Genomic DNA, 60,948 nt, shown 5'->3' on the forward strand with positions numbered 1-60,948 from the left:
ACGACTATCATCGAAAATAAAGGTGTACAATCACTGCATTCTACCCGTGCTTATATATAGTGCAGAAACTCGGAGGTTGACGAAGAAGTTCGAGGACAAGTTAAGGACACCGCAAAGAGCGATGGAAATAAAAATGTTAGGCGTAACGTTCAGAGACAGTAATACAGAGTTGTGGATCGGAGAGGAAACGGGGATAGCCGATATTCTAATTGATAAATGGAGCTGAGCAAGCCATGTAATGCGTATGATGGATATTCCGTGAGCCATTAGAGTTATAGAACGGGAGCCAAGTGAAGGACGGCAGAAAACTAGGAGGGATGGTGAACTTCGAAATTTGCAGACGCAAGTAGCAATCAGTTGTAGCAGGACAGGGGTAATTGGAGAGCGCAGGGAGAGGCCTTCGTTCTGCAACGGACCTAAAAATAGGCTGATGATGACCAGTCAAGGTGTAACTTCTTGTACGCTGAAGTTTAATTTGTCATTTCCAATAGCGTCATTTAAAAGGCAGATACAGTGCACCATACACTTGACTGTCCCCTTTTGGTACCGAGACAGGGTTGCCTATGCTCTTTTCAATGCCAGCGGTCCGTGAGTTCCGCGGCGCGGGTTTTGCGCCGCCTCTTTCGAGAGCTGGCGCCACGCTGCGTGACCAAACCGGTAGCACACGGCGCGCCGCAGATGGTTGAGTAATCGTCGTAATTACTCCAACCAACCTGCTTTTTCGGTAGCCATTTTCTACTTACATCTATTCTAGATTACGCGAGAGCCAGCATTCGTTTGGAGTTCGTTTATATGGACCCCTTCCACTGACTTCAGTGGGTAACTGCTATAGATTGTAACCGGCGGCAATTATTTGGCACGCCCCATTGAGACTCACATGCTCACGTTTCCATCATTAGCACCCGAGTTAGACATCGCTGCACTCTTAATCTTACTCCACTTGTGTTTCAGCTATCAGAGGAAATTTTTTACAATATATTCCACTTACTTAAATGAAACTGTGTTCCACGTAAAGTAAAAATAACATATAAAGAACAGTGTTCCACAGATGACAACTTTTTTTACATTTAGAGAGAGAGAGAGAAAGCAAGGAGAGGAAAGGCAGCGGGGTCAACCAGACGAGCGTTCGGTTTGCTACGCTAAACTGGAGGTAAGGGAAAGGGGAATGGAGAGAGAAAACGCGGGAGATACTGAGAGAATGAACACTGTGTACACGCTGTAGGACGCGCAGCTGGACTGTAATCGGTCATTGAGCCCGGTGTTTCTCAAAGACTGCAGTAGCGCAAGAACAGCTTTCTGCGACGTCGACGGGTGTGGCCAGAGTCCAAGGATTTTCGTTTCAGAAAATGTCCTGTTAGAGTCCAGCCCGTTTAGTGCGTTCTGTACAGAAATGCGTTGGACGTCGTACTGAGGGCAAGTGTATTACAGGTGCTCGATAGTCCCTTCAGGCCCACAGGTGTCGCACATGGTGTGTCCGCCATTCCAAGAAGGAGAGAACAGGCCTTCGTAGATGTCACACCAAGTCGTAGACTGTAAATTCACATAACAAATTTGTAAATGTATGTTTCAGTAAAATTGGCTCTTTTATCCGAAAGTGTTCCACATAACAATACCTCTAATGTGAAAGACTTTTTCACGTACCTGTTAGCAGAACCATCTTAAAGCATATGCAACATCGTCCCACATCACCAAACAAACTACAGGAGCTGCATACTTTTACAGTTATAGCTGTAACGTAAGTGGGATTAGATTAACAGTGTACTCGTCGAAGTCGGCACATCGTCAGAAGACCGCTTTCGCACAACGCGACGTACGATCCGCTACACTGAGATCCTCGTCGGCGAGGTGCTATATACTCTCGCACGCGCTGCCTCGAAGCCGCGGCTCGCTGTAAATAATCAACCACATGACATGCGTTTGCGACTCGTGTTGCCTGCGCGATGCCGCCGCGTTTATCCCCGCAACATGCATAGCGGCTTAAGTGTGCCATGCTTAGTTTACGCTTCAAGACATAATCACACTGAATGTCATTCAGCCTGTTACGGGCAGGTACCAGTTGTTACGCGGACGGGGTTTCGGCGATCTTCAACAGCGCCTGCTTGGAGCTCGAACCAGGTTGACCAACGGAGACGGTTCGGCAGGGAAGACGAGGTGATGTAACAACAGTAACAGACGTTTAATACATAATTACGGGTGACCAGTGCGCTCCAAGACAAAAAACATACAGAAACTTTCGGCGTGCGTGCTCCTACACGAAAGGGTAGAGAAGTTTCTTGGCGTCTCGCTGGCCTTCTTATACAATACACCATCCGGGCAACCCCATTATCTCTTGCTCCCTGGTAGAGGACTCTGTAAGCGCACTGGTCAACCCCCCCCCCCCCCCAACCAGAGGAATACGGAGACAAAGCACTCCCTGACGTAGAGGTGGTCAGCGTAGGTCACGCCGAGTGAGCTCACACAGAGGAATTCGGAAAGAAACCACTCCGTGACGTAAGGTGGTGAACGGAGGACAGGCGGATTTGCAAGCAGGATGTGCATTGTCCCATCGCGCACACCCGAAGGTCAAATATTTTCATGTTGACGAACGTGACGATTAGGCACGTCGCATCTCAGGCGTTTGGCATCCATTCCATTCATGGCCGCACCAAGTGAACCTTAACAAGCCCTATCACAGCATGGGAAGCGCCGAGCAAAACAAAAGCAGCGGCTTCTCTCTGCAAGTACGTGTGGGAATAGCGTTGCATGTTGTTTCCATTTAATGAATCACACCTCACGCTATACCACAGTTTTCTATATAAACGAGAAGAGGTGAACCGAGGGGCCCGATTTTTATTAGTCATATCGTAAGAAGCGAAGAGACACTGACACCAAGGACAACATAGGGGAAATTACTTGTGCTTAGCAAATGAAATAAAGAAACGATTAATTAATGGAAATGAAATTGGATGAAAAAAACAACTTGCCGCAGATAGGGACCGAACCCGCAACCTTCACATTTCGCGTGCGATGCTCTACCAATTGAGCTACCGCGGCGCCGTTTCCCCATCCACTTTCTTGGGCATTTATGCTTCTGAGTGAGTTAGCCAGCGCCCCCACTCGCAGACCTTGGCGGCGGATGATGGAACATTCTTTCTGCCGCAGGCGTGACGAGAACATGATCTTTTGGGTGAAGGCAACCGATGAATAAACCCACACATTATAGAGGCTAGAAGGTCATCCTTTCTAGCCTCTATACACACATGCTACCTGAAGGCATCAATGTTGCGGGACTCGAGACCCTCGTTATGTAATAAACGAGAAGAAAAGGGGTTAACCAAGAGGCCCGATTTTTACGAGTCATATCATAAGAAGCCAACAAACACTGACACCAAGGAGAACATAGAGGAAATTACTTGTGCTTAATAAATGAAATAAAGAAACGATTAATTAATGGAAATGTAATTGGAAGAACAAACAACTTGCCGCAGGTGGGAACCGAACCCAATAAAGTCAATAAAGGAAGCAATGCACGCGTTTGAACTTCGCTTCACAATAAACCGACAGCATGCAACATGTGCATTTTACCAGAATTAAGGGGCCAAATGCAATGCGCGTAGCTCGTATTCTGTTTGAAGCTGCGAATAAATCCCGTCAGTTACGCGATTTTCTTTCGGAACGTCTCAAATTGAAGAATGGGCGCTTACCGCATGCGCTTGTAAAATCAGGCCACATTCTCCTTGATGCATTTTTACAAGTTAAGCATTTGTAGACACACACACAAAATATTACTTTTGCTTATGACAAACCAGTTCTAATATCGGCTGTACAAGATCACGAAACATGGTTTTCATCATAGTGAGATTCATGCCTTGCACCGTTAAAAAAATGCCTGTATGAAAAAAATTATTTGCCACACAGACACACGTAAACATACAAAGAACAAAAAAGTATCATGTTTCCATGGCATTTCAAGTGCTATACACAAAAGTTATGAAGGAAGACGAGGCCCATAACTATTTAGGCGAACGCCGAGTCACAGGCACAACATTGTAAGATATATACGTCTTAAAAGTAATGCGAACGCCAAAAAAAGGAAATGCTGTACCACGATGAGAACAGTTAGGAAAGAAAAGTTAGCGACATGTTTTTACACGCTCTAAACGTGCAGTGCACTGCAGCACGGTGATGAATTCAACAAAAACTCTGGTTTGCAACAAATTATAGAACTCTGTGCAACTTCGCCTACAAGTATTTAAACAAGTACAGCACTTGCTTCGCAAAGAACAGCGTGTTTCGAAGGTGCGAAGACTTTTCTTCCGATTTTGCTGCACGACGTCCCGTTTTCCTCCGGGGATTGCAAACAACGCTAGTCATTTTTCCTGCCTGCTGCTGTATCGTAAAGCGCAGCAGGCAGGCACGTTTCCGGCAAGCGAAGCTCATCCGAGTTAAGGCTAAACCGCATGAGCGCGATTTTGTGCGCGACAGCGACGAGCGACGGCTTCGAGCTACGGATCGGGCCGTCGCTTGAACAGATCGCTCGGTCTTGTCGCGCGATCGCTCTGTTCTGCAAATCTAGAATTTGTCGCTCGTCGCCCGGAAGTGCTATGAGCGACTAGCCAATAGCGCGAAGCCGGAACTGGATGTACATAACTCGAGTACTTCCGATTGTCGCACGGAACGAGCAAACGATTGAATTTTTATACGTGCAAGGACAAGAACCTACTGCAAGACTTTCAGACGTATATTATGCTGCTTTTTACAGTAAAACATATCAACTTAAGTTAATAAAGCACGCGTCACGCTAGTTTCGGCGCCTATATTGCTGCCCTCATACCGGCAACACTGGGGAGACGTCGCTCGCATGGGGTACGACTTGTAGGCGACGAGCGAACGCGACAGTCATCTCCATCGTGTCGCTTGTCGCTGTCGCATGCAAGCTTGCTTGCATGGGGTTTATACTTTAAAACGCACGTGCCCCGTCGCAGCGCGATCCCCATGTGGCCGGCGAATGGCGGCACGAACGGTAAAAAAATTTAAAGATAGCTAAAACATGTTTCCCGGTGTCTCCATGACGTGAGGGTTAGCTGATATAGGCGATTTCGCGCTCCGCAGCCAATCAGCGCGCACATGGCGGCAGCGGAGAGGAAAGAGAGGAAGACAGTGGCGTGGTTGAGGGTGCTGCGGCAAAGATATGAGTGTCGCTACTTTACCGAATAAAGAGGTTTTGTGTTCGCACGCACCTGCACGCCATGCATCTCGAAGGCCACGCGCAGGTTCCGCGGCGGCGCCGCCAGATGGCGCCGTGTTCCTAGGGAATAGAAAAATCGGCAATTATGATCTCTATAAGAAAGAGACCAGTAATGACGCGATATCAATTCAACAGCAAGTCATACTCATAGTCAAGCAGTATAAATACATCGGCATATGCATAACCGTAGGAAAAACTTACTCATGCACCCACCAAGATAACCTGAAACAAAGGGAAGCGGAATGCAGCGATAATTAAACATAGAGCACTTTGGGGGGCTACAATATATATGAGGTGGTGCATAGAATCTGGAAAGGAGTAATGGTGCCTGCACAACCTTCACAAATGCCATTCTGCGCTTAAAATGTGATATCTTGTCGGAGTTGGAAGTTAACCAAATACGGTAGGCCGGTTGGCTTTGGGAGCCCACGGTAAAACCACAAATGAGGCAGTGCACGGTGACATATATGGATTAGGCCTCTTTTGAAGTCAGAGAAGCGCGGAGCAAAATTAGTTTTGAAGAAAGACTCGGGAACATGGATTCAAATTAATTAGCGCCTAAGTGCACAAGTATATGTACCTGAAAAGCGTGGACACAGAATGGAGGAAGAGGTCAAGAAAGTTGGCAAACAAGTACAGGGTAAATAAAAGTGTAAATAAAAGTGTAAATAGACAACCAGGAGTCATCAGGAAGAAAGTGAGAGGAACAGAGACAGCGAATTGGATGCAAAGAATGGAAACAAAAATGACCATGGAAATTTACAAGAATGGGAAGAAACTAGAAGCGAAAATCTGTACGATAACACAACAGGCAGTGCCTTGCTATTAAGGCTCGAGCAGGTTGCCTAAGGATAAAACCATACCGGATCAAATATTCGCAATAAGATGAGGCATGTATTTTCTGCAGCAAAAAAGTCGGACGACAATCGGCACATCCTAATGGAACGCGAAGGTATTCCCCTATAGCGAGACCCGTAAGAACGTACACCTCCCAGAAGCGCTTGGATTTAAAGTGGACGGATGCATCAACAGGTCAGCAGTCAACATAAGCAAGGCTCGTTTAAAGTATTGGTCGAAAAAAGAAAGCAGGGAAGAGATTGATGCGACTGGACCCGTTACAGGTATACATAGCGGTACAAAGTAGGTAGCGATGTCTTGAAGAAAAGAAAAAAGATTAAGGAGATACATACAAAATTGCTACAATGAAAAGCATGTATAGCCTACATGAGTAGCTCAAGCAGGCTAGCTGACTATTTATCACTGCCCCGTTTCAAAGGTTTTGCCAATAAATCATCACCATGAGCAGCAGCGCGAAAGAGGAGCCCCGTTAGTACACGACTCATACGCACATAACTAGTTTCAACGGTGACAAGAAGTTAGATTATGGGGTTTTACGTGCCAAAACCACTTTCTGATTATGAGGCACGCCGTAGTGGGGTCTCCAGAAATTTCGACTACCTGGAGTTCTTTAACGTGCACCTAAATCCTAGTACGCAGGTATTTCCCATCGAAGTTGACAAGAAGTTTTGTCGCTACATTGATTAAATGCTAAACGCAATACCGTCATCGTGAGATGGGTTGTGCCGACTTTTTTTATTTGGCAGGCTTATTTTATATACTAGAAGAGTTGACTGTTGGGCTAGTTGGTCGTCCATATTTGAAGTATATAGTAACTTAGGTCGAATAAAACCACGGAAACAAGAAAGACCGACAAGGACATGCGCTTGTCCTTGTCCGTCTTGTTTCCGTGGTTTTATTCGCGCTAAGTTACTACTTCAAATATTTTATATACCACAGGAGAGACTACGAAAAAGATTGTGCGCCGCAAACAATGGAAATCGATGTTTTCGAAGATGAATTTATAAATAGATTGTATATAAAGAAGAAAAAGGTTTTCGTCCCGATTCAGCGAACATGGTTCAGTTCCGGTTCAACGCCAAACCAACAAATATTGAACCAGTTTATGCTTGCTTACATAACCTAGGAATAATTACAGAGAAGCAGCACAAAATTATTTTGTACAGAAACTCGACGGTGCGCTTGAGCTGCGCGGAAAGAATGCAAAAATATACGCCTGATGTTTGTTCAGGCTACAAGTATATATTTAAAAAGAAAATCACATCATAGAAGCACTCCTCGGAATCAATACGTCAGAAGCAAAACGTCAGTTCCTATCACACCTACTGTACAATTTGCATGCAAGTGCGATCAAAATCGACCATGCAAATAGGAAGCGCTTCTTCAATTCAGCGATTTTACTATATACAGTATACCGTATGTCTTCCCCCACCGCAGAACTATTCGACGGTCACCAATTTCAAAAGTTCGCGAGTGTTTAATATAGTTACCGCCGGGCGCGCCACGTTGAAACCGCAATAATGGTCCAGTCACTTCTAAAATGACGCCAAGCTCGCATGAAGGAGGCGTAAGAAAGAAAGAAAATTAACTTAGAGGTCAACAAAACCTGCGCCCGGTTTCTACACTATAAAAACTGCCCCTGCTTTCTTTCTTCTTCTTTTTTTTTTTTTGACGCATCATCTTGTAATGATTGCGGCACAATGGCTACGACCAGATTGAGAGAAAACGGAGGGTTGCAGTTTTTCGAGTCGCACGCATGCGCATTACCCAAGATGGAAAAAGACGAAATAAGCGGGTGGGACTGCAATCTGCGCAGAAAAAAATCACGGACCATTAGGGCACACCCTAATGCGAATTGCGAGCGCAGCTGTTTAAGTTTTTTGAATTCACAATACATTGTGGCAAAGAACTTGATGCTGAACGACAGGGTCCTCTTGGCTACGGCGTGGAGCCTCTACTGGACAGCTCGTTTAGCAGCAGCGGCCGACGAAGCATTTCCACCGGTTGCGTCGCTCATTGTTAAAGAAAGCGTGAACACGAGAACGCGTGGCGCTAGTGTGCCTGAATGGTCTCAGCCACGGAGTAAGACATTTAGGAGGTGAAACTCCCGTCAGCGCGAGCGAGCGCGGGCGACCAGATAAGGTCACAATTGTTGTATGCGCCGACGGGGCCGTATACAGTGGCGGCGCCATGCGGCGCGTCGTAGAAGCCGCAGCGAAAAAAAAAATGCAGCGCCTGGGCTGGCGGCATAGCTCCGGCGCGCTCTCAACGGCGGTAATTTCTTTCCAGGCCGCCAGGCGCCGCCAGCCCGATAACGGCTCCGCGGGCTTGTGACCTTTTCTGGTCACCGCAAACAGCGGAGTTTCCACTCCTAAATGTTTCTTGCTCCGTGGTCTCAGCAAGGGAGATACCATTCAAGTACCATTCAGGAGCTCTACACGGCGCGCGCGGAGCGCATTCTCTGGCAGCGGCGGCGCAGGTCAAGCAGCGCATGCGCAGTGTGCCCAAAGCCCACGCCAGCACCAAGGAGGTCAGCGCTCGCCACCGTAGCCAGCGCTCGCCGCCATAGAGTTTCTCACTATTAGCCCCGAGAACGACCTAGAGGGGCGCTGCGAGCGCCGCTTGTTTACATATTTTACGGCGTCTTCGTTCGCGAAAATGTAATCAACTAGCTTATTTCCCAGGCAATATATGCCTCAAAGGCAACACTATAGTGTCACCCGAGGGAGCTCAGACCAGCCCTTTACGGTTTCTTCATGCGTGGATCTACACTTTGCAGCGGTAGCTCACGTGAATAATAAAAGCATAGACGCAAAAGCACAGCACATACGAATCCAATTCGGATTCCATAACCACCATGGTGCAACTGTCACAATTAAACGCTGGCTAACGCTTCAACTTCTACAACACTTATCTTGATTTTAACCAGCTAAAACATTTTTGCTCACGACGAGTAGTTCACGATTTAATATCAATTTTTTTTATTAATTCTTCACAGAAGCACTCGACAGTGCAGTTTAGATTCTGCCAGCACCACTTGAGTTTTTATCTCCTTCTCAAAATTAGGCCGTTTTTCACCGGTTAAATTTAAGTGGCGGTAATTTGAAGTAAAGCTGATTGAGGCTTACAGCTGTTTGCAGCACACGGAAAGGAATGTACCAATATTTATTCCGTGCTACATGTTCGACTCACTTGAGCAATATACTGGTGATTCTTGCTTGGGAAACAGACATGATGAATCTGTTAGGAGAACTGACACAGGCTGCTCGAACCAAATACGTGAGTGAAATATGCTCTTTGGAGTCATCAATTCGAAGCCTCATTCATTGGTAGTGTGGCACATATTGAAGATATTGTTCCCCAGTGGAGGTAAAAAGTCAAGTGGATTCGTGTGAGGCTTATGGTGTCTTCTTTTTGAGGCGGGTATGCGAGGTTCTCTTTTATGAACTGACGAAGCGAACAGTTTTCAATTTGTACAATCAAACAACGCAGGATCGATACATGGTGAGGCAGAATGCGTTCGAATTTTCTATTTCAAGGCAGCCTAAGCTGCGCTGTCGTGCCTCGATTATGCTATGGGCATTGTAATTGGTGCTGTAAAGAGCTGCTTCATTGCTTCAATTCGAAGTTGTAGTGAACTGTTGGGTTTCGCGAACAATGTGTGCTTCGCCATAACGACAGTCGGTTGCTTCCGTTGCGGGAGGGGTGTGCCATATCGTCGATAAAAGCTAGTGAGGGCCATTATGACACATTTCATAGCTTGCAGTTAATTTCATGGTTCTCGATCGTGTGATTTATTTCGTGTGATTGCTGTTACAGTATTCGAGAAGTATAAATGCATATATACTATATACTATACATGATGCGCCGTCGTATTAACAGCCAATGCATTTCTGGGTGCCTGTTTCAGAGAACGGTGAAAGAAAATATATGGTACCAAACCTTTTCACGCAAAATGCGCACCCGACTCTTCCTTGTAGGCCTTAATATAGGTGCCACATTTGACTACAACTCACCAGAGTAATAAGAATCATGATGAAAACTTCCCTGGGCAGCCCTTCTAACACGGATTTATAATGTTGACACCAAATGTCAAGGTTTTTCTTCCATGTAAAATGCGATGTCTCTCATGGCTAAGCACTAAGAGAATGTTAAGTGTTTAGAGGAGCATCATACTAATCGCGTGTTGAACTTGCATTCTTTTTAAGCGACATTTATGGACAGACACGGCGCATATATGCATTGAACGACCAGTAGACCCCTTCAGCGCTACATAGCTTGCGATATCCAAGTCGCAAATTTTCATGACTCACGCAGTTTTGAAGAAGAAACTGCGGTTCAGGCATTGCAGCAGAAATAATCCGAAATATTCTTCTGTAAGTACGGCTCGAGACCTCAGTACCCCAAGCATCCACGTAGGGAACGAGCGCGCGCGGCAGCCAAGCAAGCCAGAGCGAGCGGCGTCCTGCCCGTGACATCACTCGCGAGAGGGCGCCACTTCAAGTTCTCGCCGCTAATAACTCTATGCTCGCCACATTCCTGGTTGCCGCCGTTGAGCAGGTCTCGTTAAAGTCCCTTGATAATTATCAAGGGGCTAAAAATTATCAAGGGGCTTTAGGTCTCGTGTGGCACTCTCTTTCTTTCTCCTCCTTTCGCCATACTCTCCTCCTCCGCTTTCCTCCTGGCCCCGTCCTCGCTCTCGCCGTCTTTCATCTCCCGCGGCGCTTGCGTTGGCTCTTTCATCCTTCGCTGCACTCGTTCGCTCGGTTACGAGGTACGCCGACGCTCAACGAAGGAAGGGGCACCTAAGAGCTGCGCTCTAAAAAATCCTCGTGGCTAGCACGATGTGCAGTCTCTCAGTCGCTTGCAAAAAAAAAAAGGAAGCCTAGGCCATCTGTGAAAAGCATTGTCTGTCAGTCCCGTCGTGGGATTAGCCGGGTGCGCGTTTTATCGCGCTTTGCTGGACCAAATAAAAGTTTATTCACTCACTCACTCACTATAGGCCATCTGTGCCATAGGTGCTGCGGAAGCGAGATGCACTCTCGTCTCTAAATTTCCTCTTGGTCGAGAAAGTGCGTGATCAAGCACCCGAGCGGTCGCGTAAAAAACTTCCATTCTTACGGCTACTTGGCCTAGCAGTGTACCATGCATACGTCAGCCGAGCAACTACTGGAGGGTGGATATACAGTTTGAGTTTGATATTGTTTCGGAAGTTGTGTTTGCTGCAGAAGCATTGTCCCTAGAGAACTTAAAGGGACACTAAAGGCAAATACTAAGTCAAGCTAAAGCGATAGATCAGTGCTCTAGAATCTCTAAGGCGTCAATATTATCGCGAACAGAGCCTTAATAGTCGGGATTGAGGTAAATGCAAGACATGATTAGAGACTTCCCCAGGACATTCATGCACTTGCCTGATGACGAAAGCACTCCTCAGTTAAATTGTCCCTAGTACTCAACTACTCGTTGCAAAAAAAAAAAAAAATCCTTGTATTGTATTATAAGATGAAATAAAATTATACTTGTCCAGTTCTATTTCATTTCTAGGAAAAAGAACTCAGTGAAATTACCGTTCACAACGACGCAAGCGGCCGAAATGTTTCGTTTTCGCTCGACTGTGCGCCGCCCACGCTTTCCCGTTTCAGTACTTTCCTGATCGCGTAGTGCCGCGCTGGTTTTGCTGGCTCTAAAAACTCGCAAAACCTGAAAGTAGCAGAGAATTCAACTCGCATGTAATCTCGCGGGATACCCGAACGGTCTACGCCAGTTGACCAAAAAGCAGCTGCAGCGGCGAATCCACCGCTCTGTCTTGACTCGGTACCGCCGTCTGTCGAGCGCCGTTTTACTAGAGTACGCGCTAGTTTTACTCACCGACGGCAGCAGAGGGTGGTAATGGCGTATTCAACGTCATTCATCACTCCCCAGGTTTTGCGGCGAAAGATTTCAATTTCGAAAAAGGTATTCGGACCCTTCATATGTAATTTTCTCGTAATCTGTCTTTTCTTGGCACAAAACAAGCATTGTGAGGTTTCTGGAATGGTATTTAGACAGTCAACGTCGACTTGGTATTTGCCTTTAGTGTCCCTTTAAAGGGCCCCTCACCAGGCCCCATAGCAAATTTTAGTTATACGCTAGAAGTTACGTGTCCTCTAGGGAGCGCTCTGCCGTAAAAAATTTTCAAATCGGCTCATTAATAGCCAGAAATATTTCAGTGCCCCGAACCCATGTTTTCAGCAGGCAGGCTCCACTGCAAAGCAAGACTCCATCTCCACTCGCCCCGCCTAGCCCTCGCAAGCGAACTTTTTTCCCTGCGTTCTCCCATGCCGGACCTCGAGGATCGCGCAGATCGCGTGTCACATACGTCACGGGCCCCGCCTTCACTTTCTTTTTCTCCTGGCTTTCCTTTTTTTTTTTTTCAACGATGCGCACTTCCGCTGGTTTAACCGCTGGCGGCGTTGCGCGCGAGCTGTTATCGTTTCACACAGCGCACGATTTTGCGTGCTGTGCACAAGGACACATGAGTAGCGGTATAATTCAGTGCTACACGAATACTGAGGCAGAACAAGCGGATCGCAGAGCATGATCACGCGCTGGAACACGGTAAAAAATGGCATCTAAGGTTCGATACCTGCGCACGTGACAGTACGACCGTGGGAACGAGCAGACGAAACGGAAGTACATCGCTCTTGCTTCGGTGCGAAGTAAAACAAAAAAACATGCAGACATTCCATTTGTGTGTTTTATTATTTCTCTAAACCTCAATTCGTCAATTCAAGCAACAGATCACACAAATAACAGATGTTGCCTTGAATAATTCTCGAAGTCACGTGTCACCACGAGCTACGTCACACTGCGGACACGATTACGTAGGCGCAGGAGCCCGACTACGTCACCGTCTCTCTCCGGGCGGATTCGCCGTGAGTGAAGAGGGAAACGGCGTTCGGATTGAAATTTCAGGCCTTTCCGCGGCGCGTAGCGATGTAATTCTTTGCAAACACGATCGTTTGCGCGCATTGTATGCTCTGCGCTTGTCAGCTCAAAATGGCCAGACCTGGTGAGGGGCCCTTTAAGAGAAAAAGCAAGACTGCATCTATGATGGTCTACATATGCTTGTCGTATGGTGCGATGGTGTCGTGTGCCTCGAGGATGTTGTTGGCAATGACGGACATATTCTGAGTTTATTGTCATGCACTTCTCACGTAGAGCAGCGCCAGTGAGTGTGTTTGGAGGGCAGCGGAGGATAAAAGACAGGGACAGCGAAGAGAGCGCGAGAACGAAAGCCGAGGAGGAGGGTACAACAGAAGCGTGAGGAAGAAAACGCAGGAGAGTATGGCGAAAGGGTGAGGGAAAAGGCGGAGTGCCACGTGAGCAGTACTCCATGGCGGCGACCCGCTACGGGATGACACCATATAGCAGCACACACCGTCACCCAGTCACCGATGATGTCATTACTAAATCATGCGGCAAGCGCGTCCACCAGTACCACATATGGAAACAAAGCGCTGGCATGGGTTTCGGACCCAGTGTGCATGCGCTGCTTCGCCTGCGCTGCCGCCGCCGCTACAGAATGCGCTCCGTGCAAGCCACTCGTTCTCATGTGGCGTTCTCGTGTAATCATCAGAGAGTTTTTTTCAGTCGTGTTCACCTCCGAGTCTTTCAAGCTGGTGCTCAACAAAACACTAATCCGAGCTAAACTTCAATACGCTAACTGAGTTTGGGTCCTTAATCAGGATATTTTTAATTTATTCAATAGAAATCGTGCAAAACAATCGCACATGATTTACGTTCTCGAACTGTAACATGACCGCCAGCATCACCACAATGAAGTCCAACCTACAGTTACAATACTTCGCGTACCACCATGCATCTCTCTCTCTCACAAGATATATCATCATATTGAATTAGCTTCTTTCATAACCCCACTGCATATAACCTCAGCTTGATCATCAACATAAAGTTGGGACTTGGTACGTCATGCCGAACTGTCACCTTCTTGCATTCATTTATTCCTCAAACATCCAAAGAGCGCAATCATCTGCTCTGTACTGTTATTGCTTCCATAAGTGAAACAACCATTACAAAAAAATAAAACCCAAAAAATACACGATGTCTTACTTTGAGTGCTTTAATGTGTTTCTCATGTGTTCATTATCGAGCATTGTTTCATTTCTTTGTCTATTAGTAGAACTACAAATTATGTTGATTATTTATGTACCTCGATTTATTTACCTTGTGTAACTTGAGTTAATTGATGCTGCACTGGACTTCTCTTTCAAAAGTTCCCGTGGAAAGACTACAAACCCCTTTTTTGTCTGCAGGAATGATATCTAGGCTATTACCCCAAAGAAAAAGAAAATTGCACATGCGTTAGGGGCATTTTCAACTTGGGAAACCTAACTCATGATATCGCATCAACGCCTACTGAAATTATCGTAATCTCAAGAGTTGAACAGCTCAACGAAAAGGGCAACCCAAGCATCTCATAATCTTGTAGGTATTACTCTGCTTCTTGCACTGATCATCATTGTGACGTCAAAATGTTACAAATGGAGTTGCGCAGGCTGTTACTAAAATGCCATATATACGAGTGTGACATGTCTCAAAATAAATCTGTTGGTAGTTAGCACCTGTCTTCATCAGTTTTCACTCTGTCCTTGTCCTGTGTTGTGCACTAGATGCAGTAATGGAACACCAACATGGCCAAACTTACATCATTTCAAAAAGACACTCCTTTGCCAGAACAGGAAGTAATCTATATCATGTAGTGTTTTACCACAACCTCCCTCATGATTCTTGCAATTAACCATTCAGCCCCAGCAGCTATGGTGCACCTGACCAAGGAGGTGGACAGGCATGCAACGTAGCAAAAGGCACTAAGAATCTCTGAATCCAGATAGGCTGCTACTGGAAATTGATCCTGGCAATGCTCAACATGTGAACTATCTCGAATGAAGATAACTGAGCTTGGACATTGCCTGGGATATCATTTGGCTTAATGAGATTAGGAGAACTGGTGAGGCATATACAGTGCTAATAATTCCATATTCTGCGACATTGGTGTTCCATATAAGAGAATATGGGTAGGATTTGCAATTCATAAATGTATAGCAGATCACTTGCTACATATGCAAAAAAAATTTATGTGAACAAGTACTCTCCCCAGATCATGCCAAACCAAGCAATACCTTGTTTGAAGACTCACATATTGAATAATGCTATTTATAATTCAACATCTTGTTTTGCAGTAGTCCTCATCCAGCGACTTCCAGTTAGGACCAATTAGCATTTAGTTCCCATACAATCTCCAACAAAAACGTGCATGAACTCATTAGCCTGCTGCTAGGACTTACAAGGTCAAAAAAATTTATCTGTAATAGTTGTAATACATTGACGATAGACCAATTAAATATTCTTATCAGTATAGCTATCAGCAAGCACTATAAGACTAGGTAAGTACTAATACTTGAAATTACTGCACATTTGATCTGCTTTTGACAGAATTCAGAGCAAATGGTCAGTTAACTCCAAACTGATTCTCACAACTTTGAAACTGGTGAGCAGATACTGTGAATTAACTGTAAACTAACACATACCCTTCTTTTCTTTATTGCACACACATACATTATAAAATTGAGATACGCACAATCTGTATGGTTCCATAGCCAATGGCTAGTACGGGGCCCATATCAATATATACATACGAGAAACTGTTACAAAATAATGCTAGTAATGAGTTTCAAATTGATTAACAAAGAATACAAAATACAACACTTTGCAATAAATACAGGAATAACTGAGTAATAGCAGTACATAGTTTTGCAAATGAAAACCTATTGTATAGGTATTATTATTAGTCTTTTCGAAAAGTTAGCAAAGAGAATCCTATTAGACTGAGAAGAAACTAAGAAAAAAATTGCACCAGATGAATATAAGCTCTTATTCGTGCGATAAATCTAATTGGACTAAAACACATATTGGCATTTTCACTAACAACCCTATCCTTCCCTTAATCCAAGTAATGCCTCTGGCATTTCTGCAAAGCCAAGGTACTATAAATAGAATGCATTCTGTACAGGAATGCCAAAGAGGTATTACTATAATACAGTCTCTACCCTGTTGCTGTCACTGATGGTTACATACAGTTTTTTGCCCCAAGTTTTAATATTTATGTAAAGGGACCATGAAAACAATGTTCTCATTGTACTCATGATAGTGCAGTACACGTGACTGCTTGTTTCACCATAGTCAACAGGATGTGGCCAAGAGAGATGGGCTGCCTATGTGCGTCAGAAAGAGTTTTGCTTGGTTCAGTAACAGGCCATCTTTCCAAAGGTGTCACTGAATTGGCTGCAGGAGACAAGAGCGCTGCATGGCTTGTCACAGTAATTGTGGCTAGTTGTGTCCCTGCAGTCGGTAGGATCAAATCAGTAGCAGTGGTCTGTCTTAATGCATCTGACTGGGTTTGCCGAGCTTCAACAATAGGACTACTTTGGAAAAGCGTACACGACGTTGCAGTGGTCCAGGACATTGAGCGACCTGTAACAGAGCTTGTAGCAACTTCTGTGAGGACAGTTGACTACATTGTATCCATGTCGTGAACCATATAGTTTTCATATTGCGATTATTGGAGTGACACATTTATGCCTCATTTTATATACTGCTCTTACCTTGTTTGCCTAAGTAGGTATTAGTCTCTCTCAACAACTATTTCGTTATATGTCTCTTGAATTTCTATACTTGTATTCTTCATAGTTAATTTTACTTGCTCATTTTCAACTACAAAGACTTATTATGCATTTAAAATACGTATATTAAAATGGTCAATGTATTTGTACTATGTTAACATTTGATGTGCTTTATATTGTAAAGCTGTTATCTTCATAAGTACCGACATCCATTGTATTGCAACATGTTTGCTTCATTTTCCGCATTTTTAAAATTGCAGAAGGAACTTTGCATGCTGCCAATGTAACATTCTTCAGGGACCCAGTCAAGCTGCCTAGAGCGGCTTTTAGCCTTGAAGATGATCCAGATGTTCTGAATAAAGATTGATTGATTGATTGATTGATTGCAGGTGCAGAGGGTGCTTTAGTGCATGGCACAATGCATGTAGATGCAAGCATCGCTCCAGTTAAAGGGATGAGAAAAGGAACAGGCTGTGTAAATGGGTTAAAGAGGACTTGCCCTGATTCATTACTAGGCTGCATTTTGCATGCTGTCATTGACTTTGTTGCAGCACTGGAGCATGTTGAGTGGATTGCTGCAGTGTATGTCACTATTTGTGTTACAGCAGTCAGCGGGACAATGTAACAAGGAATGTGCTCCCTGAGTGAGTTAAACTGAGGCTGCTCTGCTTTCAAGGAATGCCTTTTTAAAGGTGCATTTGACTGGTTTGCTGCAGCTGAGGTTGTTGCAGGGCTTTGAGTCGTGCTCATAGCTTCTTTTGATACTGGACTTATTGAAAAAGAAACAGCAATGCACTGATGAACGGGATAAATCTGTAGCAAGCTTGGCTTTATCATAATGTTTGCTAATGAAGATGTAGTTCAGTTACACAAAGCTGATGACTGTGCCACAGTGTTCGCTGCCCCACTTATCAGTGCCAGTGTCTTGGGCAGAGGGATAACACCTAGAGCAAGGCGTGGCTGCAACGTCACAAAACCTGGCTGGTCTTGCGCATCAAGAGTTTGACATTTTCATGGGGCAGTTGTCTTTGTTAGGATGGTGGTGGTTGCAGTTGGTGCCAAATTCATGGCTACTTCAACTAAACCAGGTGGGAAGTGCCCAGAACAAGGGGCCTGCTTTGAAATATCAACATGTGGCTGTTTCTGCTTGACAGAACCCAGAGTCTCAGCAAGGCTCCTTGACTTTGTAGCAGTAATCAATGGTGCTGTGGGGCCCACAGCCTCTGGCTACATGTGTGACTGTAGACAGCACAAACAGAGGGAAGGCGGGAGATGGAAATTCAAGGCAATAAGCAAAATGAGAACAAGGTGAAAGCAGGAGCCAACGTTTCAACGTTTCTCCGCCTTGAAGAAGAAAAGTCCACTTGTCAAAACATTGGTTCCTGCTTTCACCTTGTTCTCATTTTGCTCATTGTCTTGTAGGCAGCACAATAATGGCTGGAGAAATCGGTTACCCAAATGGGCCCTTAAGGGACTATCCTGAGTCCCTAAGAGGCCAATTTTCAAGATATAGGTTAGGATTCAATCCAGCATTTGACAGTGTAGCATGGCATGGGCTGTGGTTGTGGCTACTTGTTTCACTGTAGTAAGACGCATGAGGTCAGGAAGAAGGGCCGCCTGAATGAGTCAAACTTAGGCTGCTGCACTGGTTCGAACAAAGAAGTTGGTCCCAAATGCGTGGCAAGTTTAGGTGCAATAATCAAGGTTGTTGTGAGGCACAGTGCTATGTTAGTTTGTACTTGTGCTAATCCGGGCAAGGAAATGTGATCAGCAAGAAGGTGTCTCAACCTTGGCTGGCCTGGTTTAATCAAAGGCTTCTCAGATATAGTAATAGAAAATTGGGCTGCTGTACTGAATAGGTGCTCTGTTCTGCTGCTCATCATATTAGTAGTTGTGCACAGCGGAATCAAAGTCCTGAGAAATGGGCTGTCGGAATACAAAAAGCTTTGGATAGCCTCGTTTTATTAAAGGCTATCCTCTGTAGAGATAAGAAAAAGGTCAAGTGTTCCCAGTCAGGAAAGCCAGAACGAGCCTCCCAAGAAGTGTAGAAAGGGCACCTTTCCAATTTATGATTCTCAGGAGCCTACGTCAGCAGAAGAGCCACCACGTGGAAATGAAGGCAGTCCAGCTCTTGAGGTTGAACGAGAATGAGCATTGTAGAGAAGTCACCCTCCACAAAAGGAATTATTTCGTCACCATGCAATAGTTGCAGACCAGGATACACAAGTTGATGTAGCTCGTGTTAGCTTCCTTACAACAGAGAGGGCAAAATAACGACAAAAACACAGGGACCTGAGGAAGTGAACAGGACTCCATAAGACAGTAGACTCCTATAGTTATGCAAGGTTGCAATTTTAGTGACATCACCTATGTCAGAGAGCAAGCAAAACAAAAATATCTCGCGTATGTCTTCCTACGAGACCAAATTAAACTTTCAGCGCAAGAATCCAACATGGACAGAAGATGTGAGACACGGCATAGTGCGTCGACATCTGTCAAGCAAATCTTACGAGCATGCTAGACAAGAAAATCTACTTAAATTGGAGAAGTTGTGGAAAAGCCAGCTTCAATGACTTGATAAAAGCATGGTTGAAGGCAGAGAGTGATGAGCTTGAAGCACCACAGTCCAGGGTTTGCTCTCTTATAGTTGAAGAGATGAGGATTAAGCTAAAGCTACAGTATAAGCTTGCGAGACAGCTTTCTTGGCCAAGTAGACATGAAGTAGACTGAAGTCCAAGTGAGCCTGTACTAGCAAATTCCTTGCTTTGTTTTTTGATCAATGGACCTTCTACAGCATACAGAATACCAGTTTCTTACTTCTTTTACCAAGAGTCAAATGGCCTCCAGCTGTCAGAACTGGTTTCCTAAGTTATGAAGGAGGTTAAAGACACCCGTTTCAAAGTTGTTTATTTGTTAACCGACAACCACAAGTTTAATGTGAGTGCAAAGAGTCTTGTGTAGTGGTTTTTTAAGGTACCGCATTGAACATCCAAATGACAGTGACACGCTTCTGTTTTTAAGCTTTGATTATTAATGATGAAATTTCATCATTTTATTTAAAGAAGCTCTACAAGATGCAGAAGGCGTGGATAGTAAAGCCTGTGAGAAAATTGAGCAGGAAAAATGTGTTTCCAAGCAATATAAAATAAATGAATGTGAAGTGAGCTGTTGAAGTGCTGGCTCCAGATCTGACATCAGCTCTTGATTTCCTGTAGGAGCAAGCAGGTCACGGCTGCCACCCTTACTTCGCTGCTGCAGGGCCATCAATTTTGTTCATGAAGAACATTTACCAACATCAGTACACTCACCACAACTGCCCCGATGTTAGGCACTACGATGATGCTGATAACAGTCCTCTCGAATGGTTGGAGGTAACTTTGCCATTGTACATCGAGGAGCTCAAGAAAAATTCTACTTCACCCTGTCAGTTCCTAAAAAATTAAATTTGCGAAGCATTGTTGCTCACCACATATTACACCGTAGCGTGCATACACTACTTCCTTGGCTCAGAGGATTTCTGCTTTGTGCTAACACAAAAGTTCAGCAGTGACCCTATTCAGCGATTGTGACATTGAGAAGGTTACTTGGTTGCAATGACCAGTTGGATGGGCGTTCAGCCATTTCAGAGCTGAAAAAGCTCCACAAGACTGGAATTGCGACTCCTTCGGAGAACGGCAATGATTTGCACAAGCAGGACCTTGGTCATGTCGATGCACTGCCAGCTCCAATAGCCTCACTACCCATGCAGTCTTTGGAGTGAACAGAGATTGCTGTAAAAGAGCCATACCACATAAAGCAAAACGCAGTGCCCATATATCAAAGCCTACAGGTTTCAGCAACTGTGTACGTTGGCGGGACAGCCTGTGTGGTCGGAGAACAAGTGGAGTTAAAGGACTGTTGCTCCCTGATGATAAAGCCTGTCAATTATCCTCTAGAGTTAGTACAGTAGCTCTGTGGGGCCCCTAATCCAGGGCTCCACTTGCGTGAGCGGCTCGCTAGACTTGGTCTAGAAGAGCCAGTTGGCTATCCTGATCCTTGTCCGTAAGCCACGCCACCCACTGCCTGTTAAAATCTTGTGTTTTCACTAGTGCGGAATTTATATGTGTAGCTCTGTTTGGGCACATCAAGGTGATGTGCATTAAATATCGGCTGTCACCGCACCATCGGCATTCATCAGTGTATCGTGTGTGGTGAATACACCTAAGTGTATGTAGGTTTGGGTACGTGTGTGTTTGAAGTCTGCGCCAACTCCTCGCCTGTTGACTGCTTAAATTTGGGTGCGGGTGATCATATTGCCTCCGGTCCTCTCTCTGGCGTTCGAGGATGTGGCACGGTGTAAAGGGGGGCTCTTCACTCGGGACGTGGAGATCTCAGAAGTAGCAACCAAACGAAGACGTTGCTGAGGTTGATCGCACAAGCGCTGATATTCGCCTGCTTCCAACTTCAAATAAGACTGTAGCTGCTTTGGCCCTTTTATGTCGCTACTGCGGCATAATAGAAGGCACCGGCCTATTGCTTATGGATCGTACAGACTACGTTGAGGATGCCATTATTAAGCATGTGGCTACCAATAAGAAACAGGCTGCAGTGCTGCAGTACTTCAGCCAAAGAAACAAATACTTCGTGTCAAGTTTCAAGCGAGTATTACTGTGCCACGATTACTTCATTGATTGATTTGTGCAAGTTCCTTATGCGTTTTTACATGATTTTATAAATATAATTCGGGCTACGTACAAACTATTTCGCAGTCACTGTGTTGTTCGATATATCAACGTTAGGCTGTAGTCGATGTTGACAATGTCCCCCTTGTGGAGAACTTGGTTGAGTTTGCTCACGGCCGTCCTGCCGTCCCTGTAGAAGCAGTCCACAACGACCGTCACCTCCCAGATAGTCTGCCCCTCTCTGGCTTCCACCATGGCGGAAGAGTCAAAGACTTGCACCAGTGTGTCCTTTCTGCCCGAGAAGACATAGACTAGGCTCCAGGGGGGGCCCAGCTGCAGTGGATTTCCTGTTTGTGGTAGCCTGCAAAACATGTGTTTGCATTTTGGCATACTGTGAAACAATATTAGTCATAAAGAGAAACAATCAGTTTAAAATGACAGCTTTCTTTGCTTGCTTCTTCTACACTGCAGGTGCTTTCTCACCAAGTAGACAACTTGGGTCACAGGATATGTGCCATGTGGTATGTTGCCCATTCTTCGCCAATCCCCCAGAATGGACATGTGCCACTGTGACGCAAGGGGCGCAGAAGCCTTAAATGTATTTACATGCATATCTGTCATATTCCTCCGTGCACACAACCCTTATCAACACATGCTTTGACACAAAAAGCTAACAGCTCGTAACAGTAATCGTATTCACGATTGCGCCGGTGTCAAAAATTTTCACCAGCAGCAAAGCCGAACATAGTAAGTTACTGCAATTTTAGCTCTATGTTTGTCTCGTTAAGCTCTATGCCACCAGGTGGCTGCACCGCTCAGGGCCCTCAAGCTTATGCCCTCGTCTATCGGCAATCCACCCAAACCACCCCCGGAATAGTGGACACGCTAAATGTCTCTATATATATTGAGGCTGTATGTGTGTCATTCACCGCCGCTGCTACTTCTCCAACTCAAACAAGGTTTGCAACACTTAGGTTCAAACACTGGATTGGATCTGCAAATTTCCTTTGAAGCCAGATGTGTATGTTTGCCTTTTGTCTGTAACGCCCCTTTTCGTGGTCCCACCAGTCCACCTCACCTCTGCTATGCTGGCATGCTGTGCTACTGAGGTTCACTGTTCTGCCAAACTACTGGCATAGCAGGATGTGACATTTGTAACTACGTACCACGGTTTTGCAACTACAGTTTTGTGATGCTTTAAGAACCCTTCCTCTCCTCCCAAAAACAGTCATAGTACCATCCACATATGGCTGTCACTGTTACAACAGTGACAACCAATATCATAGGACATGCAACATTGCTCTTATCAATATTGCTCATGTCAATATTGTCTCATCAGTTAGAGTCTATTACACCATAGCAAAGTACGAGCACAGTGGCAAGTAGTCATACATGGCTCTCAGCCTCTGCTTACGGGAAGCAGATGAAAAAAGCAACATGTGTCTTCCATGCGTGGCCTAGACCATAGCTTCCTAACACAACTTGAGCATGCAAATCTTGCTGTGTGGTTGCAGTAACCGAACATAAGACTTGGCAAGAACGAGATTCGATAAAAATAGGAGCAATATTTTTCAACAAGGTTCAAAAGAGTCTATTAGTAACAATGACTTTTCTTGTGTTCCAACGTGCACATACATGCTTACAAATCGGCTACAGCTCTGAGCAGTGATGTATACCATGCATTGTGATCAGGGTGTTCCCATTTCCACTTCACTTTGTGCTGATAGCAAGAAAATGAAATTCTACTTTCGTTTTCATTAATAATAACCAATTGTGAAAGACCTAACAGCGCCATCATAAAAGCCTTACAGTAAAATCAATCGGTAATAATCACTCTTAACCATTAGATTCTTTTTAGTGCCAAAACAAACATTTTTAAACATACATTACTGCCTCATACCATGTTAACTTTCAGCGATACTTGAAACTAGGCTAGTAGGTGAAGTTTCATGACTCTTACGCCAACGTAAGAACAGCAACACAAACACGAAGAAACAAGACTGAACACTTATTCTTGTTCCTCCTTATTTTAAATAATTTTTTTTCTCATTTCTTATGCAAGCATAAGAACAGCAACACAAACACGAACAAAGAAAACTGAACACTTATTTTTGTTCCTCATTATTCTAAATTTTTTTTTTTTGCATGAGTATGCACTACGACAAAGTAAATTCATGTTTTTTCTTGTCCATGTCCTTGTTCGCACATGCTAGTGCAGGAGCTTTCCACGCTAGTTTTCAAATTTCTCATCCATATTTTGCACGCTGTAAATGCGTCTTTCTAGCATCTCATTCTTTAACATATCAAAATTCCAGTGTATGCTGTTATTCCATTTTGGTGTTCTGACTGCCTCGTCCCCTGTCTGTTTTACAAACCATCTGTATGTTGTAAAATAAAATATTGTGCCCAGAGGTCAAAAGTCACTTGTCCTACCACTTACATTGCCAGTGGCAGGACCCGAGGGTAGTGATGGGCCGCTTACTGAAACACAACATTAAAAAATATTAGCGAATGCATGAGGACAGGCGAGGAGGTACTTTCCTTTGCCGTGGACACCATATCCTCCTTAGACTAAAAGACAAGTGAGCTGTTTAATTGCTTCACAAGTTCGGTTCTTACTGACTGCTGTGTTAGCAACGTGAAAAACCCATTTTTTAGTTTAATTACCACAGTTAGATGCTGATCGCAGCATCTCCACGCACACGGAGAAAGTAACTCTTGTTACAAGGCTCGAGAGATGGTGCCACCATCCTGCAAGTGCAGTGTTGCACACTGGCCACGCGCCCCTTCTGTAACCTCCGCTCCCATTGTCACGGCAGCCCTCCTCCTGCATGAACTCTGAGCAGACGACATATTAAGTTGCGTCTGGCACTCCCGCTCCTCTCCTGCTGGTTGGCGGCCCCGTCTCAAAACACTCTCTCTGTACCTCCATGTAACTACATCAATTCCTGTACACTACATGCTTAATAAACCCAGTTAACCTCCGTTAACAAAGTCCACTGTTATATCGTCCACTATACAAGACATAACGAAATGACTGTCAATTCATGTTCTTGTCGTAAAAGCTGCTTTTCTCTGCTTAAACAAAGATGAACATTCAACACCATGGCTTCCCTCGTCAACTCGCGGTATTTGAAACATTCTTCATGGGTGCTTTTTGTCATTTCTGCCTACGCAATGGTATAGATCAAGCTAGTGCCAATTTTTAGGAAAGCTGATGGCACAAATGAGCTCGAACCACTTTCACACAGTTGCGCAAGCGCCAGACTTTATATCCTGGACGAATATGCCACATCTCTTCCGAGCTAACTTTGAGAAGTATTACAGGCAATGTGCATTACAAACAACAAGAGGTCTCATGAGGTTCGCATTATTCATAATCAATCCTACACTGTCTGTATGTTACTACCTATACTATAACCTTGAAATTTTACAACGAATTTAAAGATTCTGATTCTGAAAAAAATGTGGAACAGTGACTGCACTCTAAAAGTCAGCACTCTTTGGGGCTTATCTTGTCCCAAACCAATAAATGCCGTCTACCTTGCTTGGCTTTTTTTAATGTTGTGTGCCCTTTACTTTCAGGTCAGGAACGTCAAGTGCCTATGGTAGCATTGTTGAAAGGATAATGAGCAGTGTTAAAAGAGAGGAAATGCATGCAAGATGGATGAGGATTATTGCTTGGGGACAAGATAAGTGCCACAGAATAGTGAATGGAATAATAGGTATTGATTCATAGTTTTAAAGCGCAAAATACGAAGATGAAGGGGAGACACGGAGCTACAGCACTGTGCACTGAGTATCAACTGACGTTTCTTTATTGGAACAAGCATTTTATATTGATGCAGATAAAGTAAAACCTTGTTAACCTGTACCCGCTTAAACAGCAGTATCGTTTTAAATGTAGTAAAGTCAAGTCCGAAACTCAGTGGTTATTGAAGATGATGCGTTTTGTATTTGCATAAACCGTACCAGCTTATTGCATATGTATCGGTTAACACGTAGTATTTGCACTTGTAGCACAATCACGGCAGTAGGTCAGCCAAGCAGAACAAGCCTCAGAGATCAGAACGGCCTCCAAGCACAAACGCAGAAGGCGCCTGGGAGGGTGAAGCCACCGTAACAACAACATCATTTCGGTGCCGAGCCAGAGAGCGTTGCGGATGGCTAGTGGTGGCCTGTGTTGTGGTGTCGTGCAAGCTACAACTCACGTCCTGCCGGAGCTCACGGAGCTCAGACACACCCCGGGCACTCAGCATAAAAGAAAAATTATAAATCGTTTGCGTGGCACAATATCGGTGCTGGCACGCACGAGGAATCTGCTCTTGACAACGGTGTGTGGCATTTCGAATGCAAAGAAGAAGATGCTTGGCAGTGCTGCTGGAACTGCGAAAAGATGTCGGCTACGAGGTTCAACTTTTCGAGGATAATCTTTTCGCTATTGTTGCCTCTGTTATTGCCAGAGTGTCGCCTAATGACAGTGATGAGCACGACACAGAAAGCGACAGCACGGGCGATTCAGGCCCGACAGTGCCAGAAGCTGCACATTATACGTCAGCCTCATGCGAGTGTTAGCTGAGCTTAAGGCAGTTTGTCGTCGTTGCTAGGCTGCTGCGGCATCAAACGAAAATAACAGACTTTTGTCACGCGAAATGAATAAATACTGCACGTTTTTTGCCCTTTTATCGCACTCCCTCTGAGTTTCGTTTCTCGCAGGTAACAGGGCGATCTCAGGCTATTTCGGTTACGCAGTACTACCGTTTAATGCATACTTTTTCCAAGCTCCGGCCAATTACGGTTTAACGAGGTTTCACTGTATGTTTGTTAGATATATAGTGGTGTGATAGCGTGTCATTATGGTGAGCATGTGTGAGAAGGTGCTTGGCATCTTTATAAAATGCTTCTTTCAATAAAGCATCAGTCAATAGCCAGTGCATAGTCCTCTCAGTTCATTTCTTGCCTTCATCTTCATATTTTGCACTGAAATAATTATGACGCCCCAGAGAGCATGCATTTTTTTCATGTACCCCTACAGTATGTCACCAATCAAAACACACGCCAAGCTCATCATCTTCCTTGTCAACCAATCTCTCTCCAAGCGAATCTGCCGACGGCCATTTGGAGCAACTGAGTCCTGGAGGCAGACTGCTAGCTTTCGATTTCTGGATGTCAGCAAGGTTGCAGCTTGGAATACTGCCTAACCCTCCTTGTCCATAGCCGTGAGACAGTGGTTCACCGTATACAGCCATGCCCCAAATAAAGAAATATGCATTGCAGCTAGCTGCTTTTGGTTGTGTGTAGTCAGCTATATGTAAAGATGCAACTTTATTCATTCCGTTTACGTAATTCTATACCTGTGGGCCTGCTGTGCTGATCGATTGCACATTTTAATAAAAAGAGGGAAAGGGGGGTATGCAAAAAGGTAACACAACACAAGCAAAGCCTCTATCCATGTTTCAAAAATCAGAGTTACGATATCTCGAGGCCGATTTGGCTTCTGAGAAAGAAGCTGAATTGCCATCGCAACAGGACTCTGATTTTAGAAATTGGATGGAGATATTTCTCCATTATTGTCTCACTCAAATAGGTTCTGTCGCTCAGATTCACAGCTCACCTTCAGATTCAACACACACCGAACATATTCACAGACAGACTCAGATTTCACAGACAGATTTCAGTCAAAGATGTTTAGATATATCAGAAAAGACAACAAAATGTTAGGCCTGTATTACAGCACCCACACCAGAGAACCTGCCTCACAGGCCACATAAAACACAGCTAAAGCTCTCCGATGACTGCAGTTCATCCAGCCATGTACTGCGTATGCATGGGGTGAAGGACAAAGGTATAGCCTGTGCAGACAATTCGAGGCATTTTCATGTCAGATGCTAACGGCAGAAATGAAACGTTAAATGTTCGGTATGCTACGTTCACACCTAGCAGGCAACGCTGCGGTGCTAAAGAGGTTCCGATCTACGATGCTACCCACGTCACATAGTAGCATCATATTTATCAATTATTTCGTGTGTGATGCACTATTTTTTGGTCACGAATAGAGCAGTGAGACAAGTTGCTCTAGCCTTCATAGCGTTCGCCTGCTATGTGTGAAATGTGCTCTGCTGTGCTTAGCATTCGGTCGTGGTTTGTGCAAGTAGACTAGGTTCACATAACTTAAAATGGCGACAGAAATGCAGTTTGAACCACACATTCAACCTTTCCACAACTTACGGCAGTGCGCTGAGCTTGCCAGGTGCTACAGGGATGACTTGCTGCACCACCCTGGCCTTCAGCAGCGGGCCAGACTCTGAGGGACTCGTTTGATGCACGTTTGAAGGCCTTTCGCCCTGCAACACAAAGCGGCAGCACACCTCTACCTTCCCGCCAACCGTACCGACCATGTCAATTCGAATGATGTCGTTTTCTCGGAGGATATTCTTGAAATTACCTAGGAGGGGCACGTGCACGTTCCTGTAGAATGTGAAGAACTCCACATTCCTGCATCCCTCCGGCTCCTGCACCTCGCACATTGCGCTGTTGTCGTTCACAGCTTTGAGGTTGCTGTGCGGGTAAACCCCGATCGAATGGGCAATGTTGGGAGCGGAGCAGAACTTGGGAGGTGTGTTGAAGATGCCGAGATCTCCCGCTTCCAGGTCATCAGTGCCTGTGGGCATTTCGCTCATGGCAAGAGCGAGGCCGTTGTGAAACGCGCTTTCGCTCTGCTCGACAGGGAAGTGCTCGGGCCGTTCACCAGTCCACGTGAACATAGCTACCCACATGTCGCATTCTACTGCGATGGCGTCTACAAAGGCATCTACATCTTCTAGGACAGCACTCTCCTTGAACAGCTCACTCAATGACCTTATCTTCCTTCCGTTGGAGTATGCTGCTGTGTTTGGCATTAGCACCATGACGTTGGGTTCAACAGCAGACACCAGACCCGTAATCTTGGAGTTCGGGAAGAATGCGCCTTTGATGCCAAACAGCTTCCTCCGCGCAAAGAACTCCTTTGGGTCAAGCAGAAGCTCGGCGATATCGTTGTTGGATAGAAAAGCCTCGTTTCTGCTGTCGCTGACCTGGACAAGTTCGGCACATTGCACTTTGTTGACATTGGTGGCCCACCACTTGGTGTAGCTGGTCGGCTTTGGATTTGGCTGGGCATCAAAGTGAACCTTGTCCCCGACACTAAACAGGTCATTCAGGCTCTTTTCTGGCTGAAGCAGGGACATGTCAACGTTATCAATAAAAAAGTAGGCATGCTCTTCATTGCCTTCACCGAATAATATATATGCATGGCTTAGATTGATGGCTTGGATTGTACCACGAAGTCCATTTCCTATGCCGTCACTACCTGGTCGGTACACTGCCTCCTTTGGCGTGGGATCGCTCGTATTTGCCATTTCTCTTAGTAGTTCTATACAAGTGGCCTGATACTTGGCTCTGTGGCCTGGCGGACTTTTGACCAACCGTATGGTTTCAGTTGTTGCACCTAACCGGCCCCGGACTGATGGTGGAAGTTGGGAAAGAATGCCTTGGATCCTGGTGAGAGGTGTGCCTTTGTCGGCTCTCGTGGCGTCGTTGAGGTGCTCACACATAGTGCCCAACACAGTGTCATCATCCTGTGTGGACATGGCAGCTGGCAGGAGGTTTCAGGTGAACACTGCAGCAGGAAGAATTTTTTACAATCATGCAACCAATGCCAACAATAAAAAATATGCATCCAGATGATCCACTAGGTAGTATATTCTTTAAAAGTTTCATTATCTTCAGCTGTAGTTATCAAAGTCAGAAGAATTTATTGAGTGGTCACTGAGCCTTACAGTGGAACTGCAACAACTTGTCTTGCACTTCTTTTTATTTATTTATTTATTTATTCTTTGCTTTATTAGTAGTTAGTGTCCACAATCATAGTATATCAGGCATAAATTTCCCGGATTCAGAAGAAATCATAAGTTACAAAAACTTTTAATGCAAATAAATTAAAGCGCAAGCTAAATGGAACATTGCTTCTCGGCGTAGAGTGTGTTTACAAGGGTTCCGTCCCATACGAAAATGAGGGGGTGTGGAGATCAAAGCAGCAATTTGATCATCTCACCAAAAGCTTTACATGATAATAGAGGAGTTAATAGAGGAGAGAAGGTCGCGGTATGTTCCGAGACAAGCAACAGCAGAGGACCGGACCAAGCTCCCAGTGTCAAATGTGGAGAAGCGCAGAGTAAAACCAGAAAGAACGACAGGTGCGCTGCTCATCCAGCTTTCGGTGAGACGGTCACTGCGTGACTCGCAACAATTGTATACCAGGCTGACCGGCAAATGTGAAAGCCGTTTGTGACGCCCTTCCTCTCCTTACTTTCGTGACCATGTAAAGGAACCCTCGTAACCACTCCCTACGCCAAGAAGCCAAGCTCCATTTGGTGACAGCTAGGATGGATAGTTAGATAGGAATGATGACAATCTTGTGTGGAATAAACTTGGTTGACTGGACTGATTGATTGTTCTTCTTCGTGTCTCATCGTTCCTATGGTCTTGTTTTTTTCCTCTTGCATTTGGCACGTTTTGAACTGTTTGCATCAAAAAAGTTCATAATAACCAAAGATTTGTCGCATGTTGAAGGAAATCCAGCACCATAATGTTGCGACGTGACCAGCAATTATCGAATAACACAATAAAATAGTAGTGCTATAAAGTTTAAAAAGGCTACTTATATATAGTGCGTCAAACAGCTTTTCCATTCATTTCTTCTTGCCATTACAAGTTTGAAAACAACTGAAAGTAAAAGGCAGAGCATAGTAGTCACAATTTATTGTATAAATAAAGGAGGACCAAAGGGGGAATGAAAATGCCGCATACATAGCAACTTCCTCGCTTTCCTGGGAGCACCTCAAATGTCTAATAACTGTGAAAAAAGTGCAGCGCAATGAAATAGAGAGAAAGGAAAGATATAGCAATATTGTAAAAAAAAAAGGAAGTAACTACTGAGACAGAACAAAAACTAATAAAGTAATATGCAATAAAGATGTCAGATAGTACTTTTCGCAATGGGTAAGTATACAGGATGCCATTTTTTTTAAATTATACAGAATTTTTTAGAAAACATCTGTGGCAACAGAATAATTCTAGTCATTGAGCTGGGTTACTTGAGGTGAACACTGCTTGCACGAAACATTGAGATGTATAACTGACCAATTAAAAACCATCTCTAATTTAAGTTTTGAACTAATTACATTATGGCGCATTGCAATTTACGAATTGTAGCGAGTTTGCAAGGCATATCCGCTAGGAAATAATTCTGAGGATGGCATTGGTTTAGATACACATACCATCAAACTTGCAGTAAAAATGCACTGTTGTCCCACTTTTTAAGGAACATGCCATTTATGCACTGAAGCACAAAAATAAATGGAACACTCATGTTTTTTTTTGTACATTTTTGGGAATTAATATCTCAAAACTGGTGTCATCCCGAAAATTCGTTCCAAGTGGATACACTTTGCAAACTCACTGGCTACAATTTGCAAACTGAAATACGTGTATTGAAGTAATTAGATAAAAACCTAATTAGTTCAATTTTCTTAACCGATTATAGATTTTGATTTCTTGTGCAAGTAATTTCTTTGAGTAGTTACGCTCAAGGACTAGAATTGTGTTATCTGCCACAGTTGATTAGTAAAAATTCTTTATAGCATAAAAAAAACATGCACCCTGTAGCCTGTACCAGGAAGTCAATGTACAGCATAAAAATTTGACAAGCATTCGATCTGCACAAACTACCCTTTTTACACCATTCTAAAGCACACTTTTTTCAGAAAAATTAGCTAACATTATGTGCACATTGAAATCTAGCATGAACAAAAACTGAAACGTGTGGTGGATCCAAATCTCAAATCGCACCTCGAACAGCGTTAACCCCACCTCAGCGTTGACGAAAGGTGCCTGTGGCAAAAATGAAATAAAATTATTTTGAGTGCCAACAAATCACTATTTCTCTCTTACCATGAAAATATATTGCGGGAGAACAATTTAAGGGTACTACAGTTGGTACTTTTTTCTTTGTACTATTATACGAAAACCTGCGTGCACATTACAATCAAGAGCACATTAAATATTCAATTTCAGTCTGAAAACTTAACGTGCACATTATAATCGAAGGCTCGTTATAATCGAGTAAATATGGTAATTTTTCTCTCAATTCTAGGTACTTGGTGCACTTCAATGATCAAATCAAATTCAAAATGAATACATCCATTTAACACACAACCATATTACACATATACGGGAGCCACTGAGAGAGGAAATACGAAATTATCGTGCAGGAAGGGCCTGATGGCGAATTAGACGAGATGGCACTCATAACTTTCTGCTACAAATTGGGGTACATCTAAAGAAAGAGCACGAAAGGCCCGCTGCAGGGAGTTGAAAACTTTCACGCGGGGAAGCTATATCTCCATAACTTCACAAACAAATACATATGAACCAGGCACTTGCCATGATTCTAAACGAATCCAATGGGGGGGGGGGGGGGGGATTAGGTAAGATAATTTCATAGAGGCCATTCAAGTTCCAATTAAAGTTGGCCTACTAAATAATGCATGTGTACATGCATTTTTTTTCTCTTTTATTCGAAAGCATCAAATGACCCTTTGAGCGAAAAAGCCGGCGTCTGCTGTCTGGACAAGCGAAAAAATTTGGAGGGCGCTAAAAGGGACCCTGAAACGATTTTGACAATATTGTACAAATGTACGAAGTTGTTAGAGTAGGTCCTTCTGATCATTAATTGATGCATCTAAGTGCTCCGCAAAAAGCATGTAATTTATTATAAGATTTTAAAAATGTACATCGCTGCCGATCGCAGCACATCACTCTGCTGAATTTTAAGCCACCCCTACCCATTTGATGTCCTTTTCCCTAATGACATTAGTAGGGCGAGATATCCGACTGGTTTCCCAGGGCGCTTATGGTGAACAAATGATGTTTGTAATAGTTTGAACGTTAGTTAATGTTTCTATAAAAGGAAAATAACAAAGAGAATGCACAAGAACAATTTCTCACTACACTTAAGCGCTTCCGGCACACAGCAAGCATCGTCTGCTTGTGTTACAACGTGCTCCATTTTGAAGAGAGCTCCGCGACCAGAGTCGGTCTCAGTCTTTTCGCGAGCACCATGATTCGACTTTGTTGCGTTGTGGGCTGCAAACGTAGCAACTGGCAATATGTCAAGCTGCGACATCGTGTCTCTCTACAAGGCAGCAGACGAGCGCAGTGGCTGCAGCGCATCGTACTGTCGCTACCTGATCGGTGCCAGGATTTGCGCGTTTGCGGCCGTCAATTTACACCGGAAGATTACTACCACAACAGCGTTTCGCGAGTCCGGTATTCGGGTAAACGCAACAGCAAGGGGACAGGGCCTGGCCATTTGACCGTGCTGTTTCACGAGATGAGTAGAAGCGCAAACATGAATGGTCTGCATGGTGCAGCCACCTGGTGGCACAGAGCTCTACCAAACACTGTAGTAGTAACGAAGCGCATTCTTCATTGCTGCTGGTGTAAATTTTTTGCAGGAGCGTAATCATTAACACATTGTTTTTGTAAATGTTTAAAATGTTTTACACTTGGTTAGAGCAATATAAACGCTTTGTTCAATTGGCTGGTTCAGCTCTGCGCCAATGGGTGGCTAGACCGTGGAGACCGATCAGGCAGCTCACGTACGTCTACGCTAAAGTTCCTTCACCAGCTTGAGTTTATACCTCCACTGTTCCATCGAAACGCCCAGCTCGCCTGTGGTTACCGGAATACCAGACACGTTCGGCACTTCAACAGAATCCTCGTAATGCACGCTGCTTTGATAGCTGTCGTTTGGGGTCAACTGTCAAGCAACTGGTGGAGAGGTTGGAGAGGCTTGACGCACTCACTCCGAGAGAACAGGAAGTAGACGACACGACGTGCCATCACGATGCAAAGCCAGTGAAGGCAGAGCTTAGTCCCGGTCGCTAGGCGAACGAGTTGAGTACAAAATGCATGGCTATGGTGGAGGGTAACTTGTAATCGTCCGTAGCTCTCTTAATATGAGACTCTTCACACGAATTGTGGTGCAAATAATTAACTTTAGCTGTATCCTACGCATCTACAAAATTTTTCCGAACCGTTTCCAGGGCCCTTTAAGCTTCGCCTTTAAGAGTGGTATGCGATAGCACTCAAAGATCCCTGACAGCTTGTCACACTTCCCAGCAACCACAAATTTCTTGCGGATGCGTGGAGGTGAGTGACATCTGGATGGTGTTGTTGCAAGGAACCAAGCGGGCCGCACTGCTCTATGAATGGTAGAAATGCTGGAAAAGGGGTTTGTGTTTGAGTTTCCTCGTAACATAGTTATGTTTTCTGGTATATTCAAATTACAATCTGACGCTATCATGTCTGTAGGTTGTGTTTAGGTTGCACTTTTTGATTTTTCTGACTCTTTACTTTGAGGCATTCAATTAGTACAGTAACGCCTCCGAGCCATGCAGAGGGCCTACATCGTTGTGGTTCGGAATGATTTTTCGCAAAACACTGTCTGACGCAGACACCGGATTTCTTGCGACAAGGGGCTCTTAATGCGATGTGTTAAAACGGCACCTAAATTCTCACTGGCTATGATGCCTCATCACGAGCGCACCTCGGCGGATCAGAGCGGGCATGGGAACACCTGCTTCTACATTAATGCGCCAGGTGTTGCGCGAGGGAAGAGGGCATCGTCGCGACGCCCCATCACCCTTGCTCTTGGACGCCTGTGTTATCCGCGTGTTCCTTCTCCACGCTGGCTATCGCTTGCGTTCTAACTGTGCCTCGGCATGGCCTCAGTTTATAAGGCCAAATCATAACGTGCCAACCCAAGATTCCCATTAGATTCTATGGCAGTTGGGCAAGGTTGCATATTATGTCACAGTTCGAAGCACACCAGCCTTTTGCCAAGCTAGGAGCCATTGGCCAAGTGCCTCAATGTCTTCACTTGCCCACGAGGAGTTCATAACTCAAAGGACCACTCAGCGGCATTTAACTGGACATGAATGCCTTCACATTCACATTTCTGTCATAAGTGCATGCTTAGGTGCCCTCGGTTTTTTTTTTCCCAGAAGATACGCATCTAAATGTTGATTATGTTAATGATAAGTCGCCAGAAGAAGACAACGATGAGGTGCGCACTTCCTTTTGATGCTGTAAGGCGAGCTAACGGAATAAAAGAAGAAAAAAAGTAAAGAAAGAAAGTGCGCGCGCGAAGGCACTGGCGCTTTTGGCACGAACTCGCCTCACGGATCGAACGCCTCCGCCAGCGCTCGCCCCGACGCCTGAACGCCTGTCTGTTAATATGTTCCTTGTTCCTTGAGTCTATTAAATCGTCGGCAGCCAACCACGGCATCTAGAGACGCAACAGATATATACATTCGATAAGTGTTGCGTCTGTGCAAATTACACACCAGTGATATAAGAGGCACTTTCGATCGAGCGCGTTCGAATTCCTGGATAGCAATGGCTCGAGCTTGCGCAAAGGACCCAATCGAGACCGAGATAGGGAACACCGATCGTGCTCGATCGCGCACAATCAAGCATCAAGAAGGAAAATACACCGAGGCTCCATATTTTTCTCTCGCATATGCGCACAAAGGTCGGGCAAATACGAGAAAGAAGCTTTTGAGATCGTGCTCAAAAGAGCGTACGCCATCTTTAGGAACGCGTTCCAGTGCCAATCTGCCCAAGTAATATATAGGGATATTTTTTGCCCAACGCGGTGACGATTTAGCGCCAGCTAGGCGGATTGGAATGTCTACTAAAACCCTTCCGAGAACTGAAGCGACTAAAACGTTTCGCAGACAGTTTACGCCTTAACAAAGTGCGCGTGCGTGGACAGCACACGCACACTAAGACCGCGGCGTCAGAGACACCACGAAACTACACATTCGCCAGGAGATTACATTCATGTGCGATCGCGAAAAATTACACTCACTGAATGACACCATCTAGATATGTAAATTTAAGGCAAAGGCGATACCCTGGATCATACTTCAGCATGGCACCGGCGATCGATCACGGAAGGAACAAAGAATCAAAACTGTCACTGCTTCCATAAATTCAAGTTTCGCGGTAATAGCAGAACTTCCTAGATTAACTTCATGGAGGGGGGGAGAGCTGCAGCACTCTAAGTGCAAGAGGCGCGTGAAATAAAAGATTAGCTTACCAATATATGAATGCCCCTCGGCGATGCACACAGCTCTGAAACAGCGTCCGAACAGCAGGGCACGGAAGACGGAATGCGTGGACCCAGGCCCAGGCCCGCTTGAAGCGCGTGCGTCCGCGCGCGTGCACAACGACGATGCTGATAGGTTATTTGCGACGAGTACTGGTTTCGGTTTCAAAACCTAACCCACCTAAGCCTTTTCGCTTTAACAAGAGGCTTCGGTTTTCCAAGGGGAGACGATGTCGTCAGGCGGAGACTACAAAGAAATACGCAGACAACTACACGTGCCTACACTCTTAAAAAAGTTTGCACCCTTTGGGGGCTGATCTTGGACTCCCACAACGATAATCGTCATCTGTCTTGCCCGCGTTTGATTTCTCGAAAACACTGCACTCGTAACCTTCCTGTCGAGAATGCTATGTCACGATGATAACGACGCGCTAAACGTCAACAAACACGAAGTACAAATTGCAAAGGCACTGCAGACTGCCATCCGGCTTCTCAAGGAAGTCAAGGTTAACGCGCTGCCGGAAAGCATCAAAGCGGAGCTGGCCTGGTTTCACCAAAGCTTTTTTGAAGGCTTGGTAGACTCTGCTGCTGAATGCAAATATGCAGCTGGACTTGTATACATGCTTCCCACCAATCTATTTTCTGTGCACTCGCTCAAGGGTCCAAATTTTGGAATGCATCATGTAACTGCGCAAACAACAATTAGGGACAAAGAAGGAAACACACAAGACAGGCGCGGATCTTCAACTGAGATTTACTCCGGGAAATCCCACATTTATACATGCATCATAATCACACTTGCTAATCATCAGACAACCATCACCCGACGTTGGCATGCGGGCGTGAGTGGCGCACAAATTTCCATGTAAATATTTGAACTCTTTATCGCTCAATGACACTGAAGAGCTGCTAATTACGCAGCTGCCAGATTGCATTTTTATACAGTAAGCTTCCTTCTTTGTCCCTTGTTGTTTGTGCGGTTACATGATGCATTCCAATATCGATCACCAACTAGCGCGCGCCTATCCCTGTTAAATCAAGGGTCCAATTAACACAATGTTGTTCCCTTAGTGAATCAAGCCTCGATTGTTCATGCTCAATTAAAGGCTTCTGCAGTGCAGTCTTGGGTGTAGTTGAGAAGGATACTGTAGAACTTGCTAGCATTCTTGTCTCTACTTGCTTTTTTGTAGGCAGTTCAGTTAGTTCAGGAACCATGGGCTGGCTGCATGGGATTTTGCTCTGAAGGCGTTCAGATGTGTTCGTCTGTCAAGGTTGCTGCAGGGCTTGGGAGCCTGCCTACTTCCAGATAGTGGTGCTGCTGAGGACAGTGGGTCAACACAATGAGGAATAGACTGCTTGAATAAATACGTCTCAGTCTGACACGCTTCTTTTGCAGGCTTGGTTGGTGAAGATGCGGTTGAATCTGGTGCTGTAGTACACACCATCGCTGGTATTACGTATGATCCTTTTCTATCACAGGGCACTACACTTGGTTGTGTTTGCTACCGATCGTCTCAATGGGGCACCATCTTCAGCCTTTATCTCACTGGTAAGGCTCACTGTATTTGATAAATTGCACAGTTTTCTGCGCGCATTTCCTTCCCTACGGTTGTTACAAAAATCGTTTCTAGCCCTTCCCACTGCCATCTTAAATATGCTTGTGTGAGAACTCATCTCCATGTCTCGCCAACTGTGTTGTTTGCTTTCTGACAGCTTGTGATGATTTTCTGTCGATGACTAGCACCATTAGAGACAGAGCCCCAGCCAGGCTTCCTTTTGCAGTGCTCTTGTTAAGGCTTCGTGGTGTGCCCACGCATGTAGTCTTAAAGAATGAAGGCACGATAAGCGCTGCGCTTAGCTTCTGAAGGCAATGTAGGTCACCTGGAGGTTGGCTTGGGTCAGGGATTCCTTCCTTATTAGGCTGACCACACGCGATCGGCTGCTGTTTCATGCTTGCTTGACTGAGATCCCGGTAGGTCTGGGGAATGGAAGTCGCAGGTGGGATGATTTTCTTCTTCAAGTTGGTTCTTAAAGTACCAAAAAGGAGGAAGGGAAATCTGTACAGTAGGAAAAGGTATGGCACACTCGGTTAAGGTGTTTCGATCAATGAACTGTTTCGATCCTTGGTTTTAATAGTGCCACTACGTACCACCATACTAGAGTGCAGGGGGGCCGTATTCTTAACCGATCCACTTCGGCTAAAACAACCAATCAGCGTGCACCTGAGTGCGAACTATCGCCAAAGTGCATCGTTTCAGAATATGGCTGCAAGTGGCACAGCTAACACCACAACATGTGCACAGGTGTACACTCAAGCCTCAGCTCATGGCGGATTCCGACAAAACCACCTTAGTCTTGTCGTCTCCGAGATTGGGCAACATGCCGCCGCATCTCGAGGGCAATGAGTGCCTAGTTTAGGCTGTGTGCGTCGTCTTCTCCTTCTTTTTGTGGTTGTAGCCTGTGCGCTATACAACCCGATGATCACGAACCAACAAGCCTAAATTTTCAAATCTATGTGTCTATAGTGGGACAAAAATTTTTTTAAAAACGCACTTGGCAACCAAGGTACACGGACTACGCGGATTTGTGCTACTCTGCCAGCCAATCACAGAAGCATACAAGCCGTACGTAGTCATCCGATTTTTTCAAATGGCTTCATACTTGATACCTCCGGAGCGCCTGCTGTCCTTGAAGAGTCTTTTCATCGGTGGAAGCGATCAGGTATGCAACAGACATGGGTAAAGTGTATGGAGACGGAGCATTTCCTTCTTGAACCGTCTGCCGTACAGTTCATTTCACTGCTGAGCCCATTTTGCTCATGAAACTTGACAATAAAGAGTTGCAGCAAAGTAAGCATTTTATTTCAGTTCAATAAATTAGGCTTTCACCATTCCACTATATTAGACGGGTGAAAACGTGTAAAATTGCGCGCTTATAATTTTTGTGGTTACTACCTTATTTAGGTAACAGGGAAAATTCAAAGTACGAACTAAGCCTCTCCAAGAAACAGTACTACGCGGTTATGAAGACGTGGGTGGGGCTTCACTGGAGACTTGAGTTGTATTCAACAATAGAGAGTTTTAGATTAGGGGACGCAAGCGGCTTGCGTACACAAGAACTAGAGGCAATGGTAATGCGCATGCGCAGAACCCTACGTCTACGCATGAGCAGTACCGTCGACCCTAGTTCTTGGTACGCAAGATTCTCAGGAGCCTATGTCAGCAGAAGAGCCACCACGTGGAAATGAAGGCAGTCCACCTCTTGAGGTTGAACAAGAATTTGCATTGTGGAGAAGTCACATTCCACACAAGGAATTATTTCATCACCATGCAATAGTTGCAGACCAGGATACACAAGTTGCAACATCGTGTTAGCCTCCTTACAACAGAGAGGGCAAAATACAGTAACGACAAAAACACAGGGACCTGAAGAAGTGAACAGGACTCCATAAGACAGTAGACTCCTATTAAAAGGAACTAAAGAAAGTTATGCAAGGAAGGAAGGAAGGAAATAAATTTTATTCGAGGTCCTGCAGGCCACGAGAGCTTTGGGCTCCCCTGCAGTGGGCGTCTCCCACGACGGAACCGGGAGGTTGAGTTTCCTGGCGGCGTCGTGGACCTGCTGGACAGCCCAGAGTTGGGGAGCAAGTTCTTTGCTCCGGATTGTTTCTTCAAACTTGCGCTTGTCTTGCTCGTAGTTTATGTGAGCTTGCGAGCACAGCCAGAGTAGATGATATACGTTAAGGGATCTATTGCAATTGGTGCAATAAGACTTGTCGTAGACCTCAGGGATGTAATGGTGTAGTCTGTAAAGTTATGCAAGACTGCAATTTTAATGACGTCACCTATGTCAGAGAGCAAGCAAAGCAAAAATATCTCACGTACGTCTTCCTACGAGACCAAATTACAAATTTTCAGCGCAAGAATCCAACATGGACAGAAGATGTGAGACACTGCATAGTGCGTCGACATCTGTCAAGCAAAGCTTACGAGCATGCTAGACTAGAAAAGCTACTTAAATTACCCAGCAGAAACACACTACAGAACTTCACAGAGAGCAGTTGTGGAAATGCCGGCTTCAATGACTTCATAAAAGCACGGTTAAAAGGCAGAGAGTGATAAGCTTGAAGCACCACAGTCCCGGGTTTGCTCTGTAATAGTTGACGAGATGAGGATTAAGCTAAAGCTACAGTATAATAAACTTGGAAGGCTGCTTTGTTTACCAAGTAGACATGAATTAGAATGAAGTCCAAGTGAGCCTGTACTGGCAAATTCCTTGCTTTGTTTTTTGATCAATGGACCTTCTACAGCATACAGAATACCAGTTTCTTACTTCTTTTACCAAGAGTCAAATGGCCTCCAGCTGTCAGAACTGGTTTGCTATGTTATGAAGGAGGTTAAAGACACCCGTTTCAAAGTTGTTTATTTGTTAACCGACAACCACAAGTTTAATGTGAGTGCAATGAGTCTTGTGTAGTAGTTTTTTAAGGTACCGCATTGAACATCCAAATGACAGTGACACGCTTCTGTTTTTAAGCTTTGATTATTGTCACATATCGAAAAACGTAAGATCCCATTTTCTGCCAAGAGATTTTGGGAAAAATGATGAAATTTCATCATTTGATTTAAAGAAGCTCTACAAGATGCAGAAGGCGTGGATAGTAAAGCCTGTGAGAAATTTGAGCAGGAAAAATGTGTTTCCAAGCAATATAAAATAAATGAATGTGAAGTGAGCTGTTGAAGTGCTGGCTCCAGATCTGACATCAGCTCTTGATTTCCTGTAGGAGCAAGCAGGTCACGGCTGCCACCCTTACTTCGCTGCTGCAGGGCCATCAATTTTGTTCATGAAGAACATTTACCGACATCAGTACACTCACCAGGACTGCCCCGATGTTAGGCACTACGATGATGCTGATAACAGTCCTCTCGAATGGTTGGAGGTAACTTTGCCATTGTACATCGAGGAGCTCAAGAAAAATTCTACTTCACCCTGTCAGTTCCTAAAAAATTAAATTTGTGAAGCATTGTTGCTCACCACATATTACACTGTAGCGTGCATACACTACTTCCTTGGCTCAGAGGATTTCTGCTTTGTGCTAACACAAAAGTTCAGCAGTGACCCTATTGAGCGATTGTGACATTGAGAAGGTTACTTGGTTGCGATGACCAGTTGGATGGGCGTTCAGCCATTTCAGAGCTGAAAAAGCTCCACAAGACTGGAATTGCGACTCCTTCGGAGAACGCCAATGATTTGCACAAGCAGGAGCTTGGTCATGTCGATGCACTGCCAGCTCCAATAGCCTCACTACCCATGCAGTCTTTGGAGTGAACAGAGATTGCTGTAAAAGAGCCATACCACATGAAGCAAAATGCAGTGCCCATATATCAAAGCCTACAGGTGTCAGCAACTGTGTACGTCGGCGCGTACGCAGCCCGCGTGGTCGGAGAACAAGTGGAGTTAAAGGACTGTTGCTCTCCGACGATAAAGCCTGTCAATTCAAAGACATCAGTACATAATGAGAGCAGCATTCCGGGCAAGTTGGTAATCCATTGCTTAAATGATATTGCGCGACATAAAAACGACACGGACGTGAAAGAAGACGACACACCAAGCGCAAACTTTCCACACCAAGTTTGCGCTTGGTGTGTCGTCTTCTTTCACGTCCGTGTCGTTTTTATGTCGCGCAATATCATTTAAACATCAGTACAGAGGTGGGCTTTTGTACCAGTCTGATTTATATGTTCTCGAGATGTTGAGAATGTTTGTGGATATTGCCTTGCGGGAACATCCAACACTGGACAAGCCCTTGAAGACTCTGCTGAATGTGGCAGTACCAGCAGTAATTAAATAAGGCCTTCTGCAGTGCAGGACCACTCACAGCCAGCACCACAAGGACTTACCGTAGTTGAGTTTGTGTGTTTCAAATTTATCAAACCACTGTTTGTGAACTATGCTAGTGCAGCCACCAACAAGAATGATAAATATGTTAAATTGAAAACGAGCCCTCAGTACTTTGTAGGTCTGAACTGTATCAATGAAGTGTTTGCAATAAGATATTTACTCGCATCTTGCTCATTCAAGGCATGCGGTATTTTCTTGGTCATTAAATAATTGTTTCTATATTTCCTGGTCACCAAGCCACACGGACATGGTAGAAGGTCCAAAGCTTTCTGGGTATGAATATTTACATAGGCCACAGCACTCGTCTGATGCAAAAGAACTGGAGAAAACTCGTCTGAAAGTCGTAAAAATAGTATGCTATCACAGTGCACAGAAGGCCGGCTCACACTAAGAAATTCCAGCTTTATATAGAGCATCCTGGCAAGCATTTTTTGGCAAAATATCACGTCTGTAAGAACACTTGCCGACTTCCATATTTTCTGCACTTTCCTACGGTAACCAATGAATTATTCACTGCAAACGCTACAACAGCAGTAAATAAACTTTCATGTTTTTGTCTCTGCTATGTACGTGCAAAGCACAACCCACTTTCACGCTACAGTTGCTGCAAACGCGCCCGACCCTGCAGAGACTGCATTCGAAACACTACTATAGTACTCTGCAGCGTTATAAACGAGGCTCTTGTCAAATAGTGGATTGGTGTTCTACCATCGCAGCAATTAAAAACAGCCGAAATTGCGGCCACCACACAGACAAGAGTTGCGGAGGCACTTTACATCGGTGGCACTCGGTGAAATGAGCGGCGGCAGTTCGCAGCTCTGCCCACAGCTCCTCTCAATTGTTGTCTTGGCGTCTTGACAGGCAGAAAGTTTATCGAGGAGGCTACGGCGATTTCAGTGCATGGGCCCTATCGGTAGCGTGTCCTCTAGAGTTAGTAGAGTAGCTCCGTGGGGCCCCTAGTCCAGGGCTCCACTTGCTTTAGCGGCTCGCTAGACTTGGTCTAGAAGAGCCAGTTGGCTATCCTGATCCTTGTCCGTAAGCCACGCGTCCCACTGCGTGTTAAAATCTTGTGTTTTCAGTTGTGTGGAATTTATATCTGTCGCTCTGTTTGGGCACATCCAAGTGATGTGCAGTAAATTTGGGCTGTCACCGCACCACGGGCATTCATCAGTGTATTGTGTGTGGTGAATACAGTTAAGTGTATGTAGGTTTAAGTGCGTGTGTGTTTGAAGTCAGCGCCAACTCCTCGCCTGTTGACTGTTTAAATTTGGGTGCGGGTGATCATATTGCCTCCGGTCCTCTCTCTGGTGTTCGAGGATGTGGCGCGGTGTAGAGGGGGGCGTTTCACTCGGGACGTGGAGATCTCAGCAGAAGTAGCAGCCAAACGAAGACGTTGCTGAGGTTGATCATGCAAGCGCTGATATTGGCCTGCTCCCCACTTCAACTGAGGCTGTAGCTGCCTTGGCCCTTTTACGTCACTACTGCGGCACAATAGAAGGCACCGGCCTATTGCTTGTGGATCGTTCAGACTACGTTGTGGATGCCATGGTTAAGCACGTCGCTACCAGTAAGAAGCAAGCTACAGTGCTGCAGTACTTCAGCCAAAGAAACAAATACTTTGTGTCAAGTTTCAAGCAAGTATTACTGTGTCACGATTACTTCATTGATTGATTTGTGCAAGTTCCTTATGCATTTTTACATGATTTTATAAATATAATTCGGGCTACGTACAAACTATTTCGCAGTCACTGTGTTGTTCGATATATCAACGTTAGGCTGTAGTCGATGTTGACAATGTCCCCCTTGTGGAGAACTTGGTTGAGTTTGCTCACGGCCGTCCTGCCGTCCCTGTAGAAGCAGTCCACAACGACCGTCACCTCCCAGATAGTCTGCCCCTCTCTGGCTTCCACCATGGCGGAAGAGTCAAAGACTTGCACCAGTGTGTCCTTTCTGCCCGAGAAGACATAGACTAGGCTCCAGGGGGGGCCCAGCTGCAGTGGATTTCCCATTCATGGTAGCCTGCAAAACATGTGTTTGCATTTTGACGTACATGGAACAGGAACTGTGAAACAAGATTAACCGTGAAGAAAAGCAATCAGTTTTAAATTACAGTTTTCTTTCTCTATTTCTTCCACACTACAGGTGCTTCCTTGCCAAGTACACAACTTGGGTAACTGGATATGTGCCATGGGGTATGTTGCCCATTCTTCGCCAATCCCCCAGAATGGACATGTGCCACTGTGACGCAAGGGGCGCAGAAGCCTTAAATGTATTTACATGCATATCTGTTATATTCCTCCGTGCATACGACCCTTATCAACACATGCTTTGACACAAAAAGCTAACAGCTCGTAACAGTAATCGTGTTCACGATTGCGCCGGTGTCAAAAATTTTCACCAGCAGCAAAGCCGAACATAGTAAGTTACTGCAATTTTAGCTCTATGTTTGTCTCGTTAAGCTCTATGCCACCAGGTGGCTGCACCGCTCAGGCCCCTCAAGCTTATGCCCTCATCTATCGGCAATCCACCCAAACCACCCCCATTTGCCGGAATAGTGGACACGCTAAATGTCTCTATATATATTGAGGCTGTATGTGTGTCATTCACCGCCGCTGCTACTTCTCCAACTCAAACAAGGTTTGCAACACTTAGGTTCAAACACTGGATTGGATCTGCAAATTTCCTTTGAAGCCAGATGTGTATGTTTGCCTTTTGTCTGTAACGCCCCTTTTCGTGGTCCCACCAGTCCACCTCACCTCTGCTATGCTGGCATGCTGTGCTACTGAGGTTCACTGTTCTGCCAAACTACTGGCATAGCAGGATGTGACATTTGTAACTACGTACCACGGTTTTGCAACTACAGTTTTGTGATGCTTTAAGAACCCTTCCTCTCCTCCCAAAAACAGTCATAGTACCATCCACATATGGCTGTCACTGTTACAACAGTGACAACCAATATCATAGGACATGCAACATTGCTCTTATCAATATTGCTCATGTCAATATTGTCTCGTCAGTTAGAGTCTATTACACCATAGCAAAGTACGAGCACAGTGGCAAGTAGTCATACATGGCTCTCAGCCTCTGCTTACGGGAAGCAGATGAAAAAAGCAACATGTGTCTTCCATGCGTGGCCTAGACCATAGCTTCCTAACACAACTTGAGCATGCAAATCTTGCTGTGTGGTTGCAGTAACCGAACATAAGACTTGGCAAGAACGAGATTCGATAAAAATAGGAGCAATATTTTTCAACAAGGTTCAAAAGAGTCTATTAGTAACAATGACTTTTCTTGTGTTCCAACGTGCACATACATGCTTACAAATCGGCTACAGCTCTGAGCAGTGATGTATACCATGCATTGTGATCAGGGTGTTCCCATTTCCACTTCACTTTGTGCTGATAGCAAGAAAATGAAATTCTACTTTCGTTTTCATTAATAATAACCAATTGTGAAAGACCTAACAGCGCCATCATAAAAGCCTTACAGTAAAATCAATCGGTAATAATCACTCTTAACCATTAGATTCTTTTTAGTGCCAAAACAAACATTTTTAAACATACATTACTGCCTCGTACCATGTTAACTTTCAGCGATACTTGAAACTAGGCTAGTAGGTGAAGTTTCATGACTCTTACGCCAACGTAAGAACAGCAACACAAACACGAAGAAACAAGACTGAACACTTATTCTTGTTCCTCCTTATTTTAAATAATTTTTTTTCTCATTTCTTATGCAAGCATAAGAACAGCAACACAAACACGAACAAAGAAAACTGAACACTTATTTTTGTTCCTCATTATTCTAAATTTTTTTTTTTGCATGAGTATGCACTACGACAAAGTAAATTCATGTTTTTTCTTGTCCATGTCCTTGTTCGCACATGCTAGTGCAGGAGCTTTCCACGCTAGTTTTCAAATTTCTCATCCATATTTTGCACGCTGTAAATGCGTCTTTCTAGCATCTCATTCTTTAACATATCAAAATTCCAGTGTATGCTGTTATTCCATTTTGGTGTTCTGACTGCCTCGTCCCCTGTCTGTTTTACAAACCATCTGTATGTTGTAAAATAAAATATTGTGCCCAGAGGTCAAAAGTCACTTGTCCTACCACTTACATTGCCAGTGGCAGGACCCGAGGGTAGTGATGGGCCGCTTACTGAAACACAACATTAAAAAATATTAGCGAATGCATGAGGACAGGCGAGGAGGTACTTTCCTTTGCCGTGGACACCATATCCTCCTTAGACTAAAAGACAAGTGAGCTGTTTAATTGCTTCACAAGTTCGGTTCTTACTGACTGCTGTGTTAGCAACGTGAAAAACCCATTTTTTAGTTTAATTACCACAGTTAGATGCTGATCGCAGCATCTCCACGCACACGGAGAAAGTAACTCTTGTTACAAGGCTCGAGAGATGGTGCCACCATCCTGCAAGTGCAGTGTTGCACACTGGCCACGCGCCCCTTCTGTAACCTCCGCTCCCATTGTCACGGCAGCCCTCCTCCTGCATGAACTCTGAGCAGACGACATATTAAGTTGCGTCTGGCACTCCCGCTCCTCTCCTGCTGGTTGGCGGCCCCGTCTCAAAACACTCTCTCTGTACCTCCATGTAACTACATCAATTCCTGTACACTACATGCTTAATAAACCCAGTTAACCTCCGTTAACAAAGTCCACTGTTATATCGTCCACTATACAAGACATAACGAAATGACTGTCAATTCATGTTCTTGTCGTAAAAGCTGCTTTTCTCTGCTTAAACAAAGATGAACATTCAACACCATGGCTTCCCTCGTCAACTCGCGGTATTTGAAACATTCTTCATGGGTGCTTTTTGTCATTTCTGCCTACGCAATGGTATAGATCAAGCTAGTGCCAATTTTTAGGAAAGCTGATGGCACAAATGAGCTCGAACCACTTTCACACAGTTGCGCAAGCGCCAGACTTTATATCCTGGACGAATATGCCACATCTCTTCCGAGCTAACTTTGAAAAGTATTACAGGCAATGTGCATTACAAACAACAAGAGGTCTCATGAGGTTCGCATTATTCATAATCAATCCTACACTGTCTGTATGTTACTACCTATACTATAACCTTGAAATTTTACAACGAATTTAAAAATTCTGATTCTGAAAAAAATGTGGAACAGTGACTGCACTCTAAAAGTCAGCACTCTGGGGCTTATCTTGTCCCAAACCAATAAATGCCGTCTACCTTGCTTGGCTTTTTTTAATGTTGTGTGCCCTTTACTTTCAGGTCAGGAACGTCAAGTGCCTATTAACAAGCGGTAGCATTGTTGAAAGGATAATGAGCAGTGTTAAAAGAGAGGAAATGCATGCAAGATGGATGAGGATTATTGCTTGGGGACAAGATAAGTGCCACAGAATAGTGAATGGAATAATAGGTATTGATTCATAGTTTTAAAGCGCAAAATACGAAGATGAAGGGGAGACACGGAGCTACAGCACTGTGCACTGAGTATCAACTGACGTTTCTTTATTGGAACAAGCATTTTATATTGATGCAGATAAAGTAAAACCTTGTTAACCTGTACCCGCTTAAACAGCAGTATCGTTTTAAATGTAGTAAAGTCAAGTCCGAAACTCAGTGGTTATTGAAGATGATGCGTTTTGTATTTGCATAAACCGTACCAGCTTATTGCATATGTATCGGTTAACACGTAGTATTTGCACTTGTAGCACAATCACGGCAGTAGGTCAGCCAAGCAGAACAAGCCTCAGAGATCAGAACGGCCTCCAAGCACAAACGCAGAAGGCGCCTGGGAGGGTGAAGCCACCGTAACAACAACATCATTTCGGTGCCGAGCCAGAGAGCGTTGCGGATGGCTAGTGGTGGCCTGTGTTGTGGTGTCGTGCAAGCTACAACTCACGTCCTGCCGGAGCTCACGGAGCTCAGACACACCCCGGGCACTCAGCATAAAAGAAAAATTATAAATCGTTTGCGTGGCACAATATCGGTGCTGGCACGCACGAGGAATCTGCTCTTGACAACGGTGTGTGGCATTTCGAATGCAAAGAAGAAGATGCTTGGCAGTGCTGCTGGAACTGCGAAAAGATGTCGGCTACGAGGTGCAACTTTTCGAGGATAATCTTTTCGCTATTGTTGCCTCTGTTATTGCCAGAGTGTCGCCTAATGACAGTGATGAGCACGACACAGAAAGCGACAGCACGGGCGATTCAGGCCCGACAGTGCCAGAAGCTGCACATTATACGTCAGCCTCATGCGAGTGTTAGCTGAGCTTAAGGCAGTTTGTCGTCGTTGCTAGGCTGCTGCGGCATCAAACGAAAATAACAGACTTTTGTCACGCGAAATGAATAAATACTGCACGTTTTTTGCCCTTTTATCGCACTCCCTCTGAGTTTCGTTTCTCGCAGGTAACAGGGCGATCTCAGGCTATTTCGGTTACGCAGTACTACCGTTTAATGCATACTTTTTCCAAGCTCCGGCCAATTACGGTTTAACGAGGTTTCACTGTATGTTTGTTAGATATATAGTGGTGTGATAGCGTGTCATTATGGTGAGCATGTGTGAGAAGGTGCTTGGCATCTTTATAAAATGCTTCTTTCAATAAAGCATCAGTCAATAGCCAGTGCATAGTCCTCTCAGTTCATTTCTTGCCTTCATCTTCATATTTTGCACTGAAATAATTATGACGCCCCAGAGAGCATGCATTTTTTTCATGTACCCCTACAGTATGTCACCAATCAAAACACACGCCAAGCTCATCATCTTCCTTGTCAAACAATCTCTCTCCAAGCGAATCTGCCGACGGCCATTTGGAGCAACTGAGTCCTGGAGGCAGACTGCTAGCTTTCGATTTCTGGATGTCAGCAAGGTTGCAGCTTGGAATACTGCCTAACCCTCCTTGTCCATAGCCGTGAGACAGTGGTTCACCGTATACAGCCATGCCCCAAATAAAGAAATATGCATTGCAGCTAGCTGCTTTTGGTTGTGCGTAGTCAGCTATATGTAAAGATGCAACTTTATTCATTCCGTTTACGTAATTATATACCTGTGGGCCTGCTGTGCTGATCGATTGCACATTTTAATAAAAAGAGGGAAAGGGGGGTATGCAAAAAGGTAACACAACACAAGCAAAGCCTCTATCCATGTTTCAAAAATCAGAGTTACGATATCTCGAGGCCGATTTGGCTTCTGAGAAAGAAGCTGAATTGCCATCGCAACAGGACTCTGATTTTAGAAATTGGATGGAGATATTTCTCCATTATTGTCTCACTCAAATAGGTTCTGTCGCTCAGATTCACAGCTCACCTTCAGATTCAACACACACCGAACATATTCACAGACAGACTCAGATTTCACAGACAGATTTCAGTCAAAGATGTTTAGATATATCAGAAAAGACAACAAAATGTTAGGCCTGTATTACAGCACCCACACCAGAGAACCTGCCTCACAGGCCACATAAAACACAGCTAAAGCTCTCCGATGACTGCAGTTCATCCAGCCATGTACTGCGTATGCATGGGGTGAAGGACAAAGGTATAGCCTGTGCAGACAATTCGAGGCATTTTCATGTCAGATGCTAACGGCAGAAATGAAACGTTAAATGTTCGGTATGCTACGTTCACACCTAGCAGGCAACGCTGCGGTGCTAAAGAGGTTCCGATCTACGATGCTACCCACGTCACATAGTAGCATCATATTTATCAATTATTTCGTGTGTGATGCACTATTTTTTGGTCACGAATAGAGCAGTGAGACAAGTTGCTCTAGCCTTCATAGCGTTCGCCTGCTATGTGTGAAATGTGCTCTGCTGTGCTTAGCATTCGGTCGTGGTTTGTGCAAGTAGACTAGGTTCACATAACTTAAAATGGCGACAGAAATGCAGTTTGAACCACACATTCAACCTTTCCACAACTTACGGCAGTGCGCTGAGCTTGCCAGGTGCTACAGGGATGACTTGCTGCACCACCCTGGCCTTCAGCAGCGGGCCAGACTCTGAGGGACTCGTTTGATGCACGTTTGAAGGCCTTTCGCCCTGCAACACAAAGCGGCAGCACACCTCTACCTTCCCGCCAACCGTACCGACCATGTCAATTCGAATGATGTCGTTTTCTCGGAGGATATTCTTGAAATTACCTAGGAGGGGCACGTGCACGTTCTTGTAGAATGTGAAGAACTCCACATTCCTGCATCCCTCCGGCTCCTGCACCTCGCACATTGCGCTGTTGTCGTTCACAGCTTTGAGGTTGCTGTGCGGGTAAACCCCGATCGAATGGGCAATGTTGGGAGCGGAGCAGAACTTGGGAGGTGTGTTGAAGATGCCGAGATCTCCCGCTTCCAGGTCATCAGTGCCTGTGGGCATTTCGCTCATGGCAAGAGCGAGGCCGTTGTGAAACGCGCTTTCGCTCTGCTCGACAGGGAAGTGCTCGGGCCGTTCACCAGTCCACGTGAACATAGCTACCCACATGTCGCATTCTACTGCGATGGCGTCTACAAAGGCATCTACATCTTCTAGGACAGCACTCTCCTTGAACAGCTCACTCAATGACCTTATCTTCCTTCCGTTGGAGTATGCTGCTGTGTTTGGCATTAGCACCATGACGTTGGGTTCAACAGCAGACACCAGACCCGTAATCTTGGAGTTCGGGAAGAATGCGCCTTTGATGCCAAACAGCTTCCTCCGCGCAAAGAACTCCTTTGGGTCAAGCAGAAGCTCGGCGATATCGTTGTTGGATAGAAAAGCCTCGTTTCTGCTGTCGCTGACCTGGACAAGTTCGGCACATTGCACTTTGTTGACATTGGTGGCCCACCACTTGGTGTAGCTGGTCGGCTTTGGATTTGGCTGGGCATCAAAGTGAACCTTGTCCCCGACACTAAACAGGTCATTCAGGCTCTTTTCTGGCTGAAGCAGGGACATGTCAACGTTATCAATAAAAAAGTAGGCATGCTCTTCATTGCCTTCACCGAATAATATATATGCATGGCTTAGATTGATGGCTTGGATTGTACCACGAAGTCCATTTCCTATGCCGTCACTACCTGGTCGGTACACTGCCTCCTTTGGCGTGGGATCGCTCGTATTTGCCATTTCTCTTAGTAGTTCTATACAAGTGGCCTGATACTTGGCTCTGTGGCCTGGCGGACTTTTGACCAACCGTATGGTTTCAGTTGTTGCACCTAACCGGCCCCGGACTGATGGTGGAAGTTGGGAAAGAATGCCTTGGATCCTGGTGAGAGGTGTGCCTTTGTCGGCTCTCGTGGCGTCGTTGAGGTGCTCACACATAGTGCCCAACACAGTGTCATCATCCTGTGTGGACATGGCAGCTGGCAGGAGGTTTCAGGTGAACACTGCAGCAGGAAGAATTTTTTACAATCATGCAACCAATGCCAACAATAAAAAATATGCATCCAGATGATCCACTAGGTAGTATATTCTTTAAAAGTTTCATTATCTTCAGCTGTAGTTATCAAAGTCAGAAGAATTTATTGAGTGGTCACTGAGCCTTACAGTGGAACTGCAACAACTTGTCTTGCACTTCTTTTTATTTATTTATTTATTTATTCTTTGCTTTATTAGTAGTTAGTGTCCACAATCATAGTATATCAGGCATAAATTTCCCGGATTCAGAAGAAATCATAAGTTACAAAAACTTTTAATGCAAATAAATTAAAGCGCAAGCTAAATGGAACATTGCTTCTCGGCGTAGAGTGTGTTTACAAGGGTTCCGTCCCATACGAAAATGAGGGGGTGTGGAGATCAAAGCAGCAATTTGATCATCTCACCAAAAGCTTTACATGATAATAGAGGAGTTAATAGAGGAGAGAAGGTCGCGGTATGTTCCGAGACAAGCAACAGCAGAGGACCGGACCAAGCTCCCAGTGTCAAATGTGGAGAAGCGCAGAGTAAAACCAGAAAGAACGACAGGTGCGCTGCTCATCCAGCTTTCGGTGAGACGGTCACTGCGTGACTCGCAACAATTGTATACCAGGCTGACCGGCAAATGTGAAAGCCGTTTGTGACGCCCTTCCTCTCCTTACTTTCGTGACCATGTAAAGGAACCCTCGTAACCACTCCCTACGCCAAGAAGCCAAGCTCCATTTGGTGACAGCTAGGATGGATAGTTAGATAGGAATGATGACAATCTTGTGTGGAATAAACTTGGTTGACTGGACTGATTGATTGTTCTTCTTCGTGTCTCATCGTTCCTATGGTCTTGTTTTTTTCCTCTTGCATTTGGCACGTTTTGAACTGTTTGCATCAAAAAAGTTCATAATAACCAAAGATTTGTCGCATGTTGAAGGAAATCCAGCACCATAATGTTGCGACGTGACCAGCAATTATCGAATAAAACAATAAAATAGTAGTGCTATAAAGTTTAAAAAGGCTAATTATATATAGTGCGTCAAACAGCTTTTCCATTCATTTCTTCTTGCCATTACAAGTTTGAAAACAACTGAAAGTAAAAGGCAGAGCATAGTAGTCACAATTTATTGTATAAATAAAGGAGGACCAAAGGGGGAATGAAAATGCCGCATACATAGCAACTTCCTCACTTTCCTGGGAGCACCTCAAATGTCTAATAACTGTGAAAAAAGTGCAGCGCAATGAAATAGAGAGAAAGGAAAGATATAGCAAGATTGTAAAAAAAAAAGGAAGTAACTACTGAGACAGAACAAAAACTAATAAAGTAATATGCAATAAAGATGTCAGATAGTACTTTTCGCAATGGGTAAGTATACAGGATGCCATTTTTTTTAAATTATACAGAATTTTTTAGAAAACATCTGTGGCAACAGAATAATTCTAGTCATTGAGCTGGGTTACTTGAGGTGAACACTGCTTGCACGAAACATTGAGATGTATAACTGACCAATTAAAAACCATCTCTAATTTAAGTTTTGAACTAATTACATTATGGCGCATTGCAATTTACGAATTGTAGCGAGTTTGCAAGGCATATCCGCTAGGAAATAATTCTGAGGATGGCATTGGTTTAGATACACATACCATCAAACTTGCAGTAAAAATGCACTGTTGTCCCACTTTTTAAGGAACATGCCATTTATGCACTGAAGCACAAAAATAAATGGAACACTCATGTTTTTTGTTGTACATTTTTGGGAATTAATATCTCAAAACTGGTGTCATCCCGAAAATTCGTTCCAAGTGGATACACTTTGCAAACTCACTGGCTACAATTTGCAAACTGAAATACGTGTATTGAAGTAATTAGATAAAAACCTAATTAGTTCAATTTTCTTAACCGATTATAGATTTTGATTTCTTGTGCAAGTAATTTCTTTGAGTAGTTACGCTCAAGGACTAGAATTGTGTTATCTGCCACAGTTGATTAGTAAAAATTCTTTATAGCATAAAAAAAACATGCACCCTGTAGCCTGTACCAGGAAGTCAATGTACAGCATAAAAATTTGACAAGCATTCGATCTGCACAAACTACCCTTTTTACACCATTCTAAAGCACACTTTTTTCAGAAAAATTAGCTAACATTATGTGCACATTGAAATCTAGCATGAACAAAAACTGAAACGTGTGGTGGATCCAAATCTCAAATCGCACCTCGAACAGCGTTAACCCCACCTCAGCGTTGACGAAAGGTGCCTGTGGCAAAAATGAAATAAAATTATTTTGAGTGCCAACAAATCACTATTTCTCTCTTACCATGAAAATATATTGCGGGAGAACAATTTAAGGGTACTACAGTTGGTACTTTTTTCTTTGTACTATTATACGAAAACCTGCGTGCACATTACAATCAAGAGCACATTAAATATTCAATTTCAGTCTGAAAACTTAACGTGCACATTATAATCGAAGGCTCGTTATAATCGAGTAAATATGGTAATTTTTCTCTCAATTCTAGGTACTTGGTGCACTTCAATGATCAAATCAAATTCAAAATGAATACATCCATTTAACACACAACCATATTACACATATACGGGAGCCACTGAGAGAGGAAATACGAAATTATCGTGCAGGAAGGGCCTGATGGCGAATTAGACGAGATGGCACTCATAACTTTCTGCTACAAATTGGGGTACATCTAAAGAAAGAGCACGAAAGGCCCGCTGCAGGGAGTTGAAAACTTTCACGCGGGGAAGCTATATCTCCATAACTTCACAAACAAATACATATGAACCAGGCACTTGCCATGATTCTAAACGAATCCAATGGGGGGGGGGGGGGGGGGTGATTAGGTAAGATAATTTCATAGAGGCAATTCAAGTTCCAATTAAAGTTGGCCTACTAAATAATGCATGTGTACATGCATTTTTTTTCTCTTTTATTCGAAAGCATCAAATGACCCTTTGAGCGAAAAAGCCGGCGTCTGCTGTCTGGACAAGCGAAAAAATTTGGAGGGCGCTAAAAGGGACCCTGAAACGATTTTGACAATATTGTACAAATGTACGAAGTTGTTAGAGTAGGTCCTTCTGATCATTAATTGATGCATCTAAGTGCTCCGCAAAAAGCATGTAATTTATTATAAGATTTTAAAAATGTACATCGCTGCCGATCGCAGCACATCACTCTGCTGAATTTTAAGCCACCCCTACCCATTTGATGTCCTTTTCCCTAATGACATTAGTAGGGCGAGATATCCGACTGGTTTCCCAGGGCGCGTCATCAATAATTTTTCCAACTTTATGGTGAACAAATGTTGTTTGTAATAGTTTGAACGTTAGTTAATGTTTCTATAAAAGGAAAATAACAAAGAGAATGCACAAGAACAATTTCTCACTACACTTAAGCGCTTCCGGCACACAGCAAGCATCGTCTGCTTGTGTTACAACGTGCTCCATTTTGAAAAGAGCTCCGCGACCAGAGTCGGTCTCAGTCTTTTCGCGAGCACCATGATTCGACTTTGTTGCGTTGTGGGCTGCAAACGTAGCAACTGGCAATATGTCAAGCTGCGACATCGTGTCCCTCTACAAGGCAGCAGACGAGCGCAGTGGCTGCAGCGCATCGTACTGTCGCTACGTGATCGGTGCCAGGATTTGCGCGTTTGCGGCCGTCAATTTACACCGGAAGATTACTACCACAACAGCGTTTCGAGAGTCCGGTATTCGGGTAAACGCAACAGCAAGGGGACAGGGCCTGGCCATTTGACCGTGCTGTTTCACGAGATGAGTAGAAGCGCAAACATGAATGGTCTGCATGGTGCAGCCACCTGGTGGCACAGAGCTCTACCAAACACTGTAGTAGTAACGAAGCGCATTCTTCATTGCTGCTGGTGTAAATTTTTTGCAGGAGCGTAATCATTAACACATTGTTCTTGTAAATGTTTAAAATGTTTTACACTTGGTTAGAGCAATATAAACGCTTTGTTCAATTGGCTGGTTCAGCTCTGCGCCAATGGGTGGCTAGACCGTGGAGACCGATCAGGCAGCTCACGTACGTCTACGCTAAAGTTCCTTCACCAGCTTGAGTTTATACCTCCACTGTTCCATCGAAACGCCCAGCTCGCCTGTGGTTACCGGAATACCAGACACGTTCGGCACTTCAACAGAATCCTCGTAATGCACGCTGCTTTGATAGCTGTCGTTTGGGGTCAACTGTCAAGCAACTGGTGGAGAGGTTGGAGAGGCTTGACGCACTCACTCCTAGAGAACAGGAAGTAGACGACACGACGTGCCATCACGATGCAGAGCCAGTGAAGGCAGAGCTTAGCCCCGGTCGCTAGGCGAACGAGTTGAGTACAAAATGCATGGCTATGGTGGAAGGTAACTTGTAATCGTCCGTAGCTCTCTTAATATGAGACTCTTCACACGAATTGTGGTGCAAATAATTAACTTTAGCTGTATCCTACGCATCTACAAAATTTTTCCGAACCGTTTCCAGGGCCCTTTAAGCTTCGCCTTTAAGAGTGGTATGCGATAGCACTCAAAGATCCCTGACTGCTTGTCACACTTCCCAGCAACCACAAATTTCTTGCGGATGCGTGGAGGTGAGTGACATCTGGATGGTGTTGTTGCAAGGAACCAAGCGGGCCGCACTGCTCTATGAATGGTAGAAATGCTGGAAAAGGGGTTTGTGTTTGAGTTTCCTCGTAACATAGTTATGTTTTCTGGTATATTCAAATTACAATCTGACGCTATCATGTCTGTAGGTTGTGTTTAGGTTGCACTTTTTGATTTTTCTGACTCTTTACTTTGAGGCATTCAATTAGTACAGTAACGCCTCCGAGCCATGCAGAGGGCCTACATGGTTGTGGTTCGGAATGATTTTTCGCAAAACACTGTCTGACGCACGCACCGGATTTCTTGCGACAAGGGGCTCTTAATGCGATGTGTTAAAACGGCACCTAAATTCTCACTGGCTATGATGCCTCATCACGAGCGCACCTCGGCGGATCAGAGCGGGCATGGGAACACCTGCTTCTACATTAATGCGCCAGGTGTTGCGCGAGGGAAGAGGGCATCGTCGCGACGCCCCATCACCCTTGCTCTTGGACGCCTGTGTTATCCGCGTGTTCCTTCTCCACGCTGGCTATCGCTTGCGTTCTAACTGTGCCTCGGCATGGCCTCAGTTTATAAGGCCAAATCATAACGTGCCAACCCAAGATTCCCATTAGATTCTATGGCAGTTGGGCAAGGTTGCATATTATGTCACAGTTCGAAGCACACCAGCCTTTTGCCAAGCTAGGAGCCATTGGCCAAGTGCCTCAATGTCTTCACTTGCCCACGAGGAGTTCATAACTCAAAGGACCACTCAGCGGCATTTAACTGGACATGAATGCCTTCACATTCACATTTCTGTCATAAGTGCATGCTTAGGTGCCCTCGGTTTTTTTTTTCCCAGAAGATACGCATCTAAATGTTGATTATGTTAATGATAAGTCGCCAGAAGAAGACAACGATGAGGTGCGCACTTCCTTTTGATGCTGTAAGGCGAGCTAACGGAATAAAAGAAGAAAAAAAGTAAAGAAAGAAAGTGCGCGCGCGAAGGCACTGGCGCTTTTGGCACGAACTCGCCTCACGGATCGAACGCCTCCGCCAGCGCTCGCCCCGACGCCTGAACGCCTGTCTGTTAATATGTTCCTTGTTCCTTGAGTCTATTAAATCGTCGGCAGCCAACCACGGCATCTAGAGACGCAACAGATATATACATTCGATAAGTGTTGCGTCTGTGCAAATTACACACCAGTGATATAAGAGGCACTTTCGATCGAGCGCGTTCGAATTCCTGGATAGCAATGGCTCGAGCTTGCGCAAAGGACCCAATCGAGACCGAGATAGGGAACACCGATCGTGCTCGATCGCGCACAATCAAGCATCAAGAAGGAAAATACACCGAGGCTCCATATTTTTCTCTCGCATATGCGCACAAAGGTCGGGCAAATACGAGAAAGAAGCTTTTGAGATCGTGCTCAAAAGAGCGTACGCCATCTTTAGGAACGCGTTCCAGTGCCAATCTGCCCAAGTAATATATAGGGATATTTTTTGCCCAACGCGGTGACGATTTAGCGCCAGCTAGGCGGATTGGAATGTCTACTAAAACCCTTCCGAGAACTGAAGCGACTAAAACGTTTCGCAGACAGTTTACGCCTTAACAAAGTGCGCGTGCGTGGACAGCACACGCACACTAAGACCGCGGCGTCAGAGACACCACGAAACTACACATTCGCCAGGAGATTACATTCATGTGCGATCGCGAAAAATTACACTCACTGAATGACACCATCTAGATATGTAAATTTAAGGCAAAGGCGATACCCTGGATCATACTTCAGCATGGCACCGGCGATCGATCACGGAAGGAACAAAGAATCAAAACTGTCACTGCTTCCATAAATTCAAGTTTCGCGGTAATAGCAGAACTTCCTAGATTAACTTCATGGAGGGGGGGAGAGCTGCAGCACTCTAAGTGCAAGAGGCGCGTGAAATAAAAGATTAGCTTACCAATATATGAATGCCCCTCGGCGATGCACACAGCTCTGAAACAGCGTCCGAACAGCAGGGCACGGAAGACGGAATGCGTGGACCCAGGCCCAGGCCCGCTTGAAGCGCGTGCGTCCGCGCGCGTGCACAACGACGATGCTGATAGGTTATTTGCGACGAGTACTGGTTTCGGTTTCAAAACCTAACCCACCTAAGCCTTTTCGCTTTAACAAGAGGCTTCGGTTTTCCAAGGGGAGACGATGTCGTCAGGCGGAGACTACAAAGAAATACGCAGACAACTACACGTGCCTACACTCTTAAAAAAGTTTGCACCCTTTGGGGGCTGATCTTGGACTCCCACAACGATAATCGTCATCTGTCTTGCCCGCGTTTGATTTCTCGAAAACACTGCACTCGTAACCTTCCTGTCGAGAATGCTATGTCACGATGATAACGACGCGCTAAACGTCAACAAACACGAAGTACAAATTGCAAAGGCACTGCAGACTGCCATCCGGCTTCTCAAGGAAGTCAAGGTTAACGCGCTGCCGGAAAGCATCAAAGCGGAGCTGGCCTGGTTTCACCAAAGCTTTTTTGAAGGCTTGGTAGACTCTGCTGCTGAATGCAAATATGCAGCTGGACTTGTATACATGCTTCCCACCAATCTATTTTCTGTGCACTCGCTCAAGGGTCCAAATTTTGGAATGCATCATGTAACTGCGCAAACAACAATTAGGGACAAAGAAGGAAACACACAAGACAGGCGCGGATCTTCAACTGAGATTTACTCCGGGAAATCCCACATTTATACATGCATCATAATCACACTTGCTAATCATCAGACAACCATCACCCGACGTTGGCATGCGGGCGTGAGTGGCGCACAAATTTCCATGTAAATATTTGAACTCTTTATCGCTCAATGACACTGAAGAGCTGCTAATTACGCAGCTGCCAGATTGCATTTTTATACAGTAAGCTTCCTTCTTTGTCCCTTGTTGTTTGTGCGGTTACATGATGCATTCCAATATCGATCACCAACTAGCGCGCGCCTATCCCTGTTAAATCAAGGGTCCAATTAACACAATGTTGTTCCCTTAGTGAATCAAGCCTCGATTGTTCATGCTCAATTAAAGGCTTCTGCAGTGCAGTCTTGGGTGTAGTTGAGAAGGATACTGTAGAACTTGCTAGCATTCTTGTCTCTACTTGCTTTTTTGTAGGCAGTTCAGTTAGTTCAGGAACCATGGGCTGGCTGCATGGGATTTTGCTCTGAAGGCGTTCAGATGTGTTCGTCTGTCAAGGTTGCTGCAGGGCTTGGGAGCCTGCCTACTTCCAGATAGTGGTGCTGCTGAGGACAGTGGGTCAACACAATGAGGAATAGACTGCTTGAATAAATACGTCTCAGTCTGACACGCTTCTTTTGCAGGCTTGGTTGGTGAAGATGCGGTTGAATCTGGTGCTGTAGTACACACCATCGCTGGTATTACGTATGATCCTTTTCTATCACAGGGCACTACACTTGGTTGTGTTTGCTACCGATCGTCTCAATGGGGCACCATCTTCAGCCTTTATCTCACTGGTAAGGCTCACTGTATTTGATAAATTGCACAGTTTTCTGCGCGCATTTCCTTCCCTACGGTTGTTACAAAAATCGTTTCTAGCCCTTCCCACTGCCATCTTAAATATGCTTGTGTGAGAACTCATCTCCATGTCTCGCCAACTGTGTTGTTTGCTTTCTGACAGCTTGTGATGATTTTCTGTCGATGACTAGCACCATTAGAGACAGAGCCCCAGCCAGGCTTCCTTTTGCAGTGCTCTTGTTAAGGCTTCGTGGTGTGCCCACGCATGTAGTCTTAAAGAATGAAGGCACGATAAGCGCTGCGCTTAGCTTCTGAAGGCAATGTAGGTCACCTGGAGGTTGGCTTGGGTCAGGGATTCCTTCCTTATTAGGCTGACCACACGCGATCGGCTGCTGTTTCATGCTTGCTTGACTGAGATCCCGGTAGGTCTGGGGAATGGAAGTCGCAGGTGGGATGATTTTCTTCTTCAAGTTGGTTCTTAAAGTACCAAAAAGGAGGAAGGGAAATCTGTACAGTAGGAAAAGGTATGGCACACTCGGTTAAGGTGTTTCGATCAATGAACTGTTTCGATCCTTGGTTTTAATAGTGCCACTACGTACCACCATACTAGAGTGCAGGGGGGCCGTATTCTTAACCGATCCACTTCGGCTAAAACAACCAATCAGCGTGCACCTGAGTGCGAACTATCGCCAAAGTGCATCGTTTCAGAATATGGCTGCAAGTGGCACAGCTAACACCACAACATGTGCACAGGTGTACACTCAAGCCTCAGCTCATGGCGGATTCCGACAAAACCACCTTAGTCTTGTCGTCTCCGAGATTGGGCAACATGCCGCCGCATCTCAAGGGCAATGAGTGCCTAGCTTAGGCTGCGTGCGTCGTCTTCTCCTTCTTTTTGTGGTTGTAGCCTGTGCGCTATACAACCCGATGATCACGAACCAACAAGCCTAAATTTTCAAATCTATGTGTCTATAGTGGGACAAAAATTTTTTTAAAAACGCACTTGGCAACCAAGGTACACGGACTACGCGGATTTGTGCTACTCTGCCAGCCAATCACAGAAGCATACAAGCCGTAGTCATCCGATTTTTTCAAATGGCTTCATACTTGATACCTCCGGAGCGCCTGCTGTCCTTGAAGAGTCTTTTCATCGGTGGAAGCGATCAGGTATGCAACAGACATGGGTAAAGTGTATGGAGACGGAGCATTTCCTTCTTGAACCGTCTGCCGTACAGTTCATTTCACTGCTGAGCCCGTTTTGCTCATGAAACTTGACAATAAAGAGTTGCAGCAAAGTAAGCATTTTATTTCAGTTCAATAAATTAGGCTTTCACCATTCCACTATATTAGACGGGTGAAAACGTGTAAAATTGCGCGCTTATAATTTTTGTGGTTACTACCTTATTTAGGTAACAGGGAAAATTCAAAGTACGAACTAAGCCTCTCCAAGAAACAGTACTACGCGGTTATGAAGACGTGGGTGGGGCTTCACTGGAGACTTGAGTTGTATTCAACAATAGAGAGTTTTAGATTAGGGGACGCAAGCGGCTTGCGTACACAAGAACTAGAGGCAATGGTAATGCGCATGCGCAGAACCCTACGTCTACGCATGAGCAGTACCGTCGACCCTAGTTCTTGGTACGCAAGATTCTCAGGAGCCTATGTCAGCAGAAGAGCCACCACGTGGAAATGAAGGCAGTCCACCTCTTGAGGTTGAACAAGAATTTGCATTGTGGAGAAGTCACATTCCACACAAGGAATTATTTCATCACCATGCAATAGTTGCAGACCAGGATACACAAGTTGCAACATCGTGTTAGCCTCCTTACAACAGAGAGGGCAAAATACAGTAACGACAAAAACACAGGGACCTGAAGAAGTGAACAGGACTCCATAAGACAGTAGACTCCTATTAAAAGGAACTAAAGAAA

The 60,948-nt window shown here is 44.8% G+C and overlaps 2 protein-coding genes and 1 long non-coding RNA gene across 10 annotated transcripts; 1 reads left to right on the forward strand and 2 right to left on the reverse strand.

Moving 5' to 3' along the window:
• Nucleotides 1–11,942: 11,942 nt before the first annotated feature.
• On the forward strand, nt 11,943–17,115 carry LOC142579389 (uncharacterized). The gene is made up of 3 exons (XR_012827380.1): nt 11,943–12,040; nt 14,401–14,572; nt 17,028–17,115. It is a non-coding gene; the product is annotated as an uncharacterized LOC142579389 (long non-coding RNA).
• LOC142579370 (uncharacterized) lies at nt 15,673–36,076 on the reverse strand. Of its 4 annotated transcripts, XM_075689513.1 has the most exons (5): nt 35,635–35,795; nt 27,874–29,085; nt 27,657–27,772; nt 23,869–23,909; nt 15,673–21,789 (listed from the first exon to the last, which is right to left on the reverse strand). In XM_075689513.1, exons 2-4 carry the CDS (start codon nt 29,054–29,056, stop codon nt 23,907–23,909), a joined length of 1,302 nt encoding a protein of 433 aa, XP_075545628.1. In that variant the 5' UTR covers nt 29,057–29,085; nt 35,635–35,795; the 3' UTR covers nt 15,673–21,789; nt 23,869–23,906. The 4 variants fall into 4 exon arrangements, with proteins under 4 accessions (XP_075545628.1, XP_075545602.1, XP_075545610.1 ...); XM_075689487.1 differs by lacking the exon at nt 23,869–23,909 and having other exon boundaries at nt 35,635–36,076; XM_075689495.1 differs by lacking the exons at nt 23,869–23,909; nt 35,635–35,795 and adding an exon at nt 33,201–33,343.
• Nucleotides 36,077–41,317: 5,241 nt separating this feature from the next.
• Nucleotides 41,318–57,615, reverse strand: LOC142579394 (uncharacterized). 5 transcript variants are annotated; one of them, XM_075689538.1, is made up of 5 exons: nt 57,459–57,601; nt 55,025–55,160; nt 49,456–50,884; nt 45,662–45,702; nt 41,318–43,563 (listed from the first exon to the last, which is right to left on the reverse strand). In XM_075689538.1, exons 3-5 carry the CDS (start codon nt 50,853–50,855, stop codon nt 43,514–43,516), a joined length of 1,491 nt encoding a protein of 496 aa, XP_075545653.1. In that variant the 5' UTR covers nt 50,856–50,884; nt 55,025–55,160; nt 57,459–57,601; the 3' UTR covers nt 41,318–43,513. The 5 variants fall into 5 exon arrangements, with proteins under 5 accessions (XP_075545653.1, XP_075545669.1, XP_075545647.1 ...); XM_075689563.1 differs by lacking the exon at nt 55,025–55,160 and having other exon boundaries at nt 43,493–43,563; nt 49,456–49,571; nt 49,673–50,884; nt 57,459–57,610; XM_075689554.1 differs by lacking the exons at nt 45,662–45,702; nt 55,025–55,160 and having other exon boundaries at nt 49,456–49,571; nt 49,673–50,884; nt 57,459–57,610.
• Nucleotides 57,616–60,948: the final 3,333 nt, after the last annotated feature.

The sequence above is a fragment of the Dermacentor variabilis genome, chromosome 1, assembly GCF_050947875.1.
Source record: "Dermacentor variabilis isolate Ectoservices chromosome 1, ASM5094787v1, whole genome shotgun sequence".
Classification (NCBI taxonomy): Eukaryota; Metazoa; Arthropoda; class Arachnida; order Ixodida; family Ixodidae; genus Dermacentor; species Dermacentor variabilis.

Coding starts and splice junctions, on each gene's coding strand:
- LOC142579370 (XM_075689487.1), bottom strand. CDS start 29,056: ATGTCCACACAGGATGATGACACTGTGTTGGGCACTATGTGTGAGCAC. Junction 27,773..27,873: donor CGTGCACGTGCCCCTCCTAG/GTAATTTCAAGA, acceptor TTTGTGTTGCAG/GGCGAAAGGCCTTCAAACGT. Junction 21,790..27,656: donor GGCAAGCTCAGCGCACTGCC/GTAAGTTGTGGA, acceptor CATGTTTTGCAG/GCTACCACAAACAGGAAATC.
- LOC142579394 (XM_075689538.1), bottom strand. CDS start 50,855: ATGTCCACACAGGATGATGACACTGTGTTGGGCACTATGTGTGAGCAC. Junction 45,703..49,455: donor GGCAAGCTCAGCGCACTGCC/GTAAGTTGTGGA, acceptor GTTGTGTTTCAG/TAAGCGGCCCATCACTACCC. Junction 43,564..45,661: donor CGGGTCCTGCCACTGGCAAT/GTAAGTGGTAGG, acceptor CATGTTTTGCAG/GCTACCATGAATGGGAAATC.